General features: G+C 41.6%; 5 protein-coding genes across 6 annotated transcripts in view; 4 read left to right on the top strand and 1 right to left on the bottom strand.

Moving 5' to 3' along the window:
• Nucleotides 1-13,847: 13,847 nt before the first annotated feature.
• LOC145395157 (complex I assembly factor ACAD9, mitochondrial-like) lies at nt 13,848-25,897 on the bottom strand. The gene is made up of 12 exons (XM_080268852.1): nt 25,745-25,897; nt 24,813-24,901; nt 23,672-23,775; nt 23,006-23,214; nt 21,942-22,178; nt 20,674-20,799; nt 20,260-20,380; nt 19,583-19,794; nt 18,290-18,458; nt 17,629-17,868; nt 16,747-16,886; nt 13,848-16,373 (listed from the first exon to the last, which is right to left on the bottom strand). Exons 1-12 carry the CDS (start codon nt 25,865-25,867, stop codon nt 16,197-16,199), a joined length of 1,947 nt encoding a protein of 648 aa, XP_080124978.1. The 5' UTR covers nt 25,868-25,897; the 3' UTR covers nt 13,848-16,196.
• A 608-nt stretch (nt 25,898-26,505) lies between these two features.
• eIF2Bbeta (eukaryotic translation initiation factor 2B subunit beta) lies at nt 26,506-33,543 on the top strand. Its single transcript, XM_080268909.1, has 8 exons — nt 26,506-26,738; nt 27,881-27,967; nt 28,648-28,744; nt 29,595-29,776; nt 30,781-30,937; nt 31,612-31,806; nt 32,303-32,481; nt 32,999-33,543. The coding sequence occupies exons 1-8, from the start codon at nt 26,692-26,694 to the stop codon at nt 33,069-33,071; spliced, it is 1,017 nt and encodes a 338-aa protein (XP_080125035.1). The 5' UTR covers nt 26,506-26,691; the 3' UTR covers nt 33,072-33,543.
• Nucleotides 33,544-36,817: 3,274 nt separating this feature from the next.
• On the top strand, nt 36,818-48,024 carry Alg-2 (Apoptosis-linked gene-2). 2 transcript variants are annotated; one of them, XM_080268911.1, is made up of 7 exons: nt 36,818-36,922; nt 40,330-40,407; nt 41,119-41,225; nt 42,129-42,294; nt 42,852-42,954; nt 43,838-43,979; nt 47,903-47,992. In XM_080268911.1, the coding sequence occupies exons 2-6, from the start codon at nt 40,358-40,360 to the stop codon at nt 43,934-43,936; spliced, it is 525 nt and encodes a 174-aa protein (XP_080125037.1). In that variant the 5' UTR covers nt 36,818-36,922; nt 40,330-40,357; the 3' UTR covers nt 43,937-43,979; nt 47,903-47,992. The 2 variants fall into 2 exon arrangements, with proteins under 2 accessions (XP_080125037.1, XP_080125036.1); XM_080268910.1 differs by lacking the exon at nt 43,838-43,979 and having other exon boundaries at nt 47,903-48,024.
• Nucleotides 48,025-55,110: 7,086 nt separating this feature from the next.
• On the top strand, nt 55,111-60,875 carry jhamt (juvenile hormone acid methyltransferase). The gene is made up of 5 exons (XM_080268851.1): nt 55,111-55,246; nt 58,414-58,601; nt 59,188-59,361; nt 59,683-59,830; nt 60,682-60,875. Exons 1-5 carry the CDS (start codon nt 55,111-55,113, stop codon nt 60,849-60,851), a joined length of 816 nt encoding a protein of 271 aa, XP_080124977.1. The 3' UTR covers nt 60,852-60,875.
• A 4,748-nt stretch (nt 60,876-65,623) lies between these two features.
• LOC145395155 (mitochondrial carrier homolog 2-like) overlaps nt 65,624-71,375 on the top strand; it is a 6,453-nt gene continuing 701 nt past the window's right edge. Inside the window, exons 1-7 of the mRNA XM_080268850.1 lie at nt 65,624-65,731; nt 67,979-68,063; nt 68,376-68,497; nt 68,841-69,019; nt 69,226-69,412; nt 69,607-69,674; nt 70,714-70,928. Coding sequence (XP_080124976.1) covers nt 65,624-65,731; nt 67,979-68,063; nt 68,376-68,497; nt 68,841-69,019; nt 69,226-69,412; nt 69,607-69,674; nt 70,714-70,909 — 945 coding nt within the window. The 3' untranslated portion in view covers nt 70,910-70,928. The remainder of the gene's footprint in view (nt 65,732-67,978; nt 68,064-68,375; nt 68,498-68,840; nt 69,020-69,225; nt 69,413-69,606; nt 69,675-70,713; nt 70,929-71,375) is intronic.

The following is a 71,375-nucleotide window of genomic DNA, read 5'->3' as shown; positions in this document are numbered from 1 at the left end:
TTGTATATATGATAACTGTGTTGATAATTATATTGTTTATAATTGTATCATATTGTTTATAAAGGCCCCAGCATGGCTCTGGAGGTCCCTTAGCACCTGTTCTCTTGTGATTCATTCTGCATTTGACAACTCAGTACAATACGAGTATATGACAGCTGTGTTGACTGTCGTTTATAATCGCATCGTATCGTTTATAAACCTCCAACATGGCTCTGGAGGTCCCTTAGCATCTGTTCTCTAGGGATTCGTTCTGCATTTTATGCCTCAGTATTGTCTTGTGTACAGTATGAGTGTACAATAGCTGTGTTGACTGTGGTATCTTTTATAACAGTATCATATCATTTATACAGCCTCCAACATGACTAGAGGTTCCCTTAGCACCTGTTTTGTAGTGATTTATTCTTTATTTTACACTTCACTTTTTTGTATTGTTTGTAATTGTATTGTATTTGTATTGTTTATAATTATGTCATATCTTTTATACAGGCTTCATCATGACTGGAGGTCCCTTAGCACTTGTTCTCTAGTGATTCATTCTGCATTTACACCCCAATACTGTATATATGCGAGCTGTGTAGATCGTCATAGTGCAAGATGCTTCAGTTGGAGGCCCAGAGAAAGAGAGAAAGAGAGAGGGAGGGAGAGAGAGAGAGAGAAGATTGAATGACAGATGGCTGTAACATACGAAAATGTGAAGATGTATTATGCAAAGTAAATCACTGAGGAAGAGGTGTTAAGAGGCCCCCCTGTGTCAGCCTGAGGGAGAGAGAGAGAGAGATTGAATGACAGATGGACATAACACAAGAAAATGTCTTGTGGGTGTGTAAAATAAATCACTAAGGAAGAGGTGTTAAGCAAGCCTTTATGTCAGCTTGAATATGAGCTTAAGCTGGGTTGTGCTTTGATAATTAGTTATTTATTTATTTTATTTTTATTTTATTTTTATTTATTTTATTTTATTTTATTATTTATTTATTTTATTATTTTATTTATTTATTTATTTTGTTTATTATATTTTATTTTATTTATTTTATTTTATTTCATTTACTTTATTTATTTTTTGTTTTTCTTTTATTCATTTATTTTATTTTATTTATTTATTTATTTTTTTTTATTTTATTTTATTTATCTTATTTTATTTTATTTTATTTATTTATTTATTTTATTTTATTTTACTTATTTATTTATTTATTTTATTTATTTATTTATTTTATTTTATTTTTATATATTTTTTATATATTTTATTTTACTTATTTTGTTTTATTTATTTATTTTGATTTATTATTTATTTATTTATTTATTGTATTTATTTATTTTATTTTTATTTATTTTTATTTATTTATTTATTTACTTTTTTGTTTTCTTACTTATTTTATTGTTTTATTTATTTATTTTACTTTATTATTTATTTATTTATTCGTATTTATTTATTTTATTTATTTATTTATCATTTATTTATGTATTTATTCATTTTATTTTATTTATATTTATTTATTATACTTTATTTATAATGTATTTATTTATTTATTTTATTTATTTAATTTATATATTATTTATTTATTTATTTTTTGCTCCATAAATAATTTGAGATAGTTATTTGTAATTTGGATAGTTGGAATTATTTTTTGGACTGGGATGGTTTTTTGAAAGATGTGATGATATAATGTTAATTATTACCAGAAGACACTTATATTCCCTTACTTAAACACTTATATTCCCTTACTTAAACACTTATATTCCCTTACTTAAACACTTATATTCCCTTACTTAAACACTTATATTCCCTTACTTAAACACTTATATTCCCTTACTTAAACACTTATATTCCCTTACTTAAACACTTATATTCCATTACTTAAACACTTATATTCCATTACTTAAACACTTATATTCCCTTACTTAAACACTTATATTCCCTTACTTAAACACTTATATTCCCTTACTTAAACACTTATATTCCCTTACTTAAACACTTATATTCCATTACTTAAACACTTATATTCCATTACTTAAACACTTATATTCCCTTACTTAAACACTTAGAAGACACTTATATTCCATTACTTAAACACTTATATTCCCTTACTTAAACACTTATATTCCCTTACTTAAACACTTATATTCCCTTACTTAAACACTTATATTCCCTTACTTAAACACTTATATTCCATTACTTAAACACTTATATTCCATTACTTAAACACTTATATTCCCTTACTTAAACACTTATATTCCCTTACTTAAACACTTATATTCCCTTACTTAAACACTTATATTCCCTTACTTAAACACTTATATTCCATTACTTAAACACTTATATTCCATTACTTAAACACTTATATTCCCTTACTTAAACACTTAGAAGACACTTATATTCCATTACTTAAACACTTATATTCCCTTACTTAAACACTTATATTCCCTTACTTAAACACTTATATTCCCTTACTTAAACACTTATATTCCCTTACTTAAACACTTATATTCCATTACTTAAACACTTATATTCCATTACTTAAACACTTATATTCCATTACTTAAACACTTATATTCCCTTACTTAAACACTTAGAAGACACTTATATTCCATTACTTAAACACTTATATTCCCTTACTTAAACACTTATATTCCATTACTTAAACACTTATATTCCATTACTTAAACACTTATATTCCATTACTTAAACACTTATATTCCATTACTTAAACACTTATATTCCATTACTTAAACACTTATATTCCCTTACTTAAACACTTAGAAGACACTTATATTCCATTACTTAAACACTTATATTCCCTTACTTAAACACTTATATTCCCTTACTTAAACACTTAGAAGACACTTATATTCCCTTACTTAAACACTTAGAAGACACTTATATTCCCTTACTTAAACACTTAGAAGACACTTAGATTCCCTTACTTAAAGACTTAGAATCCGATTATTACTAGGAAACCGATAGCATTCTTCGTTTACCGTACTGAGATGCATTTTTGACTAGTTAGGCTGCAAGATGGAGTTCCCTGTACGCTTCTCCGACCCCATAGCTGCCCCCGCGCCTGATATGCTCAGGTGGGGGCATGCTGCGTCTGTGATATGCTCCAATATACCCCATGCCCATCGTACCCCATACCCACTACCCATCCTCCACTGACACTAGAAGGGTTGGATTTTATCGAGTGAGTCGTATTACGTCGTTTATAAAGGCTTCAGCATCCTTGCCTGCGTCTCCTAATGGCAGCTTTCCACACTGCTCGATCTCTGGCAGCCTCCCTATTCAGTCCCTTTTCCTGAGGTCTTTTTTGGTCTGCCTCTCACAACTGCACCCCTGATGTTCACGCTTCTCACTTTCCTTCTGCCTAATTCTCCATAATTGACATCTCAGCTTCTTCAGTAATGACATAGAGGTGCTTATTGAGGGTAATTACTGTATTTAAATCACGGCAGGTTAATTAACAGTATAACGAGGCCATTGCATGTTTCCTGTACGCTACCTGATCGTTTAATAATCAGGTGGGCGTCGTTATCAAGGAATTTATATCGTTAGGACTCTAGTTACTCTTCTGAGGTGGCCACGGTGCCATAGTGTGTGATATTAGTGTTGGTTTTAATATTCAGTCTCTCTTAAGTCTATCTGTCTATCTATTGCCAGACGCCATAATCCTGTAAGGGGTGCCCGTTAGTCTGAGTTAGTTGTTTTACGGGGAGGGGCACTAACCCTCTGCCAACCCACTTGCTGACACATAGGGAACACATATGGGTTGGCTATATGGTTACCACCCAGCGTTGTAAATGATTTCCTGGCTTACTTAAGTGTGTGTTTTAGTCAGCAAAGTGGTGTAGTGGTTAGAATGCCCCAGTCCAAGTGATAGCCTTATAGAGATACATGTAGGTGAGGTGGCTGGGGGGTTTTTCAGTCTTTATAATGCCACCAGGGATGTAAGCTGGTTGTCTGCCCTTAAATGTACTGTGTCTAGCCTAGCCTCAGAACCCTACTCTCTCTCTCTCTCTCTCTCATCATAATAACAATAATAACAACAATTCTTCTTATTTAAAATCTGTGAATGAACCAATGTTTTTCAACTCAAAGTTTTCCCTCTCAATTTCTTCATATACACTAATTTTCAAACGTTCAGATTTTGTCATTTTAAATTTTGACATATACCCCAATTTCTAATGGATAAAAAAAACTCCTTTCAAAATTTTGGGAGAGAAGTGGATTGCCATAAACTCATTTTTCCTTCTCATTTCCAGCAGCTCAAAATATTCCTTTCGCATTTCCTCTGATTTCTAACTCTCCTAATTTCTAACTCATGATTTCTAACCTTTCAAATTTGTAACGTCTCATTTCTAACTTGTATTTCTAACTCCCCTAATTTCTAACACCATATTTTAATTTTTAATTTTTAAACTGATGCAGATATTTGAATTTGTAACTGAAATTTTTGGTGAAGAAACCGTTTCCAACTGATTTTTCTTCTTTCTGTTCAAATGTTTTTACAGAGAAGCCATTTTCTAACAACTCCAAAAAGTCTGTCTAAATATTCACAGATAAACCAATTTCTAACTTGTCCCAAAATGTGTATATCTTAGAAGGCAGTCTAGTAGGTGTTAGAAATGGGATCATGTGTGTTTGTATTCCTAACCAGAGAATTTCCCCATCTAAATATTCACAGCTAAATTCATTTCTAACTTATACAGTACTCTTACTAGGACGTGTGTATGTCTAGCAGGAGTTAGAGATGGGATTATATGCATCTGTTTCAGCGAGATTTTTCCTGTCTAGATTTCCACTCCTAAATCCATTTCTAACTTGTACTAGAATGTGTATATTTTAGAAGGCAGTCTAGTAGGTGTTAGGAATTGGATTATAGAATATTCCTGTCCCATTTTTCACCACTAAATCCATTTCTAACTTGTACTAGAATGTGTATATTTTAGAAGGCAGTCTGGTAGGTGTTAGAAATGGGATTATGTTATGTGTTTCCAACCAGAGAAATTTCCCATCTCAGTTTTCACCACTAAATCCATTTCTAACTTACACTAGAATGTTTATATCTTAGTAAGCAGTCTGGCAGGTGTTTGGAATTGAATTGTAGAATTTTCCTGTCTAGATTTCCACTGCTAAATCCATTTCTAATTTATACTAGGATGTGTGTATCCCAGAGAACTGAGAATGTAGCTTAGAATACAAGTTGAAGTCTCTTGTGATAAAAGGTAATGATAAACAGGATCGGGATTTCCGAAGATACGATCAGTTCCGCGGCGTACCTTGTGCTTCGTACTGGCAGGAAGAAATATAGTCTGTCCACACCAACTTGACCTAAAAATGATCTGTCTCAATGTAGCTTTTTCACTTTAACTTGGCCTAAAATTGTGTGTGTGTGTGTGTGTATGTGTGTGTGTGTGTGTGTGTGTGTGTGTGTGTGTGTGTGTGTGTGTGTGTGTGTGTGTTTTCTCTCTCTTTCTCTCTTTTTAACTTCACCTAAAATTGCTCTCTCAATATAGTCTTTTCATTCTAACTTGGCCTAAAATTGCCTTATCTCCACCTTCAGTGCTGAGGTGTAGAGGTAGAGTAACACTTGATTGTGATGCTAGTCATGAAGAAGTGTATGGAAAGATGTAGTCATAGTATTATCTTATCACTGATGCTAGTCATGAAGAAGTGCTATGGAAAGATGTAGTTGTAGTGGTATCTTATCACTGATGCTAGTCATGAAGAAGTGCTATGGAAAGATGCACAGTCATAGCATTATCACTGATGCTAGTCATGAAGAAGTGCTATGGAAAGATGTACAGTCATAGTATTATCACTGATGCTAGTCATGAAGAAGTGCTATGGAAAGGATTAATTGGGAAGTAAGGTGCAGAAGGAGGAACGTCTGGGCCAAGTGAAGGTGAAAGAACTATAGCGTAGGTACGATGTGGAACTGATCGTACGGCCGTGAATCCGATCCGTGTAGCCTTAGCCAACAACCTTAACGTTGACGCGTTTTGTAGTCAGTTTGTGAAATTTAGCCGAGTATCCCCTGTGAACATTTTCTCTAATGTTGTTATCACTGTTGTTGCTGTTGTTTGACCAGGACGTGTTATGTAGCGTGTTAAATAGCGGTAGGCGTGTTGACGCGGTGTGTTCGTTTGAACCTGGCGAAGATCCCGAACCCCTTTCGTCTCAGGTGCTGGCCAGGTGTAGTCTTGTGTGTGTGTGTGTGTGTGTGTGTGTGTGTGTGTGTGTGTGTAAAAGGTAAGTATGTATGGATATTTGTATGTACTTATGTGTGTGTGTGTGTGTGTGTGTGTGTGTGCATAGGCCTCACAATCTGTTCCCAAGGCCCAGTAGCCCTTCATACCACACACCTCTGCATGTCACCACTTCTGCGCTAACACCCACCGTCCATATTGGGTACATGCTAGGGCTGTCTCATACAGGACTGGTGTATTGGTATTAGCGGGGGTATTTTTATGACATGTCGGCAGGTCTTGTGGTAGATCCATAGAATCTATCTGTCTATCTGTCAAAAGCCCGACGCCATAATCGGGTAAGGGGTGGTTGTTTGACTTTGAGTTCTTTTACGGGGAGGGGCAGTAACCCTTCGCCAACCCTCTTGTTGACACGTAGGGAACACGTATGAGTTGGTTTTATGGTTACCACCCAGCGTAGGAGCAATGGATCAGCTGGTATATGAAATTCAAATCCTTAAACTGTTCCCTGCCCCAGCCGGGATCCGAACCTGGTTCCACTAGGGTTGCAGGTCACCTCTGTTACTTATTCAACCACGGCCTCCCTCAATCTGACTCGACTGGCTATCAACCAAGCTGAAAGGGGTAACGGGTCTTTGCCGAGTAATAAACAAACGGACTGTAGTTGACACGATAGAGAAAGTAGCAGTGTTTGTATTTGCAGTGTTTGTACTGAAATGTTAGTATTGTTATCAGAGGCAATATTAGTGATGAATAGAGGAGTGTGATGATGATGATGATGATGATGATGATGATGATGATGATTTCTATTGCTGTTATTTTACTGACTTTTCCTAGCATACTGGATCCAGCCTGCAGGTGTGAAGAGGCAGGAAGATGATGATGATGATGATGGTGGTGGTAGTGATGGTGGTGGTAGTGATGGTGGTGGTGGTGGTGGTGATGATTTGAAATAAAACTTTTTTTGAGAAGCTATAGGCCAAACAGTAGTAAAAGTAGTAGTAGTAGTAGTAGTAGTAGTTATAATTGTAGCCCTGGGTTCACCGGAAATGTGAACCCAGTGGACTGCAGGCTGAAGCTGTCCTGCAGTTCACCATCCTCTAACGTTACACAGAAGAGCAATCTGGGTCAGTTTTTGTACATGTAGAGAAGCAACCCAGGCCAGCTTACTATCTATTTCTCTATTGCCAGATGTCTGAATCCCATAAGGGGTGGCCACAAACAAATCACCTCCATGTCACCCTGTCCCTGCCATTTCACTGCCCTCCCACCAGCCCACACCCTGCTTTCTCATATATCTCTCTCCACTCCATCCCTCCATCTCATCCTAGGCCTCCCCCTTCCTCTCCACCCCTCCACTTCATCACGTACACTGTCCTTGTCAGTCTCTCGCTTTCCATCCTCTCCACATGACCAAACTTTATAGAGAAGGCAACCCAGGCCTGTCCACTGAGTTCACATCTAAATGAACCTGTAGTTACAACCATCACTTGGCTTCATGAACGCTAAAACTATCCAGTCCAGTTTTTAAAAATTCTCTTGAGCTGAAAATATCTAGGAGCTGGTTTACACTCCGATTATATGTGATTTATCTATGTGGAAGGGGCTGGAGGGGGAGGCCTTCATGTGGTGGCACTGATATAGCTGGTCGGCTCCACTGGCGGGTTGTATAAACGTTCCTCAGTTCACTCCCCCTCCATCACTCCCTACCCACACAAAATAGAGAATTGTTGGACTGCAGGAGGAAGACAGTTTTAGCCTGTAGTCCACAGAGTTCACATTTGAGATGAACCTGGGGCCGAAACTAACACTACTACTACTACTACCACTACAACACTACCTACTGCTACTACTATTACTGCTACTATTGCTGTGTGGAAGAAATTAATCGGGAGTCAGCCCGCGTAAGATGTCAAACTTTCTCATGCAAGTGTGTATATTGTATGTTACGTCTCTTGTCCCTTCAGTACGATGATGCTCCTTTTTAATTTCATGTGTGCTACCTCCAGACGATTTTATTCAATTTAGTAGAGATTTACGATACTGTCTTGTCTTTAAATAAGTTGCAGTTAATTCATTTTAGAAGGCATTTACGATACTTTGTTGTCTTTAAATATATCGTAGTTAATTATTTTAGAAGAGATTTACGATACTGTGTTGTCTTTAAATATATTGTAGTTAATTATTTTAGAAGGCATTTACGATACTCTGTTGTCTTTAAATATACTTTAGGAGAGATTTACGATACTGTGTTGTCTTTAAATATATCGTAGTTAATTTACTTTAGGAGAGATTTACGATACTGTGTTGTCGTTAAAAAATACCTATTCATTTTTAACTAGGCAGCGATTTTCATTCTTTTGCAGATTAGATTTCATAACTCAGTAGCCAAATAAGATGGTACTTCAGCTCTGCCCCCTTCCCGTAGCACTTCTTCGTGACTAGCATCATATATGAGTGTTAATTTTTGGTGACAGCTCAACTGTCGAGATGGAGAGCAGTCAGTTTTATGCCTGGTTGAAGTGAACAGACTATAGCTATGAATTTGCCATCTGTCGATCTTGAAGGCTGTGGTGTGAAAAGATTAACACTAGAATATGGGGCTAGTCATGAAGAAGTCCTGTGGAAAGGATGGAGAGCTGTGGAATATGGTGCTAATCATGAAGAAGTGCTGCAGAAAGGATGGAGAGCTGTGGAAAATGGTGCTAGTCATGAAGAAGTGCTACGGAAAGGATGGAGAGCTGTGGAATATGGTGCTAGTCATGAAGAAGTGCCATGGAAAGGATGTAGAGCCATGGTATTTCCTTACTTTGTCACTGTGGAGTGGTGATTAAGTTGCCAAAGGATGAAAGTCGCTGCATATACTCTTTTCACTCTAACTCGGCCTAAATTTACCATCTCTCCATCTTGAATACTGAGTTGTAACAAGAGATTAACACTAGAATGTGATGTTAGGCTGAAAGTGCTATGGAAAGGATAGAGCCACAGCATTGACATTTTCTGCCGCAAAACTCTGTGATCTAGGGTCTATCTGTCTATCTATAGTCTGACGCCCTAATCCCGCAAAGGGTGGCCACAGACAAAACACCTCCAAGTCACTCTGTCACCCACCATTTGACTGCCCTCCCCGCAACTCACTCCCCCAAGTTACGGTGAAAGAATTATAATTAAAATCTTGGCCAAGTTAAGGTGAAAGAATTATAGTTGAAGGAATGATCTGTAATTGGATTTAATTATACCAGTAGCCTTCATTAGCATTTAAAAACAAGACCTTTCCATATAATTAAGTTTGGAGGGAAAGTTGGAGGAGTTTTTTTTTTTCACATTGCCTAGTTCATTCATTTTGACTAGGCAGAGTTTTCTTTTCATTTTGCAGCTTCTTTCACGTACTTCAGTTGCAGAACAGTACGATGCTGTGGCCCTACATCCTTTCCAGAGCACTTCTTCGTGATTAGCAGCATATTCTACAGTTAATCTAGTGTTACATCTCAACATTCAGGATGGGGAGATGGCAGTTTTAGGCCAAGTTAGAGTGAAATGAGTTTAGTTGCGTCAGTACAAGGTTTTTACGTGAATTTAAGTTCAGAGAGGATTGGAGGGGTTTGATATAACCTTCCTTAATCCTGTCAACACTGTACTCCATTTCACCAACTTTGGCACCACCAGTGATGCCCCCAGTCCCTGTAGTGTTGGTGTAAACCCTCAGCACCAGGTCAGCCTCTATGTATTCCCTTGAGAACCAGTAAATAAAGGCAGTACAAAAAGGTATATCCAGTACTGAGGACTTTATCAATGCCACCGGTGCTGAGGACTTCACGGATGGTGCCAGACTCAGTGAAGTAGAGTATAGTCTTTCCTAAGCTGAGTAAAATAGTCTGGCGGTGGGAGTGAAGTGGGATGATCATGGCAGTGGAGGGACAGCCACACAAATGCACAGAACCACGAGTGATATTCCTCAAATGTCAGTGCCACAAAAATTATCCCCAATGTTGAATAAAAGTTACCGTGTAGCAGGGTTTTACTGGCATCTTCTATACTGCCTGGTGTTGTGGTAGGTGAGGATGCCCGCCATCCACTCACTCAGTGTTGTGTTGCCTGGGGTGACCCTTACTGAGTGACAAACCAAATGGTGTCCTGTAAATCAGGGAACTATTTATTATGTTGGGTGGTAACCATATAGCCAAATGAAACTTATTGGTTCAGTGGGTGTTGGTGCATCAACTGGATTGAGCTTGTGAAGACTTATACCAGAGGTGGCTGGAGTTTGTTCACATAATGCCACTCATGGGAAGGTGAGGCTGGTCACCCTCACTGTAAATATTGGGACTAAGGTCAGTATTCTTGTATGATAGGAAGGTTACTTAACACCTCTTCCTTACCAATTTATTTCTGATTCTGTTCCATACTGCTTTCTTGTGTACTATTTATGCCTTGTGTGCCAATATTGAGAAGATAAGATGCGAACCAGGGAATATTGATGAGTAGTTTGGAAAATGAATCAGTAAAGAAGTGGTGTTAGGGAGCCTCCATACCCCATCATTACACACCCTGTCCTCAGGCAATTTTTCATATGTCTAGATCGGTCTTCTCATCAGGTAAGGATTTCCCTAACACCTCTTCCTTAGCAGTTTATTTTTGGATATGGCTGGTTAATATCCTCTTGTATATGCAGAGTATAGAAGTGTTTGAAGGATTTATAGAACACAGAACAGGCCATTAAGGTGTAATAGGCAAAATAAATCACGTAGGAAAATTTGTTAGGGAGCTTCCTGTACTGACAAGAATATGCGTCCTGATAGATAGACAGATATAGTAGATAAATGAAAATCAGTCAGTAACCAACTCACACTTTATTTAGACTTTTGTACAGAGACGTTTCTACAAAATTCACATACACTACAGCAAAAACACATCGGAGGGAACATCCAGTACTAAAATACCTCCCTTTAAGTATTGGGAGAAAGAACAATAATTTTATGTATTGGGAGAAAGAACAATAATATTATGTATTGGGAGAAAGAACAATAATTTTATGTATTGGGAGAAAGAACAATAATTTTATGTATTGGGAGAAAGAACAATAATTTTATGTATTGGGAGAAAGAACAATAATTTTATGTATTGGGAGAAAGAACAATAATTTTATGTATTGGGAGAAAGAACAATAATTTTATGTATTGGGAGAAAGAACAATAATTTTATGTATTGGGAGAAAGAACAATAATTTTATGTATTGGGAGAAAGAACAATAATTTTATGTATTGGGAGAAAGAACAATAATTTTATGTATTGGGAGAAAGAACAATAATTTTATGTACTGGGAGAAAGAACAATAATTTTATGTATTGGGAGAAAGAACAATAACTTTCCTTTATGTCTCTAGGAAAGGACACGTAAGGTTTATAAAGATTTAAAAAGGTTACGTAATAATTTTGTAACCTCGTCTGTTACTTACATCATAGGTTTTTATATTACAATTCAGTGGCCTTCTGTCTTGCATCTACATTTCTTCGTATGTCAGTGCTCTTCCTAAAAAATTAATGTATCAATCTGTCACTCAATTGAAGCTCAGCATATGCAGTGGTGTGTCATATAATGTAATAGTATAGTATATATAATTATAAGGATTAGGCGGGAGTGAGTTGGGGGGAGGGTAGTCAAATGGTGGGTGACAGAGCGACTTGGAAGCACCCTGTCTGTAGTCACCCTTTCTGGGATTAGGGCGTCAGGCTATAGATAGATAGATAGATAGGAATGAATATACAGTGTCTTGAAGTATTTATTGATAATGTATAAAGCTGTTGTTTTAGATGTTGTGGAGCTTATGTGAGAATTTTAAATGTATGACTGATGAAGTTTGGCCCATTTTAAAGTCTTGCTGATAATTGTGTTCAAATTCTTAATTCATTTAATAATTTCCAGTATTTGTTAATTCCAAATGGGGTAGTGTGATCCTATTGTTAATTCTACACACTTCATCTTAGTGGCTAATTCATTCATTCCCTCTTTCATTCACTCATTCATTCATTCACTCATCATCCAATCCCAGTCTACCTCACATAAACACAAGCATGGGGTAAGGGTGATCAAACTGTATTGTTATTTCTGCACACTTCATATTAGACACTGGTAATTCATTCATTCCCTCATTCATTCATTCATTCACCATCCAATCCCAGTCTACCTCACATAAACAGAAGCATAGAGGCCCATTTAATTTTGCCCAGCCTCACGTTCCCGTGAGTGGCATTATGCAATCAAGCCGCCCCTCAGATGTAAACCCCTACACTCCTACAGGCTCCATCCAGTCAGAGCACCCGAACCCACTGAACCACAGGGGGTAATAGAGTAAGAAAATAGTAAATCTGTCCAAACATTCCCCCCTACAGACCCGCTTCCACAAAACATCAGTAAATAAGAGTCTAGAGGCTGACAGCACCAGAATATTCCATCGTTAAAAGGCTACAGGTCATTCTTGTAGGGTTAAAACTCTTGCATGTCTTCCATCATCATCATCATTATCATTAATGTCATCATCATCACCACCACCACCTCCACCACCACCACCACCACCACCATCATCATCATCATCATCATCATCATCATCATCATCATCATCATCATCATCATCACCACCACCACCACCACCATCATCATCATCATCATCATCATCATCATCATCATCATCATCATCACCCCATACACTACTATTCTCACTCCATTTCCTCTTCCTTCTCTCTCATCACATACCTCTTTCACTCTTGGCCTCTTCCTCTTCTCTCTCTCAGTACTCTTCTTCCTTCTTTCTCAATACTCCTCTACCTCTTCCTTCTCTCTCTCTTAGCACTCCTCCTCCTCTTCTTTCTCTCTCCCAATACTTCTCTTCTTCTCTCTCTCAATACCCCTCTTCCTCTTCTTTCTCAATACCTCTTCGTATTCTTTCTCTCTCTCAGCACTCCTCCTCCTCTTCTTTCTCTCCCTCAATACTTCTCTTCCTTCCCTCTCTCAATACCCCTCTTCCTCTTCTTTCTCAATACCTCTTCCCATTGTTTCTCTCTCTCAGCACTCCTCTTCCTCCTCTCTCAGTACCCCTCTTCCTCTTTCCTCTCATCCTCTTCTTTCCTCCTCTCTCTCAACACTGCTCTTCCACTTACTTCTCTCTCTCTCAGCACTCCTCTTCCTCCTCTCTTGCCACATACCAGTAAATTTTCCACTCTCTTGCACGCTTCCTTAATAAACACTTTTATACAGTAGTTATCATTTTTGCTGCTGATACACACTGCAGCCTTCCCATTTTTAAAAGTGATGATGGTGATGATGATGATGATGAAAATGATAGTGATGATGATGATGATGATTTATGATAAAGTTAAGGTGTGTTAATGAGAGCAAAAGATGATGATGATGATAATGATAATGATGATGATTGATGATAAAGCTGAGGTAATGAGAGTAATGGATGATGATGATGCTAAAGTTTACATCAGAGTTAAATCAGTGAGAGAAAAGATGATGATGATGAGGTGGAGGAGGAGGAGGTGGAGGAGGAGGAGGACAGTGATGAAATAAGCTTTAAAAGGACGAAAATCACCACCAAGTTAAAATGAACGGACTAGAGTGATCCAGGTTAAAGCCTATAAGAGTACTGCACACATTAGGGACGCTGTGTAGACCCCCGTATCTCTGAGATGGAGGGATGGAGTGGAGAGGTATGTGAGACTGACTAGGAGAGTGTATGTGGGTGACATGGAGGGAGGGGGAGACCAATGATGAGATGGGTGGAGTGGAGAGGTATATGAGAGACTAGGAGTATATGTGAGTCAGGTGGAAGGGGGAGACTGAGGATGAAATGGAGGGCTGGAGCTGAGAGGTATATGAGACTAACTTGGAGAGTGTATGTGGGTGACGTGGAGGGAGGGAGAGACCGAGAATGAGATGGAGGGATGGAGTGGAGAGCTATGAGACAAGAGGGTGTGAGCTGGGAGCGGGGCAGTGAAGTGGCATCGGACAGGGCAACGTGGAGGTGATTTGTTTGTGGCCACCCCTGGATTATGGTGTCTGACAATAGATAGACAAATAAATGGGTAGAAACAGAAATAATATTATGCCAAACTAATTTATATTCAATACATTAAATATATATGTATACCAACACATCATATACACTTTTATACAATATATATTTCATAAAAAGACTACATAATAATAGTAAGATTAAAATAAGAAGCTCACAGTATATATATTTTCACAGCAAGTCAGTTGTTATACACAGAATACAGTATACGGAAAACTCAGCATAATTCACTATAGGTGTAAACTCAGCATAAATCACTACAGTATACGGTAAACTCAGCATAATTCACTACATGTCAACAGTAAACTCAGCATCATACAGTACCAGTGGGTGCCGTTATACAAGCATCCACTATATGAGAAACAGATATGAGAATGGGCAATTTCGACCTGACTTCGGTGATGCCAGCTGGGTCAGTCAACCTAACCCCATTTTCCCCTGAAGTTATGATTTTTTGTTGTTGTTTTTTTAATAACAGAACAGAGGAAGGAAAACAAATGAATAAAAAACTAATCCATACACCAGATTACTGTCATCCTCCATTCATAAGATGTCTGTAATAGTTGGACTTGAACAGCTGTGGGTTGAAGTTTGGAAGGGAAACAACTCTGGGGAAGTGAGTTCCAGAGAGATGCATTTTGGGGAATGAAAGAATTCTGATAGGCGGAAGTTCCGCAATACGGATGTGTGACGTTCCAGTCATGAGTGATACCAGATGTGCCGTGTTATGGCAGTTTTCCCTGAAGTTATGTGCCGTGTTATGCCAATTCTGTCATCCTTGTTATCACTTTGTTGTACGAATATCCACTACCTGACCAGTCCTCCATTAGCACATCCCACTCATATAACAAACGAATTACCAACTGACATGAGTGAGGGGACGCCAATTTTGGGCAAAGTTGGAGTGAATGGAGCATAGCAATCACTGCATAGGCCCACAAACAAGCACCACAGGCGGTTAGGTTACCAAATGGTGCGAGTGAGGGGATGGCAATTTTAGGCCAAGTTAGAGTGAACGGACTACAGTGCAGCCTCGCTATACGATGCCTTGTTATCCTCATTATGTGATAAATTGCTACAACGATAATTTAAAAGTTTACCCTATCTCAGTACAGCATTAAAAACTTGCGATTCTGCTACAACAATATTGTATTTTCGACGGCTGCCTCCATGAACCTCACGTGGATGTGGTGACGCACGCAAGCTAAAATGCCCGCCCAGTGTTTACATCAGCTGTGAGCGTTGTCTTTCGTTCTATTTTATGCATGAAAGGCCAAAGAAACACCAATGTTATCATCAAATATCTGTGCAAGTTGCAACAAACAGTGCAGTGTGCAATATTAAGTGACGTGGTTTGTTTGTCTGTGTGAAATGGTGAAACATGTGACGTGGAAATCATGTCAACCTTACACAACCATCATCCCTTTTTTATGCCTCTACACAGCTGACTGAGCCAAGATGCCCACCCAGTGTTTACATTGGCTGTGATCATTCCTTTTCATTTTATTTTGTGCACGAAAGGCCACAGGAACACCATTGCTATCGTCAAATACCAGTGCAGGGACTTAACAAATAGTGCTGTGTGTGACAGTAAGCGAAGTGATACCGTAACATTTTTGTGAAGTGGTCGTCTAGGCCCTCCTACTGTCCCCCATCCTGTGAGGGGGGGGGAGGCCTTGGTGACAGCTTGTACTGACACAGGACAAACTTCAGGTGGGTGACTGAGGTTTTTTAGGCCATTTTAGGCTTTGCAGTTAAGGTCATCCTGCCTAACCCCACTGAACCCATTTTACACTGACCTTGTTATGTTTTAATTCGTTATGCAGTAGGTCTTCACTTGACGCAATCCTATCGCATAACAAGGCTGCACTGTACGCCGGTCACTGCTGAATCCCACCACCAACCATCACAGGCGGTTAGGTTACCAAATGACGCGGGTGAGGGGATGCTCGGCCACATAACCGCCGTTGGATAAAACCTCGTCGGCAATCTTGCAGTACACGGAGTCGTTGCTGATAAACGGACCATTTTCCAGGTCCTTCACCATCGTCTTGACGCGTGCCGAGGCCTCGCTGACGAACCCCAGGGCCAAACGCACCTGTTGACGGCAGGAGAGTGGGTGAAGTTATGGTTTTTCATCATCACTACTATCATCCTTCATCATCATTACTATCATCATCATCATCATTACTGTCATCATTATAATCATTATCTGATACGTATTTGTCATTATCACCATTATTATAGCAGTAGTAGTAGTATTGTAGCAGTAGTAGCTAGTAGTGATAGTAGTAGTGGTAGTAGTAGTACTAGTAGCAGTAGTAGCAGTAACAGTGGTAGTATAATTGTAGTAGTAGTAGTAGTAGTGATAATCAGTAGTAGTAGTCACAGCAATAACGCTAATAATAACACTAATAATCAGTGGAGTGAACACAGCATAACATCGCCCTGTCCCCATTCCGTTCCCTCACCTCATGTTCCGCGTTCTGCATCCCTGTGGAGTACGACCGAGAGGCGCGCGACAGAACGGCCGTCATGGCGTAGATCTCGATGGCACAGTCCGCCAATCTTGCCACCTCCAGCTGGTTCTTGGGGTCCGCTACTTCACGGCCTGAAACGGTAAACAAAAAATGATAAAGGCGAGAGAGAGAGAGAGAATGTGTGCAGATGACACTGATAAAAAGAATGGTAATGGCTTGAAAGTGAGAGATACAGAGAGAGAGAGAGAATCATCCTGTTGGTGGTTAGGATCTTGAATAATGTGATGATAATGATGATTGTTTATTTGTTTATACAGGCTCCAACTTGCTTGCATGTGCCTGCCTTGGTCACCTACTGCCGGCTCTCCATGCTGCTTGATCTCTGGCAGCCTCCCTTATCCCTGAGGTAACATTCTATGACCTCGTCCCACGTCTTTTTTGGTCTGCCTCTTGCAACTCTACCCTCAACATTGACACTTCTCACCCTCCACACCCAATTGTCATCCCCCATCCTCTCCACATGCCCAAACCATCTCAATCTACCCCTCCTCATCACAACACCAATACACTCCAGCCCCATCCTTCCTCTCAACTCTTCCATCATAAACCCAGCCCCCCCAGGCCTCACACTCAGGGACACACTGCACATCCACCTAACCATTGTCATTTCTATATGTCTGAGCCTGCAAATATCCTCTTCCTTTGCTGCCTACGTCTCACTGACAATAATGATGATGATGATGTTGGCAATGATAAAAGTAGTAACAGTAACAAGAATAATGATAGTAATAATAATAATAACAACAATAACAATGACTAATAATAATAATAATAATAAATAACACTACTGCCAGCAACCCTTGTGGCCCCTACCATGCCTGGCCAGCACTGTCTCCACGGCGTACTGGAACCTCTTCACACAGTACTCCAAGACATCGGCGCCTTTCTGCAGTGTGGGGTGGAGGTGTTCAGCCAACCCCAGGTCCAGCTTGGGGTTGTCCTTCTGGTGCCGGTAGCGCTCCAGTCCCTTGCCCAAGATAAAGGCGGGGTTCATAAGAGGGTTGCGCAGCTTCTGTACCACGCTGCGCAGCTCCTGCCCTGCGTGCTGGAGCCCTGACGAGACACAGGCAGACAGATGTAGAAAATTAAAATCAAAATGACGCCAATCTTCATATTGTATTATATCGTATCGTTTATAAAGACTCCAACCTGCTTCCTTGTGTCAGTCTTGGTCACCTAATGGCAGCTCTTCACACTGCTTGATCACTGGCAGCCTCCCTCTTCAGCCCTTTATCCCTGAGGTCACACCCTATGACCTCATTCCAGGTCTGACATCATTCGTCGCACTGTATCGATTATAAAGGCTCCAACATGTTTGTATGCATCAGTCTTGGTCACCTACTGATGGCTCTCCACTCTTCTCGTTCTCTGGCAACCTCTCTCACACACACACACTCACTACTATTCTGCTTCCTCTCCCTCTCATCCATATACCTGTGGCAGAAACACTTCCAACACTTCTCCATCATCTCACCGCTAAGTGCCACAAACAGCCGGAGAATCTCGTTGGTTCCCTCAAAGATCAGCAGAATCCTGGCATCCCTGAGGTAGCGCTCGAAGGGATAGGATCGCATGTAGCCCAGACCTCCCAGGACCTGCAGGCACTCCGACCCCCACCGCCACGCACCCTCCGAGCTGAACACCTGCACAGAAGAAGTAGAGTGAGGGGAGGAGCGGAGAAGATTTACAAACAGAAAAGGAGTGGAGAGGAGAGGAGAAGACATACCAAGAGAAGAGGAGAGGACATACAAAGAGCAGAGAGGAGAGGAAAGGACAGAAGACATACAAAGAGAGGAGAGAAGAGGAAAGGACATGCAAAGAATGGAGAGAAGAAGACGTACGAAGACAGGAGAGGACAGAATAGGAGAGAAGAGGGCATATGAAGAGAGGAAAGTAGAGAAGAACAAATGATAAGGGAGCAGAAGGAAGGACAGAAGAGGAGTGGAGAGGAAAAGACAGGATAGTGCAGGAGAGGAGAGGAGAGGACGGGGTGATGTATAAGGTATTGCTGGAGGAGGTTGAAAAACATGACTGCCAGACCCTCTATGACATGTAAACATTCCATCCCTCACTGCCATGCATCCTCTGAGCTGAACACCTGTTTGAAGAAAAGAGGAATTGACAGTGAAGTAGGGGAAAGACAGGAGAGGAAAGCCAAACAGAATAAGGAGGAAGAGAAAATTGAGGAAAGGGAAGACGAGCAGAGTCAATATGACGAGACAGCAGGACCTGTGTGGGTGAGGCAAGTGAAGTAAGGTTTGAGGAGTGAAGGTGAGAGACAGAAATATGATGTTATTTCAAACGTACAATCATCATTATCATCATCATTTGGACCTCCTTTCCATCCTAGGGCAGGGTGAGGAGTAGCAACATTCAGAGAGCCAAATTTTGTCCAGTTTAATGGGCCACGCATCCATTCACTCACCACTCAAGCCCTCGAAATCCTGGCTCATCGGCGCATTGAAGAGACTCCATTATTTCCTGAATATGCGTCAGGGTGTATTCAAGCTCCAAGTATGAGGAAGAAAATGGTCGCTGAAACTGTCTAGCTTTTATTACATTTATTTTAATCTGCTTTTAGACTACTGTATTTTCAGTAAGGGTGTTTCCCTTTAAATATGTAATAATATAAATTATAAAGGTTAGCGGAGGGTTGGTGCCCCTTTCCGTAAAACAACTACCTCAATGACACACAACCACCCCTTATGGGATTATGGTGTCTGGTTATAAATAGACAGACAGACAGATAAATTAAACATGGACCCACCTTCACAATAGCAGCCTCCACAGAGCAGTCGGGATCCTGTGTTCCATCCAGTATGCCGGCGGTCAGGTACGCCATTGACTCCATTGCATAGATGTTGAGCGACATGCGGGCAAATTTCTCCTTGATCAGTGCAAAGTCCGACAGCGGCCGCTTGAACTGGTGACGAGTGACTGCGTGTTCAACTGCCCATTGCATCAAGCGCTTCAGCATGCCTGGAATATAGGAAAAGACACGGGTTTGGACTGGATGAAGTAGAGGCTGACTAGGATAGTGCGTGTGTGAGGTGGACAGGGAGAATGAAGGTGGGATGGAGAGGATATATGAGAGAGGGAATGGAACTGACTAGGAGCATATGTGAGTGAGGTGGAGGGGGCAACTGGGAATGAGATGGAAGGATGGGATGGAGAAGTATATGAGAGAGAAGTGTGTGAGCCAGGGGCAGGGCAGTGAAATGGCGTCGGACAGGGCGACATGGAGGCGATTTGTTTGTGGCCACCCCTTATGGGATTAAGGCATCTGACAATAGATAGACAGATATATATTTTTTTAATGCAAGGAAGAAGGAACCTAAGGCTGAGCCCACAAGACTGCTCCCTCCAAGTAAAAATAATAACAAAATAACAGAGAGCTGAATTCCAGATCCGTTCATTCTGCGATGCCTGGCCAGACTGACTCACCTGCGGCCGAGCTCCCCATACTGAAGCGTCCAGAGTTGAGGATGTTCATGGCCACCTTGAACCCTCCACCCACCTCCCCCAGAACGTTCTTGGCCGGCACAGGAACGTTATCGAAGAACACCTGTGAACACAAGAACACTGGGTTTAGTTTACTCTTTAGTTTACTCTTTAGTTTACTCTTTTAGTTTACTCTTTTAGTTTACTCTTTTAGTTTACTCTTTTAGTTTACTCTTTAGTTTACTCTTTAGTTTACTCTTTGGTTTACTCTTTAGTTTACTCTTTATTACTACTACTACCACCACCACTACTACCACCACCACCACCACAACTACCACTCCTCCTCCTCCTCCTCTGCCTCCTCCTCCTCCTCCTCCATATCCTCCTCCTCCTCCTCCTCCTCCTCCTCCTCCTCACCTCACACGTGTTGGACCCCCTAATCCCCAGCTTGTCCTCCGGGGGGCCACTGCTCACGCCACCAAAGTTCCTCTCCACGATAAACGCCGTCACTTTGTCTTTCTTCTCGCCACTGGGAAGCACCTCCTGAAAAATCATCATATCATCATCATCATCTTAGTCAGTGTATTCATCATCATTATCATCATCATCACCATCATCATAATCATCATCACCACCATCATCATAATCATCATCATAATCATCATCATTATCATCATCATAATCATCATCATTGTCGTCATCTTCCTCCTCCTCATCATCATCATAATCATCATCATCATAATCATCATCATTATTATTCATTCATTCCTTAGCCAACAGTTCATGCTTCAGCCTCCCACACATGAGTATCAATTCACCATGTACAGTTAAATGGGCCACACACTCACTCACTCGCCATTCAAGCCCCTGGAATCCCACACAAACCCACTTCAGTCCTAGCAAACACAGACATCAGATCTGCATGTACTAAATGGGCCACACACTCACTCACTCACCATTCAAGCCCCTGGAATCCCACACAAACCCACTTCAGTCCTAGCAAACACAATCATCAGATCTGCATGTACTAAATGGGCCACACACTCAATCACTCACCATTCAAGCCCCTGGAATCCCACACAAACCCACTTCAGTCCTAGCAAACACAGTCATCAGATTTGCATGTACTAAATGGGCCACACACTCACTCACTCACCACTCAAGCCCCTGGAATCCTACACAAACCCACTTCAGTCCTAGCAAACACAGACATCAGATCTGCATGTACTAAATGGGCCACACACTCAATGACTCACCATTCAAGCCCCTGGAATCCCACACAAACCCACTTCAGTCCTAGCAAACACAGACATCAGATCTGCATGTACTAAATGGGCCACACACTCACTCCCTTGCCATTCAAGCCCCTGGAATCCCGCCCACCCACCTCAGTCTTGGCAAACACAGATATCAGATCTGCATGTACTAAATGGGCCACACACTCAATCACTCACCACTCAAGCCCCTGGAATCCTACACAAACCCACTTCAGTCCTAGCAAACACAGACATCAGATCTGCATGTACTAAATGGGCCACACACTCACTCACTCACCATTCAAGCCCCTGGAATCCCACACAAACCCACTTCAGTCCTAGCAAACACAGTCATCAGATCTGCATGTACTAAATGGGCCACAAACTCACTCACTCGCCATTCAAGCCCCTGGAATCCCGCCCACCCACCTCAGTCTTGGCAAACACCGTCATCAGGTCTGCGTATCCACCGTTTGAAATCCAGATCTTGCTTCCGTTTAAGAGCCATGTTTTGCCGTCGTCGGAGAGGGTGGCGCGGCACTGGATGGAGGCGGCGTCGGACCCGCTGGTGGGCTCCGTCAGGCAGAAGGCGGCCGTCCACTCCCCTGAGGCAAGGCGGGGCAGGTAGCGCTCCTTCTGTTCCTCGTTGCCAGCGATGAGTATACCCTGCAAAGTAGTATGTGGGATAGTTCTTGTTACTATCACCATTACAGAGCTAGAGATAGTTACCCCCCATAATTTAATGCACAGCAGTTCACGCCCAACTGTTACAAATTTTCTATGAGTGGAGGACATGTGTAATCTGGTGTAATGATTTTTTCTGAATGGAGGACATTGGTATTCTGGTGTTTGGAATTTCTTTCTTTTTATTTTTTCTTCATCTGTTTCCTCTGTAAAAATAAAAAAGTTATTGATGGAGTTATGGGTTATGAGAGAGACCATTTTAGCCTTAACATCATCAGTATTTGTAGCTCAGTAATGGTTGTGAATTTGAGTCATATTGATATAGAATTTTCTGACCAAATCTATCTATCTATCTATCTATTGCTAGACGCCTCAATCCCGTTCGGGGTGGCCACAAACAAATTGCCTCCATGTCGCCCTGTCCCCCGCCATTTCACCGCCCTGCTCCCAACTCACACCCCCCTCTCTCATATACCCTTAGAATAACCTCCTGTAGTAATTGTAAATGAGAAGAGGAGACAAAGCATAAGGAAAACTACAACAGAAGAGAAGAGAAAGATGTAAAGAGGGAAGGAGAGAAGAGAAGGGAAGAGGGAAGAAATGAGAAGATAGAAGTAAAGAGAAAAGAAGTCACGAGGAGAGGAACTGAGAGAGGAGAAGGAAAGGGAGGAGAGAAGAGGACAGAATAGCAGAAGAGATGTGAAGACAGGAGAGAAGGGAAGGGAAGAGATGAGAAGAAAAGAGAGGAGAGGAGAGAGGATAGAAAAGTAGAAGAGAGAAGAGGACAGAGAGACCCCCCACACACTCACCTTCAACCCAATGGCCTGATGTGCGGCCAGAGTGACGGCAATGGATCCATCGAGTGACGTAATCTCGGCGATCCTGGCGTACTCTGTGGCCCCCAGCCCCAGGCCCCCGTACTCCTCGGGAATCTGCTGCCCGTACAGTCCCAGCTCCTTCAGGCCATCGAGCGTCTCCTGGGGTATCTTGGCGTCGCGGTCGATCTTCGTGCTGTCCACTGGGGTCGGAGAAAAAGTTGGTAAGTGGTTGTTTACTGGCAGGTGTGAGAGAATGTGTGGTGTTTTGTGGGGATGTGAGGCAGCTGTTGTCTGGATTATTATTATTATTATTATTATTACTATTATTATTATTATTATTATTATTATTACTGGATATTGGCATTAATATCTGTAGCCTCTTCCTCCTCCTCCTCATCATCATCATGATCATCATCATCATCATCATCATCATCAACCTTAGGCAGGAAAATGAGGTCAGGATGATAATGATGATGATGATGGTAATGATGATGATGATGATTATTATTATTACTGTATCATTATCATTACACTAAGAAGTACAGGGTATAATGGAATTAAAAACGATGGTGAGAATAACAACTACAGCCGGACTGAGATCTATAGTGACAGTAGGTATAGTGAGGCAGGGAAGTAGTGAGTGTATATATGACCTACCCTGCTCCGAAAAGAACCTCTCAATGGGGACGACCATCTCATCTAGTAACTGATGCTGCTCCCGATTCAACACCTCCGGGTAGGCTAACACACTCTTGTCAAACCTGTATTATAAAGTTACATTAAAATATTTTCATCACTTACGATATAGGCAAGTAATATATAGGAACACTGAGGAGTATATATATCTGTCTATCTATCTACTATCTATCTCTATCTACTATCTATATCTATCTACAGCCAAATGACTTAATCCTGTAAGGGGTGGACACAAACAAATCACCTCCCTGTTGCCCTGTCTCCTGCCATTTCGTTGCCCTCCCCCCAGTTTACACCAGCAGATAGATAGATAGATAGATAGATAGACTGATAGACAGATAGATAAATGGACAGACAGAGATGAGGACTAGGCCTATGTGTTGAGTGCCTTATCAGTTTTTATGTAATTAGGTTGGCATGACATATTTCACTGATAATTAACGGACAGGTGATATAACAGTAGCCTATGAGAATTAGCAACAGAAGAAATGCTAAAATAACAGTAGGAGAATTATCAACAGAAAGCAGAATTATCAACAGAAAAATGGTTATATAACTGGGAAATTATCAACAGAAGAAAGGTTATATAACAGTGGGGAAATGAAAGACTGACTAAGAGGGTGTATGTAGGTGAGGTGGAGGGAGGGAGAGGGAGGGGTAGACCGAGGATGAGGTGGAGGGATGGAGTTGAGAGGTATATGAGGGAGGGGGGGATGAGTTGGGGGGAGGGGAGTCAAATGGTGGGTGAAAGAGTGACTTGGAGGCGTTTTGTCTGCGGCCACCCTTTGCGGGATTAGGGCGTCGGGCTATAGATAGATAGATAGATAGAAATTATCAACAGAGAAAATGGTTATATAACAGTAGGAGAATTATATAAAAAAATAATAATAATAATAATAAGAGTAGAGGAATTATCAACAGAAAAAAAGGTTATATAACAATAGGGGAATCACCTTCACATCACCCTTTCCCCTACCATCAGGCTGCCTTCTCTCCAACTTGCACCCAACATCTATATACCCCTACACTCTGTCCCTCCATATCATCCTTGGGCTCCCTCTCCCCAGTAAGAGCACCCAGTGAAATAAAGAGCATAACACACCTGCCGAGGAAAAGGTTCTTGACAAATGGTTCTCGTTTGGGCTTCTGGATGGCTGCAGGAGAGGCAGCATCCTCCTCCTCCACTTTCAACTGCAAGGACAAAAATAATAATAATAATAATAATAATAATAATAATAATAATGACACTACTACTACTACTAGCTACTGGTACTACTACTAATAATGGCACTACTGCTACAACTACTACTAAAATAATAATAATAATAATAATGACACTACTACTAATTACTACTGATATTAATAAAAAATAATAATTAATAATAATAATCAGATGAGTAATTACTGTATTCAGAAATGTGGAACTATAAAACTAAAATACCTGTCGTTCACTCACCATAATATAATAACACAAAATGATGATGGTGAAAGAATTATTGGGTTGCTCATCATCATAAACAATTACAGAACTATGCGGGTAACACGTTTCATTATCGTAAAGAAACAAGAAACTATGAAAGTGAGGGTATTTGTCGCGTTTGCTTATCATCAAAATATTATTCATCCATTTCACTCGGACACCTTCCTCAACCCCTTCAGTCCGATTACATCCTTATTTTATCCTTGGTAACTCCAGATTATTCATTTCAGCTTAAGATAGTTAGGAGGGACTCGGCAAACTAGACAGGTTGGGTAATATTTGACCACCCCTATCTCTGCAAGTACAGCTACGGCCTTCAGTAACTCAGGCACTAATCGAGGACTCTTGTGTTGGTAAATTTGTGGTTTAGAACTGTCAGGGTTGTTCTTAAGACATTTCCTAACCTAACCTTGCTGAACATTATCTTCCAAAACCTTACACATCAAACCTAACTACTCTAGACCACATAATCTAATGGAAATGGCTTAACCAAGACGCTTGACTGTTCGACTCAATTAAATTACCGATAATAAAACCAACTTTTCGAGACTTACAGCGGGTTTTGCACTGCTATCTTGACCGGTGGTATTGAGACAACGGGCCAGGCTTGCTCTCACCCTAGCCTCAGTCCCTCTTGGCGCCCTCACCACCAACCCTGCCACTGTCCGGCTCAGCATTGTGTCTTTTTATCCCTTTAGGCGGCGAAAATTTGGTCTTAGGAGTACAAATTCGATTACAGAGCTAAGCGTCGCAATATCCTGCTGGACTAACACCCGTACCCTGTTGCATAACCACTATTCTCCGGCTCAAGACAATTTCGGCCCATGTGATTATGTAAAGGTAATTCTCCGAGTATATTGTCATTTTGGTTGTAGTGGGTAGGTTTATGTTTTTTTAATAGCCATGTAAAACTGTCATATATGCATTTCATACGCGATGAATTACCTGCAGACTCAGTTATTATGGAAGTGTGGTAAGTTCATTTTAGCGAAAAAATAGAATTGAAGGTACACGCTACCACTGTAATAATTAAATTAAATTAAGTCGATAGTTATTTAAATTATATAATGCAACAAAACGAGCGCCGAATGCTTCGAAAGTGCCGGCTTTAACAATGATTATTTTGGTTTTAGTGGTTCATTCGGAATTAATCATATTCGGTATCAAAGTTGTATTAATTTAGTTTTACAGTTAAATTCATATTGCCTCGATGAATCCTCACAAACCTTTATAAACTGTACATGTATTTAAAAATATAATTCCGCATCATGATTCGCCGAACCCAGTGCAAATCGGAACAACACGATATTATATTTTCAGCGTTGATTGTGGAGATATTTTTTCCTTGTGCCTAAGTGATATTTACGTTTCCACATCAGCAGAAACAACGAGAAGTTCAATCAAGCCCCAGGAGTCAAGCAGGGGGTCAATTAATCAAGCTGGTCTTTTAGAATAGCGTGCTGGGTAGAGAGGTGCCTGAATTTCATCACAATCTGTCGCGATGGATCTGAACCTGGAGGAAGAGTTTATAGACAATTTACGTTTTGAGTAAGTGCTGGGTGCCTTAATATATACCCATTAACCCCTTAACGGCCAGAAACACTTGTACATAAGTTTTTAAAGCCAACAGATGATATGGTTCTGGTGAGAATTTTTGTTTTTTTAATCCTGTAACATTTTCGTACAGAATTAGAGGAATTTTCTCGGTGGCTTACCCATTTCAGATGCTTTCTTCAGTACTTTTTAAATATGGAGGGGGAGGGGAGGTTATCCAGCCCCTTGTTCTGTCTGTTACTGGTATATATTGAATCATTAAATTAGGTTAAGTTAGGATAGGTTAGGTTCAGCAGCTCGAGGTTGGGCTAAGGTACTTCAGCTTGTTTTAATGTAACTTATATGTAGATTTTGTAACAGACAGGGATAAGAGTTGGGGAATCCCTCATTCCCAGTTCTTATTTTCTTGCTGTGTTGATGGGGGGCGCGGTAGCACAGTGGTAGCGCGCTGGACTTGTGATCGGGGGATTGCAAGTTCGAGCCTCGCCCGGGCTGCCATGCCGGGAGGGGTAGCTCCCTCCTGTAACCCTAGCGGGGCTATATAGTCCAATACAGGGCTTAGCTCGGGGGAACTCCATTTCTCCCATTTTTTTTTGCTGTGTTAAGTCATAATATAATTTTTTTCTCTTGCTAAGTGTTCAGGTGAAGCTGAATGCAGTATTTACAAAACTTCTTCCTGTTAATCCCTTCAGTCAGGCAGCATTTAATTTTTTTTGTTTTTGGTTTTTGTATTGTATCATCAATAAAGGTTCCAATATGGTTTTATGTATCAGCTTTGGTCGCCTAATGGTGGCTTTCCACACTGCTCGATCTCTGGCAGCCTCCCTGTTCAGTCCCTTATCCCGAAGGTCACACTCTGTAACCTTGTCCCAGGTCTTTTTCAGTCTGTCTGTCACAATCCTACCCCTGATGTTCATGCTTTTTTTTTGTTTGTTTGTTTAGGTTATATTATTTATTTTAGAATAGACTTTTCAAAATACCAGTACTGAGGCTAGTTATGAGAGGCTTTTGAAAAATTAGATCAGATGATGATGATGGTAATGATCTTTTTAGTATTGATGATGATGGCAATGATGATAAGGATGATGGTAATGATGATGATGCAATAATTAACTCCTTACATTCTGCTGTTTCAGAAAATTTGACAGTGAGCAGGCCAAAGCAGAAGCCAGCCTGTCTCTGCTGGAGCACATTGTTGCAAATTACGAGTGGCAGAATGCGAGGTGAGAACATTATTGGAACTTTTTACTGTGAGTTCACCTTTTTGCCTTTCTTTTTTATTGGTAATACTATCAGATTGTTTTACTTAGGTGAGGAGAGCCCTGGTGCTTGGTGGTGGCAACTATCATCCCCTCATTTGATGTAGTTAATTATTGATACACAGTGAAAAAATTATCCCTTTATTGTGTTAACTAAAGATACACAGCAAAATAATTATCCACATCCTTTATTACATTATGACAAAGTAAAGTATCATCCTCTCATTTGATGTAGTTAATTATTGATACACAGTGAAATAATTAGTAAAGTATCATCCTCTCATTTGATGTAGTTAATTATTGATACACAGTGAAATAATTAGTAAAGTATCATCCTCTCATTTGATGTAGTTAATTATTGATACACAGTGAAATAATTAGTAAAGTATCATCCTCTCATTTGATGTAGTTAATTATTGATACACAGTGAAATAATTAGTAAAGTATCATCCTCTCATTTGATGTAGTTAATTATTGATACACAGTGAAATAAGTATCCTTCCATCCATCATCCAGTCCTATGTTGCCCCATGAGAAGTGTAGGAACCTGAGGCTAGGCAAGTTGGTCCTGACATTTAAGATGAGAGGGAATAATTATCCATAAACTGTATTAAATTGTGTCACTAAGTAAATACCCCTGCCAGTGAGCTGCTTACCCTGCTGCGTAACGTTGCGGTGGCGGTGTCGGCAAAGCTTCCCTGGGAGACAACGCCGTGCAACCTCGTCCACCGAGCCATTAAGGTACCGTCACTCTGGCCTGGGGTTTGTTGACTCGGCAGGCATTGGTACTCCACTTTCTTGCCGTTTTCTGTTGCTTAATACTCATTACTATTTTCTTGATCTGTCTTTCAATCTTTCTATCTATCTTATCTGTCTGTCTATCCATCTGTGTATCTATCTATGTGTCTATCTCTAGTGAGATGCCTTAATCCAGTAAGGGGTAGCCACAGACAGATAGCCTCAATGTCACCCTGTCCCCTGCCACTTTACTCACGTACGGTACACTCTCCTCTCTGTTCCATCCCTCCATCTCGTCCTCAGCCTTCCCCTCCTTCTTCCCCCTCAACCTCATTCACACACACTCTCCTCATTAGTTTGTCACTCTCCATCCTCTCCACATGGCCAAACTGTCTCACTGTATTTCTCCTGACTCTTTCTATCAGATCCATATCCACACCACAATGCTCCTTCATTTTACTCAAACCTCTAAAATTGGTGTTTCACAATTGCGATGGGTTGGGCATGTGAAGAGGATGGAGGATGTGTGTGTGTGTGTGTGTGTGTGTGTGTGTGTGTGTGTGTGTGTGTGTGTGTGTGAGAGAGAGAGACAGAGAGAGAAGCGTGAATATTTGGGGCAGGGTTGTGAGAGGCAGACCAAAAAAATAGACCTGGGATGAGGTCACAGAGTGTAGCCTCAGGGATAAGGGACTGAATAGGGAGGCTGCCAGAGATTGAGCAGTGTGGAGAGCCGCCATTAGGTGACCAAGGCTGGCGTATGGATGATGGAGCCTTTAAAAATAGTACAGTATAAGTTTGTGCCCCATTTTTCAATCCATCGTAAGACTTTTTTCCTCTCGTACGATCGTTATAGATAGTCCTGGACGAATACAGCAGCTGCCAGGGTATCGGTGATGGAGGGGGGTACCAGGGCCTGCCACAGATGCTGGTGGACCCTGCGGGGGGTGAGCTGCCCCAGTGTACCAAAGTTATCCCAGAACTGAGGAATCGCATCCTGGAGGTGCTGGCCGAACACCGCGCTGAGCTGGAACAGAGGTGCGTGTGGGGTTTGAAATTACACATACACTTTTTTGGGGGGTTCAAGGATGCACATACACTCTTTTGGGGTTCTAGGCAATACACTCTTTGGGGTTCAAGGCTACACATGCACTCCTTTCACCTTAACTTGGCCCAGATTTTACCCTCTCTTTCAGCTTATTTCTCATAGGTCATTGGCAGAAATAGGTGGTGTTATTGCCCTACATTCATTTGATTGTGTTTCATTGTAGGATAATGATGGTGATGATGATGACAGTGATAGTAGTAGTAATAATAATGATGATGGTGATGATGATGATGATGATAGTATTAGTAATGATAATAATGATGATAGAAGTAGTACTAATAATGATGATGATGATGATGACAGTGATAGTAGTAGTAATAATAATGATGATGGTGATGATGATAGTATTAGTAATGATAATAATGATGATAGAAGCAGTAATAATAATAATAATGATGATGATGACAGTGATAGTAATAGTAATAATAATGATGATGATGATAGTATTAGTAATGATAATAATGATGATAGAAGCAGTAATAATAATAATAATGATGATGATGATGACAGTGATAGTAATAATAATAATGATGATGACTATGCCAATGATAGTAGCAGTAATAGTAAAAATGATGATGATAATGGTGATGGTGATGACAGTGAAAGTAGTAATGATAATAATAATAATGATGATAATTGTACTACTGCTGCTACTGAACTGCTGCTGCTACTACTACTACCTCTATTACTACAACTAATGGTGATCATGATGCTACTACTACTACTACTGCTACTACTACTACTACTACTACTACTACTACTACTACTAGTAATAATAACACTAATAATAATAATCATCATCATCATCACTACTACTACTACTACTATTACTACTAATACTACTGCTAATAATAGATATAATAATAATAATAATAATAATAATAATAATAATAATAATGATAATAATACTTCTAAGCTCTCTCTCCTTCCGCAGCCAGGAGTTGATAGCGATGCAGGGAGAGAGTAAGATCCACAGTGACGAAGTGATCCTGACCTGCGGCAAATGTCCCTTAGTATTGTCCTTCCTCACTAGGGCCGCATCACGAAGGAAATTCCATGTTATTGTGGCCGAGGGTGCTCCATCGTACCTGGTAATTGGCGGGGGGGAGAGAGAGAGAGAGAGGGAAAGAAGGGGAGAGAAGAAAGGAAAAGAGAGAGGGGGGGGGAGAAGACAGGAAAAGAGAGAATGAGAATGGTATGGGGTGTTAGGGTGAGTGTGGAGAGACTACATAACTGGAGAGAGAGAGAGAGAGAGAGAGAGAGAGAGAATACTGTATATGTGTGTGTGTGTGTGTGTGTGTGTGGAGAGGGAAGTGTTTGTTTTTAGTGTGTTTCCTTCTATATATGTTTAGAGAGAGAGAGAGAGTTTATTTTCACATATATATAACCATGAAAGAACATTAAATATACTTTTATAGAAGAATTATGCTGTGTTTCTCTGCAGCACTGATACAAGAATATAGACAGATGGATAGATAGATAGATGGATAGATGTGCTGGATTTATAGTGGATAGATAGACAGGTAGATAGATACTAAAGATTTACACCAGAAAAAAAGACACACACATTACAAGGAGTACAAGTAACTCTGATATTTTTCTATGTAGGGTCACTCCATGGCAGAAGCTCTGTGTGGTGAAGGGATGCAGACAGATCCAAGAATATAGGCAGATGGAACAGTTAGATAGAGAGATAGACAGATAGATAGATAGATAGATACTCAGGATTTATAGCAGAACAAGAACTATTGGTACGTTTACACAGGGTCACTCAATGGCGGAAGCGCTGTGTGGTGAAGGGATCCAGACGACGCTGATCCAGGACTGTGCCGTCTTCCCCATGATGTCGCGCGTCAACAAGGTCATCATCGGCACACAGACGGTCCTCAGCAACGGCGGCATCAAAACATTCGTCGGCGCAGCGTCTCTTGCCGCCGCGGCTAAATTCTACTCTGTTCCGGTCAGTGAGATCTCGTGGTCGTAACTCTGTGTGTGTGTGTGTACTTTCTGGTGTGTTAAGGAAGCTCCCTAACGTCTCTTCCTAAGTGATTTATTTGGCTTATTACACCTTGCTGTCCTCTTATTACATCTTGGCCCTGATTTTTCTCCCCTTGTTGCTTATTTCACATAGCTCAGTGACAGAATAATACAATGCTATGGCTCTACATCCTTCCCATGGCACTTCTTCATGATTAGCACCATAGTTTAGTGTTAATCTCATGTCACAAATCAGTATTCAAGATAGAGTGATGGTACTTTTAGCCAAGTTAGGGTGAAAAAAGTATAGCAAAGTTTTCCGACCTTAGCCTTGGGTGGGAAAGGAGGTCTTGATAATGATGATGATGATGATGATTTTCCATCCTCTGTTCTGTAATTTAGAAAAAAGGAAAATTATATGATATTTTAGACCAGTTTAGAGTGAAAAGGGTTTAGTAAATTTTTCCGATCTTTTTCAGCTGTACGTTTGCACCCCAATGTACAAGTTCAGCCTGATCAGCGGTGAGGAAGTGAACCATTACGACAGTGGCGGTATTATCATTCCTACTGGCACAAATCTTCCTCCCTCCGTCAATGTTGCCGTGGCGAAATTCGACTACGTCCCTCCGGAAAATGTCACCAGCTTCATAACCAATAAGTAGGTTGAGTTATTTTGAGTATATTGTTTTTATGTAGCGGTAGTTGGGTGCACTCACCATCCATTCACTCGATGTAGTGCTGCTCTCAAGTGACTGCCCTTTCCTCTCTTCCGTCCTTCTTCCCTTCCTTCTTCTTCTGTCTTTCTTTCCTTCATGCTTTCTGCTTCCTTCTGCCTGCGGGTGACCTTACACTCCCTCTTCTGTCGTTCTTTCCTTCATTCTTTCTTCTTCTTTCTGTGAGCTGGGGGGAGGGCAGTGAAATGGCGGGGGACAGGGTGACATGGAGGTGATTGTTTGTGGCCACCCCTTACGGGATTCAGGCGTCTGGCAATAGATAGATAGATAGTTTGCCTCTCTCGCTGGAACGATGAACCTAGATATAAGAGTGTGAGAAGGAAGCATACTGTCTGTCGTTTGGGTAGGGATGAGACGTATGGAAGGTGTGACTTGAACTGTTTTGATATGATAGCAATAGCTTCTGGTGATCGGCATAATAGTATCTTTCCTCTCTTTCAGCCGAGGTATTGCGCCGTCGTACGTGTATCGGCAGCTGATTGAACTGTACCACCCGGCCTCGTACAACCTCTAGATTAAGTCATCCTTGGTTGTGTTTGTATGTACTGCCATGAACAATATTTTAGTACCACATCTCTGTTGGTTATGGCAGAGAAAGGTGTTACGTGAACTGTTTTTATGTGAAGCTACAAAACGTGGTGAATGTTTTTGATGTATCAGATAGAGCAAGGATTACGAGGGCTTGCATGGTGAGTGAATGGAAGCGTGGCCTATTGGACTGGGCAAATTGGGGCTGTCTGGACATTGCTACTCCTCACCCTGCCCTAGGATGGGAAAGGAAGTCCGGATGATGATGATGAGCAATATGAAGCACACACCAAAAGCGTATGGGAAGAAAGGATACTCTCATTTGTCAGGATAGGAGTGAGAAACAAAGACAGTAGGTCACAAGGCTGGCGGAAGATAGTCAGTGAAGGTTTGCTAATGGTTTTACACTCATATGTAATAGTTCTTTCTGACCCCTTTCCCTAACACTGAAATGGATGGCCTCATGTGGTGGCACTTAAGTGGTAGAAATGTACACACACACACACACACACACCAAAAAGTATCGGTGCACACTTGACGCAAAGCATTATGAGACGCGGACGATGGCTACTGGGAACTGAACAACAATTTTTTCCCCATGCTGATAAACTTGCTCTCTCAAGGATGCAATATATGGCTTGTTTATGACCTTTTCTTTCTAGTTACAAATAAATCTTACCGAGAATTCATGAGCTATAATGGTCATTTCGGATATCATCGTGCCTTACCTGCGTGATACTTTTTGGTGTGACTGTACATGGTGCATTTGACAGGTAGTAGTAGAAATAGTAGTAGTAGTAGTATAGTAATAGTAGAAGTAGTAATAGTAGTAGTAGTAGAAATAGTAGCAGTTACAATCTCAGGCTCATCTGAATGTAAACCCAGTGGACTGCAGGCTGAAATCATCCTTCTGTAGACCACCATCATCCTCTCAGGGGATAGGGAGGGAGTTGAGGGACATGTGTACCACTGGGCAGTGGAGCCGCCTTGTTATATCAGCGCCACCACATGAAGGCATCCCTGTCCCGCACCAGCAGACTGAGGTGATTTGGACGTGTGGAAAGGGTGAAATTGATTTAGCGAAATGTTGCACAAATTTAAATGATGGGAAGAGTAGAGGCAAAGTTAAGGTGATTTAAGATGCTGAGAAGAACACTGTAGAGGTAGTACTTCAGAGAGAGAGAGAGAGAGAGGTATAGGGTATTAGAGTGAGTGTGAAAGGACTAAACAGCTTGTGAGAGAGAGAGAGAGAGATTATAGTGAGTGTGAAGAAACTATGCAGCTTGAGAGAGAGAGAGAGAGAATGGTATAGGGTATTAGAGTGAGTGTGAAAGGGCTAAACAGCTTGTGTGTGTGTGAGAGAGAGAGAGAGAGCTATAGCCTGAAGGTTGGGTGAACAAGGCAGGCCCATCCAAGGTCAGAACACTGCCTTTTGAAATGTTTGCAAAATTATTATTATTATTATTACTGTATTGATATTATTATTATTATTACTCATTATTATTATTATTACTATTTTTTTTATTATAACTAAGATGGTGCAGTGATAATAACTTTGAATTTTGATCAGTAAATATTGCCTTAAATGGTAGGGATAATTTCTATAGCAGCTGTTATCCATAATGTAAACTGTTTTTAATAAATATAGGCTTGTTCCTGATATATGGAGTTTGTAATATTTCTATCTATCTTTCTGTCTCTCTCTCTGTCTATCTATCTATCTGTCTATTTATCTATCTATCTGTCTTTCTATCTATCTATAGGACACCTTAATCCTGTAAGGGGTGGTCAGAAACAAATCGCCTCCATGTCATCCTGTCCCATGCCAATTTGCTGCCCTCTCCCCAGGTCACACCCCCTCTTTCATGTACCTCTCTGCTTCATCCCTCCATCACATCCTCAGTCTCCCCCTCCCCCTTCCACCTCACTCACATACACTCCTTGTTAGTCTCTCACTCTCCATCCTCTCCACATGGCCAGACCACCTCAGTGTGTTTCTCCTAACGCTTCCTATCACATCCACATCCACACCACAACCCTCCTTCACTTCCTCATTTGTCAGTCAGTCTCTCCATGTGACTCCACCTCCACCTCACTCTGATATTGCCTTCACTCTAGTCTCCCCCTCCCTCTGCCCTCCAGGTCCCTCCCTCACTCTAGCCTCTCCCCCACTCTTCCTTCCCTCCCCCATGCAAAGGAAATTCTCTCTCTCTCTCCCCTTGACTCACTCTGGCCTCTCCCTCACTCTTCCCTCCCTCCCCCATGCAAAGGAAATTTCTCTCTCTCTCTCTCTCTCCAGCATTTCCTTCCCCCCCTTCTTCCTTGAGATTTCCAGGCAAGAGGAAATAATAAGTACAGGTATTTTCATTGGGTAAGGAAGCTCCCCAACACCTTTTCCTAAGTGACTTATTTCGTTTATTACACCTTACTGCCTTCCTCTGTGCTACATAAATCCTTCAAACATTGCCATACTCTGCATAAATAGCACACAAAAGGATATTAAACCGCTGTATCCAAAAATAAACTGCTAAGGAAAAGGTGTTAGGGAGGAGTTAAAGATATGCAAGGACAAAAAAAGAGGCTTGAGGCAATATTTCTGTGGCTATACTTTCCAAATATTATAACTACTTGCTTGTTCCCCCTAATGGCTCAAATTTTTGTCCCTTTGCAACTCACTTTTCATGCACATCAGTGGCAGAAAAAAGACAATACTGTGCCTCTATATCCTTTCCGTTTGTTTTTGCCTAGCATCATATTCTGGTGTTAATTTCTTGTAGCTCAGCAGTCAAGGAGGGATAGTAATTTTAGGCCAAGTTTGAGTAAAAAGGGTATAGATATCAGTATATATCCACATTTTCCGGCAGCATTTCCCTATACTGTACATACATTCATCCATATTATGCTCTCCACACTTGCTTTTCACCAATGCTTGCCCTACCAAACCGATAACATCTAGATAAATGTCATTTAAAATTAGCGCGACGATGATAAATTGTTCGAAAATATCGGTAACATTACGAATATGGAAGTATTAGGAAATTAAGAGAGAAATCACTAACACTATATGATATTTTGCGATAGATACTGATGCAACACTAAAAAAATAGCATTATGTCAACTGTACAAAAGTTTCCAGTATTTCTACCAAGCCTGTTTTTACTGTAGACGGAAGTGATGGAAACGGACATAGAGCAGGAAGCTCTCGGATGTCACAACGTCCTGTCAGGCTGTGATTTCCAGCTTTATAGATAAAATTACGTTGTGTAACTCGTGGTCTCAGTTGCAGTAAACCCCCAGTATCATTTGGAAAGGTCTAGAGAACACTAGATATGGGTGGTGTCTAAAATTGAGCACACGTCATACTTTTCCTAGATGGTGACGTCATCAAGGTGGTTAGTTTAGCGGTTTGGCCTCAACTTAGCGGTACCAGCAATACGAAATCAGCTGTTTTGTAGAGATATGAGTATTTTGGCAATACTCGAAGTACTCTAATAGAGTTTTAGTTTTATTCTTGGGACTGTGGAATTCTTTCAGCGATTTTTTGAGTTTTGTGTACCATGCTACACGGTAGCGGCTTTTGGTATAGCAATGATATAGATATTTTCAGAACATTTTAACGTTACTTTTGTTATCATCATTTCTCCATTGAGTTTTTAGAGTTTTGTGGTTTTATTCATATTGCTACCTTGTAGCGACTTTTGAGATAGCAACACGTGACGTCATACCGTCCTTGATGGCGTCATGACTGAACGTAGTAAACTCACATTCTCTGAATCACCGTCACGCGATAGTTAACAGCGGACCACCTAGGGGCCTTAGAACGTCTGTATTCGTAAGGTGAGTAAGTCTCAAGTTTTGGAACTAGAATGAAGTACTTTTGAATTTGAGGTGAACTTTGATCTCTGCCTTATCTCGCCATTTTTTTTATGCTATGTAGTGATTAATATTTATCTTGACCGTGACAGTGTTCAGCCAGAAGCTTCAGAACGTCCACATTATTTCAGAAGGGTGAATATGGCAGTAAATTTAGGGAGAAAATTTAAATAATTGCTTTTTTCAGGATTGGCGTATCTGTAGTTAGTTTTTAATGGTTTTGTGGTGGTGATTTGTTATATTTACGGTGACAGGCCTTTGTTTATCACCCATATTATATCCCATCACCGTCTTGTTGTTCTAGGGGACGTGTTTCACCTTGCTTGTTAATTAGTAAGTATTGATCCAAAGGGTGGTATTTCGGGAATTTTTTGCATATTTGAAGTCGTGGTTACTATACTGGATTTTTTGTAACTTAGCTAACCAGGCTAAACTGATCTAACTGGCTTAACCTAGCATCTAATTGTACCTAACCAATCTAACATAACTGATATAAGACCAAACTAACCTGACTGATGTAATATATCCTAAATACCGAGCCTAACTAACCTAACAATTTAACCTAAGTAAAACACCTAGTTAAATTGAACTGACCTAACTGATCTGCCCTAACCTAATCTATCTGTCTATCAACTGCCAGATGCCTTAATCCTGGAGTGGTTACAAGCTAATTACTTCCATGTTGTTACACCCTCCTCTCTAATATACCTCTCCACTCCGTCCCTCCATCTCATCCCTTGGTTACTAGTCAAATCGGAGCACACTTAGCCATCAGCTGTACATCTAACCTTATCTACACATATGCTAATGATTCCACCCTTCACCTTTCCACTCGGTTCCTGCAACGTCCTTCTCAGCAGTTACTTCAACAAACAAGGGATGAGGCTATGGCACACCTAATGTCTGACTTGGCTCATATCTCTGACTGGGGTAAAAATAACCTTGTTGTTTTTAAACCATCAAAAATGCCGTTCTTTCATCCATCAACCTGACAAAATCTTCCACAGGAGTACCCTCTAATTTTTAACAATGTCCAGCTCAATCCTGCATCATCTTTAAACATACTTGGGATTTCATTCTCTCGGGATTTATCTTGGAAAGAGAATGTTACCTCCCTTGTAAGATCAGCTTCTAAGAGATTGGGTGTGCTAAGCTGACTCCGTACCTTCTTTACCCCCGCACAGTTGTTGACTCTATACATACATGGGTTTTATTTGCCCCTGTGTAGAGTACAACTCTCTTGTGTGGGGAGGCTCCCCACATACAGCTCTTCTCAATAGGGTGGAGTCAAAGGCTTTTCGTCTCATTAACTCTCCTTTTACTGGCTCCCTTCAACCTCTGTCCCTTTGCTGCACTGTTGCATCTTTGTCTTTTCTATCGCTGCTTCAGTGGTCACTGCTCCTCTGAACTGTCTACTTGCATTCCTCCATCTCTACAGTGGGCACTGAGCACCTGTCTAGCAACAAACTCTCATCCCTTTTCTGTCCAACTCTTTAATGCAAGAGTTAACTGTTACTCTCAGTCCTTCATGTACCTTTGCAGCAGGTCAACTAAGGAACCGTCTTCCTCTGTCTGTATTTCCAGCTGCCTGTGACCCACGTATGTGGAATGTGGCTTTATGTTATTTTGTATTTCTTTTTTTTTTAGTTGTTGGTGGTGGCGACCATCATCCACTCACTTGATGTAATGCTGCCTACTTCTTCCTTAGCCTGTATCATTGATTTTCTGTGCCTGCCCTCCTCTCTTGCTACTTCTCCCATCTTTCCTGTCACTTCTTATTGCTCTTCTTTCCTTTACAGGTGGCTTTACATTGAGTGACAAGCCAAATGGCATCCTGTAAGCCAAGAAACCATTTACAACACTGGGTGGTAACCGTATAACCAAACCATACCTGCTCCCTACATGTCAGCAAGTGGGTTGGTGGAGGGTTAGTGCCCCTCCCAGTAAAACAAATAACTCAAAGTCAAATGGCCACCCCTTATGGGTTTATTGCATCTGACAATAGAAAGATTGATAGATAGTAATTTTTTTTCTTGGAAGGAACAGTCTTGCAGGTTTCTGGCCTTTGGTTCATTCTTTTCATTCATTCATTCACTGCCAGACGCCATGTATCCTAAACGGGGTGGCCAAGGGCTTAGAGTTAATTGTTTTACAGGGAGGGGCACTAATCCTCCACCAACCCCACTTGACACGTAGGGATGCCAACAGCATCTGGTGTTCCCAGGCGGTCACCCATCCAAGTACTAACCAGACCCAACCTTGCATTAAAAAAAAAAAAAAAAAAAAAAAGCAACAAGGAAATGCTTATAGTGTTATCAGGAATGTTGTACGAAGCCCATTGTGAAAGACTTGATCAGGGGGCAGAGATAACTTCAGTCTACGGCAGTTCAAATCCAACAGTTACAGATTTTTTATGAATGGACGTCTGTAATCTGGTGTATGGATTAGTCTATCTATCTGTCTATTGCCAGACGCCATAATCCCTTAAGGGCTGGCCATTTGACTTTGAGTTATTTGTTTTAAGGGGAGGGGCACTAACCCTCCACCAACCCACTTGTTCACACGTAGGGAGCACGTATGGTTTGGTTATATGGTTACCACCCAGCGTTGTAAATGGTTTCTTGGCTTACAGGAAACCATATTTTTCTTTGATTTGTTTTTCCTTCCTCTGTTCTGCTTTAAATAAAAAATTGTGGAGGTTGTGGTTGATAATGGTGAGTTATTTATTTCTGTTGGGAATGTGATTGAAGGCTTTGATTTTGTGTTCGTTTGTGGAGAGGGTGGAAAGTGAGAGACTGACAGAGAGAGTGTATGTGAGTGAGGTGGAGGAGGGGAGAGGGAGGGGAAGGCCAAGGATGAGATGGAGGGATGGAGTGGAGAGGTATTTGAGAGAGAGGGGTGTGAGCTGGTAGCAGGGCAGTGAAATGGCAGGGGACAGGGCAACATGGAGGCGATTTGTTTGTGGCCACCCCTTACAGGATTAAGGCAATAGATAGATAGATAGATGATGGTGATTTCTCAATGATAATGATGACTTATTACTGGTGATGATGCTTATGATGATGATGGTGCTTTCGTTTTTTGGTTGATGATGATGATGATTTATGTTGATGATGTTGATGATAGCTCAGCCACTGCCTTTGTATCTTACCTTATCCCTTCAGGTTGGAGAAAGAGGTCAGGGTGATGATGATGATGATTTCTCGCTATTGATGATGATGATTTCTTGTTGATGATGATGATGATGGTCTTATTTTTGTTGATGATGATGCTTATTTAATGATGATGATAATGATTTTGCATGATGATGACTATGATGATGATGATGATTTCGTACGATGATGATGATGATGTGTACGTATTTGTTTCAGAGTGTGGTAGTTGGGTAAAGAAGTCACAATGGCTGGTGGAATGCCGGACAGAACCTTCCTCGTGAACGTCTTCAGTCAGTAAGTTGTCACAGTACGGCCTTCCTTCCTGTTGTTGTTGTTGTGGGCCCTGGATTATTTTGTATCGTAGTGTTTATCATTCGTTTCGTTTACAAAGGCTCCAAAATACTTGCATGTTCCAGCCTTGGTCACCTAATGGCGGCTCTCCACACTGCTCCTCTTGCTTTTATTGATCCTGGATTATTTTGTATTGTATTGTTTATCATTCGTATTGTTTATAAAGACTCCAACAAACCTCCGTGCTTCGGCCTTGGTCACCTAATGGCTGTTGTCCATGTCATTGGCTTATCCCTGAGGTCACACTCTATGACCTCGTCCTTGGTCTTTTTTTTTGGTCTACCTCTCGCACCCCTTCCCCCAGCGCCGCACTTCTCACCTTCCACACCCAGTTGTCATCCTCCATCCTCTCCACATGCCCAAACCATCTCAATCTACCCCTCCTCGACACAGCACCAGTACACTTCAGTCCCATCCTTCCTCCCAAACCATCTCGATCTACCCCTCCTCAACACACACCAATACACCCCAGTCACATCCTTCCTCTCACCTTTTCTATCGCAATCCTAGGCCTCTCAGGTGTCACATTCAGGGATGCATGAAGGTTGACGAGCCTGTGTTACAAAGTAGGAATGAGTCTGCTTGGTTACTCTGCTCTTTTCATCTTAACTTGGGCCTTCTGCTTCATCCTAATATTGCATTCTGTACTTTCAGGGTGGACCGGGACAGAAGCGGTGCCATTGATGCGAAGGAACTGCAGTCAGCGCTGTCCAATGGCAACTGGACAGCATTTAACCCAGACACAGTGAGGCTGATGATTGGTGAGTGATGGGTGCAGGGTGGTGAAGGTGGTGTGTGGGTGTCTGATGGGCTTGCTGTCTTGTGGCATCAGTTGGGGTGGTAGTAGTAATAGTAGAAGTAGTAGTAGTAGTAGTAATAGAAGCAGTAGTAGTAGTAATAGTAGTAGTAGTAATTGGACAGCTTTCAACGTACACACAGTGAGCCTGTTAATTGTTGAGTGCCCTGGAGAGTTTAATGATGTAATGCTGCCTACTTCATGCTTCACCTTTATCATTCTTTCTCTGTGTCTGCCCTCCTCTCTTCCTGTTTCCCCCAACTTTCCTATCACTGTTTATTACTCTTCTTTCCTGTTCAGGTGGCTTTCCTGTAAGCCAGGAAGCAATTTACAACGCTGAGTGGTAACCATATAACCAACCCATGTGTATGATGGTAGTGATGATGATGATGATGATGTCTTTCTTTCTTGCTCTATCAGCATTTCCCTATTTATTTCTGTTATATAATGCCTTTGGTTCCTGTCTCCATGTTTTAGTCTGATGAGCAGCATATAATTGTATTTAGCCAAGATAGCACCATCTATTTTCTAACACAAAGATAGCACAATTTATTCCCCAACACAACACACTATCATCAACATGTTATCAGTCAAGATGCACCTCTTTCATTCAGGGATTGTGTAGGTGTATGTTCCCTACAGTCAGTCTTGGTCACCTAATGGCAGCTTTCCGTGCTGCTTGATCTCTGGCAGCGACCATATTCAATCCCTTATCCCTGAGGCCACACTCTATGACCTCATCCCACATGTTTGGTCTCCCTCTCATAACCCCTCTCCCGATGCTCGCACTTCTTGTAATCCCCGACCAATTGTCATCCTCCATCCTAACTTTCTCTTCTGACTGTGATTTCATGTGTTATTTTTCCAGGTATGTTTGATCGTAAAGGCACAGGCACCATCAACTTTGACGAGTTTGGTTCGCTGTGGAAATACGTGACGGACTGGCAGCAGTGTTTCCGCTCCTTCGACAGGGACCACTCGGGCAACATCAGCAAAGAGGAGCTCAAGACTGCCATCACCACCTTTGGATATAGGTGAGAGGACGGCCGGGAAGTGTGGCGGTGAGGATGCCAAGGGCTGGGGTGGTGAATGCCTCTACATTGAGTGACAAGCCAAATGGTTTCCTGTACACCAGGAAACCATTTATGATGCTGGGTGGTAACCATATAACCATATTATAGCGCCTGGTGGTTTAGTGGGTAATTAAGGCACTCCAGTCAGATTGAGCCGGTGAAGGGTTATATCCAAGGGGTGGTTGGGGTTTATTGCTAACGTAATGCCACTCAGGGATGAATGAGGCTGGTCACTCTCATCTTAAATGTCAGGACCAACTTGCCTAGCCCTGGGCTCCTACACTCATCATGGGGCAACGCAGGATTAGACGAGATAGAAGGATTTACAACATAGAACAGGACAGTAAGGTGCAATAAGCCAAATGAATCACTAAGGAAGAGGTGTTAGGGAGCTTCCTTAACCGATGGCAGTATCGGTTAAGGAAGCTCCCTAACACCTCCTCCTTAGTGATTTATGGAGCTTCCTTAACCGATGGCAGTATAGGTGTGTGCTCATGTGTGTCAATTTTCCGTTTCAGGTTTTCGGATCAGTTTTACGAGATTCTGATGAGACGGTTTGACAGATCCGGCAAGGGAGGCATCTACTTTGATGACTTCATTCAGTGCTGCGTTGTGCTGCATGTAAGTGTGCTGTATAGTTGTAGTTATTTGTAGTACTGTAGTAGTAGTGGTAGTAGGAGGGAGAGGAGTCTTAGTAGTGGTGATGGTGGTGGTGGTAGTAGTAGTAGTAGTAGTGTGGTATAGTATTAATATTTTTAGTAGTAGTTGTAATATTAGTAGGTGATGTAGTTCTAGTAGTAGTAGTAATAGCTCTAGTATTTTATTATTATTATTATTTTTATTATTATTATTATTATTATTATTAGCTGGTGCATTTTACTCATTATGATTGTAATTATAATTATGATGATAATTATTGTTATTAGTTTTATATTATTATTATTATTATTAATATTGTTCTGTTATTATTATTATTATTATTTTAGCTTAGTGATCTGTGCTGGGAAAAGGGGTAGTGATAATTATGATGATTTTATTTGCTTTTTAAACCCTACCTTACCCTGTCTCTTTATGAGAAAGGAGGTTGGGATGGTGGTGGTGGTGGTGGTGGTGGTGGTGGTGATGGTGGTGGTGGTAGTGATGTTGATGATAATGATGGTGGTAGTAGTAGTAGTAGCAGTGGTGGTGGTGGTGGTGGTGGTGGTGGTAGTGATGTTGATGATAATGATGGTGGTAGTAGTAGTAGTAGTAGTAGTAGTAGCAGTGATGGTGGTGGTGGTAGTGATGTTGATGATAATGATGGTGGTAGTAGTAGTAGTAGTAGTAGCAGTGGTGGTGGTGGTGGTGGCAGTAATGATGATGTTGGGGGTGGGGGTGATGATGACAATGATGATGATAGTGATGATGATGGTGAAGCTTTCTAGGAACTGAAATTGATGATGACGCCACTGATAATGCTGATAGTGATGATAGTTGTAGTAGTGTAAGGTGTTTGCCGTTGCAGATCATGACTTCAGAGTTCCGTCAGTGTGATAAGGAGCAGAAGGGGGTTGCGACGTTTACCTATGAGCAGTTTATGTCGGCCATGGTCAAAATTATGTAAACAAACACACACATTCCTTTCCGATGTGGGATTTCGGCCAAACGTAGGTGGACGAGTGTTTTAGGCATGCTTGCTTCGCCCTCGTCTCGGCCTAGCACTGTGTTTTGAGTGGTAGGGGAGAGGGGTAGAGAAATGCTGAGTAAAATAATAATAATAATAATAATGATAATGATAATAATGTATCTATCTGTCTATTGCCAGACACTTCAATCCCTTATACGGGGTGGCCACTAACAAATCGCCTCCACGTCACCCTGTCCCCTGCCATTTCACTGCCCTGCTCCCAATTCACACCCCCCTCTCTCATATACCTGTCCACTCCATCCCTCCATCTCATCCTTGGCCCTCCCCTCCCTCTCTCTCCCTCCACCTCGCTCACATACACTCTCCTCATTAGTCTCTCCATCCTCTCCACATGGCCAAACCACCTCAATAATGATAATAATAATAATAATAGTATAGTTTATACAGTGTGTCCCGTTTAATTGTGTAAAATATCAGGTCTATTTCGTGTCTGCACTTCGTTCAATTCTCAATCAGTCATCATTCTCTCTCTCTCAAACCTCTCTTACCTATGACTCGAGACTTGCATATCTGATTGGTTCCTGGTGCTGTATTCTTGTCGAGTAAGGAAGCTCCCTAACACCTCTCCCTTAGTGGTTTGTTTTTGGATATGGCTGGTTGTGTGGGGTGTGATGTGGTGTGGGGTGTGATGTGATGTGGTAGTGTGGGATGTCATGTGGTGTGGTAGTGTGGGGTGTGATGTGGTGTGGTAGTGTGGGGTGTGATGTGGTGTGGTAGTGTGGGGTGTGATGTGGTGTGGTAGTGTGGGGTGTGATGTGGTGTGGTAGTGTGAGGTGATATGGTGTGGTAGTGTGGGGTGATGTGGTGTGGTGATGTGGGGTGTTGTGGTAGTGTGGAGTGTGATGTGGTAAGGTAGTGTGGGGTGTGACGTAGTGTGGTGTGGTAGTGTGGAGTGTGATGTGGTGTGGTAGTGTGGGGTGTGATGTGGTGTGGTAGTGTGTGCTTTGTTGTGGTGTGGGGTGTGATGTGGTGTGGTAGTGTGGGGTGTATTGTGGTGTGGGGTGTGATGTGGTGTGGTAGTGTGGGGTGTGATGTGGTGTGGTAGTGTGGGGTGTATTGTGGTGTGGGGTGTGATGTGGTGTGGTAGTGTGGGGTGTATTGTGGTGTGGGGTGTGATGTGGTGTGGTAGTGTGGGGTGTGATGTAGTGTGGTAGTGAGCGGTGTGATATGGTGTTGAAAGGTGACTGGAATTTCTTATTGACCTAGTGCTGCTCAGGGAAGAGGGACTGGGCACTCTCACCTTGTATATATGGACTGAGAAGGACCTGTATTCTCATAGGTTAAGGAGGCTCCCTAACACCTCTTCCTAAGTGGTTTATTTCTCTTATTACACCTTGCTGACCTCTTCTGTGTTACATAATAATTGTAATATCACCATACTTTGCATAATTAACATAGAAAGTGATATTACCCAGCCATATCCAAGAATAAATCAGTTAGGAAGAGGTGTTAGGGAGCTTCCTTAACTGGCAAGAATATAAGCCTTGATAATGGTGGAAAGGATTGGATGGTTGGATGAGTGGATGGATGGATGGATGGGTGGATGGATGGATAGTTGGATGGATGGTTGGTTGGACAGATGGATGTTTGGATGGATGGGTGAATGGATGGATGGATGGATAGTTGGATGGATGGTTGGATGGACAGTTTGATGGATGGATGGATGACTGAATGGATGGATGGATGGATGGACGAACGGATGGAAGGCATAGCTCGTACCACACAGACTCATGCACTAGACATCAGCAACTTGAAGGCGTATGCTGTGTATTTAAGTAACTTGTAGATTTTAGAAGTACTCACAGCTTAACACCTTCCTGGCACCTACTTAGCCTCCATGTTAAGTAGATAGTCATTGCTTTATAGTGCTACAGTTAGAATGCACTTAATATAGTAGTGTAAAGTGCTCTATAGTGGTGAATGTAGTGCCTTTTTATAGTGCTAGATTATACTGTGGTTGAATAATTGATAATAATTATAGTGGTGAATTGTGGTGTCTTATAGTGCTAGATTATACTGTGGTTGGATAATTTGATAAAGAATAATTATAGTGGCAAATGTGGTACCTTATTTATAGTACTAGGTTATACTGTGGTTGAGTACTTTGATAATAATTATAGTGGTGAATTGTGGTGTCTTATAGTGCTAGATTATACTGTGGTTGAATAATTTGATAAAGAATAATTATAGTGGCAAATGTGGTACCTTATTTATAGTACTAGGTTATACTGTGGTTGGATAATTTGATAAAGAATAATTATAGTGGCAAATGTGGTACCTAAGGAGTACTAGATTATACTGTGGTTGAATAATTTGATAAAGAATAATTATAGTTAGTGTGATTGTGAAATATTTATATAAGGATTTAGAGGTCATGAGGACTCGCATATGTGTGTGAATTTAGAACACACACACACACAAAAAAAGCACATTTGCAATTTTGGTTTTGAATACTGTGCACATCTTATTGCATATTTGAAGGACAGTGATCCAGCATTGCAAAATTGATGCATGTTGATGTGGTGGTTGATGTTGAAAATGCATGTTGTCACCTCATCTTATTAAGTGGGGTGATGATGATGATGGTGGTGGTGGTGACGGTGATGATGGGAATGATGATGGTGATGATCATGATGCTTTGGATGATGATGATGATGATGATAGTGATGATGATGATGATGATAGTGATTATGATGATGATGATGATGATGGTGATAGTGATTATGATGATGATGATGATGGTGATGATGATGCATATGTCACACCCTAAGTTTTTAAGTGAGAATATAAGGTGGTGATGATGATGATGATGATGGTGATGAATATGTCACACCTCTTGTTTTTAAGTGAGAATATAAGGTGGTGATGATGATGATGGGGATGATGATGAATTTGTCACACCCCAAGTTTTTAAGTGAGATATAATATGGTGGTGATTGATGATGATGATGATGATGATGATAACTAGACTTATTTTCATCCCTGCACCCCCCCCCACTTATATTCCACAGCTCTCCATCCTCTCCATAGCACTTCTTCATGACTAGCACCATATTCTACAGCTTTCCATCCTCTCCATAGCACTTCTTCATGATTAGCACTATATTCCACAGCTCTCCATCCTCTCCATAGCACTTCTTCATGATTAGCACTATATTCCACAGCTCTCCATCCTTTCCATAGCACTTCTTCATGATTAGCACTATATTCCACAGCTCTCCATCCTTTCCATAGCACTTCTTTATGATTAGGACTATATTCCACAGCTCTCCATCCTCTCCACAGCACTTTTTCATGACTGGCATCATATTCCAGTGCTAACCCCTTTCTCCATTCAGCATTCAAGATGGAGGGATGGCAATTTTAGGCCAGGGTGGAGTTGAGAGGTATATGAGGGAGGGGGGAGTGAGTTGGGGAAGGGCTGTCAAATGGTGGGTGACTGAGCTACTTGGAGGCGTTTTGTCTGCGGCCACCCTTTGCGGGATTACGGTGTTGCGCTATAGACAGATAGTTTTTTTTTGTGTGTGTGTATGTGTGTCTGACTCTGGGCATAGGCTTCACAGCCTGCTGCCAAGGCCCAGTAGTCCTCCTACATACCATACACCTCTGCATGTCACCACTTTGGCACTAATGCCCACTGTCCATACTGAATACATGTTAGGGCTGTCTCATACAGGACTGGTGTATTGGTATTAGCGGGGGTATTTTTACGACGTGTCGGTGTGTCTTCTGGTAGATCAGTATTTTTTTATTAAATTCAAATCCTTAAACTGTTCCCTGCCCCAGCTGGGATTTGGACCTGGGTCCGGTAGGACTGCAGGCCACCTCTCTACCGACTGAGCCACCGAAAATAATCGCTCCGTCTTTTCGTTCCCCTTGCAGACGTTCACTCAAGCCTTCAGTCAGCTGGACCAGGATCGGGACGGCGTGATCACCATCGGCTACGAGCAGTTCCTTCACCTAGTATTCAGCCACAGAGTGTAGGCTTAGGCATGGCAGGATAGGGGGGCAGGGGGCGATGTGTGGTGTTCGGGTAGAGTTAGGAGACATGCTAAAACCTCCCCCTTACTAGTAAATATTCTCGTGTGGTGCAGTAATTTTATATGTTACAGTACAGAGGTAAACAAGAGAGTACTGTACTATTTCTTATGTTACAGTATGGTGTCCCAGAGTACAGTACAGGTATACAAGAGTGTACTGTAATTCAAGTCCTAAAGCTGAAGTAAACCCAGAGAAAGTACTGTAATATATATTTTTTTGTTACAGTGTTTTCCCAAAGTTCAGTACAGAGGTATACAAGAGTGTACTGTGATTTAAGTCTCAGTGCTGAAAGTAACCCTGCGAGTGCTAAACAATCCTGCAGTTACAAGGTCAGGTTGTTGCACAGTCCAGGAGTTAATTACAGCATACAGCATTACAGTTTATTATGTACCTGTAACAGTTACAGCATCCACAGGGTACAAAAATAAACACAGATTATAAACTTCAAGTAAAATTAGTTACTGAAATGGTGCGTCGTTTGTTATTACAGTATAGTATTGTATTGTCATTGGATGAGGCTATAGTGTGTGACCTCAGGGATAAGGGATTGAATGGGGAGGCTGCCAGAGATCAAGCAGCATGGAGAGCCACCAGGAGATGACCGAGGCTGATGCATACAAGCAAGTTGGGGCCATTATAAACGATGCGATACAATATTATAAACGATACGATGGGTTCCAGAATTGCAACACTATTCTCGTATTCCATATTCCATTTTACTTCAATGCAGGGGCGTAGAGGGGTGTGGCAGGCATTATACCAAAGTCACTCTGCTGTGGAGGCGATTTGTTTGTGGCCACCCCCTATAAGGGATTAAGGTGTCTGGCAATAGATAGATACATAGATATTCTGCTTTTTACTACATATATAAGTGGCCTTCAATAGAGCAGCAGCTGACAACGCTCCTAATTCACCTAGTTAGTAAAGAGGTTGGAAGTAAGGTAGTATTCCCTGTGCGGATCTTGTTAATTTTTTGAGGACAGGGCGACATGGAGGTGATTTGTTTGTGGCCACCCCGTCCGGGTTTAAGGCGTCTGGCTGTAGATAGATAGGGGGTTTGTTGTGGTTGTGATAGTGTGTGGTTATGAAGGATGGACATTTATTCATAGTCCTGACCCTTATTCATATATAGAGAAGGGCTGAAGAAAGAAGAAATTAGCTCACAAAAAGAGAGAAAGAAAGAAAGAGAGAGAGAGAGAGAGACGAAGAAGGGTATTTAGTGATTTAAGAATATTGAAAGTGTAACGGAAGGCCGTATGGTGACGGAAGTAAAATATATTGCTAAAAATGAAAACTATACTCCTTTTACACTAACTTGGCCCATAGGTTTGCCCTCCTGCAGCTTATTTCACCTCCTTGCCATAGCACTTCTTCATGACTAGTACGGTATTAGTATAGTCTGTCATTGCAACTCAGCAAGCACAGGGAGAGGGCAATGTCAGGCCAGGTTGGAGTACAAAGGGTCGGGAACACTTGTACTGCCACCCACTGCACCCCATTTAACGGACACTGTTTGTTATGGCCGGTGGAAGTACAGTGGTCTTTGTAGTGTCTGTTACAGCCGATATCCGCCACATCGAGGTTCAGTAAGTAGTCTGATACACACACACACACACACACACAAATAACTCAGGCTACTTATAATCCAATGCTCATATTCCAATCAAGAAGTTTATATACTCTGCCATTTTATCCATAGTGTAGTGTATTTACCTGTAGAAGTACACACACACTCAGAAAAGTATAGTTACACCTTCTGCGTGACACAGTCTGGCACCACAAGTGAAATGATTGATAACGACCTTACTCCAGCCCTAACGAGACAGCTGGATCGTTCAGTATGGAAGTCGTTGGACCCCTCCTGTAACAATACTTTTCTGAGTGACTGTCCAGCTTCACCAAACAGCGTGAAAAACAGTGTGAAAGTCAAGTGAACTTGCAATGTCATCTGAGTTGGCCAGCCTGACTGTGGAGTAACGCACTTCATCACGCTGGTGGATGGTGTTTTGGTGTGTGTGGTACCATAATCACCATCGGTAGAGGTACACACAAGCAGAAGTTCACTTGCTTCAGCCATATATTTCAAAATGCACGGGGCTTATGGCATTCAGATAGCTTTTGGTGAGAGGGTAGAGTCAGAGAAATAACTTACCTTCCCAGTTCCATCTGAAACAAATGTACACTGTGTGAAATAGAGTGAAGAGCCCCATCTCTGTCAGGGTGTGTTTCAGATGGTTTGATTTTTCCCTTGTAGATTCATTCAGATTTGGGAAGGTGCTTGCGTCTCGGAGAAATAATTACAGTACCTTCCCAGTTACATCTGAAACAAATATAAACCTGGTGAAATATAGCAAAAAACTGCATCTCTCTCGGTGTGTGTTCCAGATGGTTTGATATTGACAGATTCGTTCAAGTTTGGGAAGATGCTTGTCTCTGTAATATAGGCTAGAGAGAAAAATTTACAGCCATAGTGAAGGCTTTAGTATTGGAGTTAGTACTCACAAACCTCGATTTAAGGGACCTCCATTTAAGGGATTTCAGATTTAAGGGACTCCATATTCTGCCTGACACACGGACAGGACGATTCAAAAATGATGCATAATGTCCAGGTTATACACATTAATATGTTTCTTTATACAGTACCCGTAAAGTAATATTCATAATCATGTAAATAAGTAAGATAAGTGAAACAGTCATTGGATTTCATAATAATATTGTCTTTATATATGGTAAAACAGTGGACATTTTTAAGTAAGGGACAAGTTGATTCCCTTTGTAGTCTCTTAAATTGAGGTTTGGGTGTACTGTATATTAGCATTTATAACTTTGCTAACAGAAGGACCAAATCGTTTATTGTTAATTATCGTTTATTGCTAACTACTTAAGGTGAAGCCTGTAGTTAAGTGGTTGTGTATGCCATGTAGATTAAGTTCTTTAATTTAGTATGTATTTCTGTGTTTATGTCGTGATTTTGGTGTTTGATGTGATGTGGCGTAATAGTCACAGATACAAGTGTTCAACCTGTCTTTTATTATGCTTTGTTGTGCAGTGCGTCCCTGAATGTGAAGCCTGGGGGGACTAGGTTTATGATGGAAGAGCTGAGAGGTAGGATGGGACTGGAGTGTATTGGTGTTGTGATGAGGAGGGGTAGATTGAGATGGTCTGGGCATGTGGAGAGGATGGGGGATGATAATTGGGATGGTTTGGGAGGAAGGATGGGACTGGGGTGTATTGATGTTGTGATGAGGAGGGGAAGATTGAGCTGGTTTGGGCATGTGGAGGGGATGGAGGATGACAGTTGGGTGCAGAAAGTGAGAAGTGTGAATATCGGGGGTAGAGTTGTGAGAGGCAGACTGAAGAAGACCTGGAACGAGGTCATACAGCGCAACCTCAGGGATAAGGGACTGAATAGGGAGGCTGCCAGAGATTGAGCAGCATGGAGTGCTGCCATTAGGTAATCAAGGCTGACACATGTAAGCAAGCTGGAGCCTTTATAAACAAAACAAACCGAATGAAGTTAAATAAAGTCATTGGTGGTTGTAATTGTATCATTTATAAAGGCTTCAACCTGCCTGCCTTTATAAACAACACTATTACTACAAATATTAGGTTAAAATGTGTGTCATCGGGGTAAAAGGGCTGTGTGGGGAGTCTAGTGGCAGAGTAACCCAAGTCAGAGGTGAAGGCTGCAGTGTCAAGGAAAGATGTCTTGCTTAGCACTTCACTGCTTCCGAGCTGCCCTTGCCTCCATGTTGCCCTGTCCCCTGCCATTACACTGCCCTCCCCCCAACATACACTCCCTTCTCTCATATACTTCATCCCTCCATCTCATCCCTGCTCTCCCCCCACCTTCCACCTCACTCACGTACTCTCCTTGTTAGTCTTACTCTTCATCCTCTCCACATGGCCAAACTTGTGTCTTTTCCAAGTTTCAGGATCATGTATGAGGTAGTGATTTCTTTATGTATTTTGATGGGATATGTATAGTGTTTTCCGATAGTAACTTCGAAGACTTCCAAGCTTTTCAGCCTGATGTTTTGTGCCCGCTACACGGATAATGGCTGCATTATTTTGATGGAATTAACCGTATAATAATTGCGTTAAGTATTTTGCTGGGATAAACTGTATAATACCGCTGCCAATAGTAACTTGTAATTGCGTCTTGCCATAGTAACTTGCTGTAATAACTTTCTTCCCAGTTCCAGGATCATTTTTCTTGCCAGTTGGTGGATATGTGATTAGGTTATGTTTTTTGATGGATATATGTCTATGTTACCTTATGTACTCTTTTTATACAGCAATTTTTTGTACCACCCTGTTGTATTTTGGTGTATGTGATCCTAACTCACTGACCATACTACATATATATATATATATATATATATATATATATATATATATATGTATATATATATATATATATAATATATATATATATAATATATATATATATATATATATATATATATATATATAATATATATATATATAATATATATATATATATATATATATATATATATATATATATATATATATATATATATATATATATATAGCATCCTGTTATACCATTTTAAGATCTTTTGTACATTGTCGTTGTTTAGTGTAGTAGTAGTAGTGGTATTATTAGTAGTGTTATTGGTGGCAGTAGTGGTAGTAATAGCAGTAGTAATAATAATGGTGGTGGTGGTAGCAGTAGTAGTAGTAGTAGTAGTCCCAGGCTCATTTGAACATAAACTCAGTGGACTACAGGCTTAAATTTCCCTTCTGTCCAACATTCTCCTTTTGGGGGATGGGGAAGTAGGAATAGTAGTAGTAGTAGTGGTAGTAGTAATAGTAGCACTGATAGTAGTAGTAGTGGTAGTAGTAGTAGTTAGTAGTCTTTGCATGGGGATAAGGAGGCAGTTGAGGGATGTTAAGTATATTGTCTAGGTTATGTTAATTTCTTTTTAAAACTGTTAATATTAAGAGGAACTGTAGTGTTTTGATATTAATGTGTCAGAATGGTGATAATACAGTAAAGTCTTGATTATATTTATACTGACTTTTATTATTATTATTATCATCAGATATGTTGATAGATGTATAGAGGGTTTCCTGTACTCCAAGACACTACATTGAGTGAGTGGATGGTGAGTGCCCCCACCTATTGATAATAATAATAATAACTAATGCTGTCTATACTACACTCACTCTAGGTTGGCATAAAATTGCCGTGTTTAAATGTACCGGGTATATATTGTAGGTCTTTCACTTTAACTTGGCCCAGATTTTTGTCGTGCAGCTTATTTCAAATTTGATAGCAAAAGAAGGGTAACAGAGAGAGAGAAAAAAAAGAGAGAGAGAGAGAATTTCCTCTGCCATACAACATCCTATTTTTAACACAATGTGAGTTATTTTTAACACAATGAAGGGTGTGAAGGACAATGGTATTATTAGTAGTTATAGGGCGTGAGGAGTCAGCCATTCTCCTCCTCCTCCTCCTCCTCCTCCTTTTTCTTCTCTTCCTCTTCCTCCTCTTTCTTCATTTACTTCACCTCCTGTGTTATGGTCAGGGCATGGTGTTGCAATTCTTCTCTTTATTTACTTTTGATATTGTATTCTCCTGTCGAGGGGATGTGCTCAGACTGTTTCAATTCCTAACATTTTTAACTATTCTCTACTATTGCCTCACTCACGCCCACACCAGCAGACTGAACTCCCCACAGCACACAAGATACCATCAGTTGAGAATGCAATGGAATGCTATAAACAGACCTGCCAGTAGTAGACACAGGGAAGTATAGAGGGTGTGGGAGGACACCGGTATAAAGACACAGCAGGAGGGGGAGAGAGAGAGAGAAAGGGGCAGAAGAACGGCATATAAGACGCAGGTTGGGTGGCAGGAGCTCAGAAATCGTCGGGCAGCCACTCCGTTTGGGCCCTCCACCTCCACCAGACGCCTGTAGGCCAGCGATTGACTCTGTCGTTTGCTGCGCCTTCGAGAAATAGGGTCAAAACAATTCCCTTAAAAAAAAATAGGGACCTAAACAATTTGCACTCTCACCACTTCGTATATCTTTTGCTGGAAATTTATCTCGGAAGCCGGTTGGTTTTTCCGCAGCATCGAAGCGCAGAGGAAAGCAAGATTTTTTGTATTCCCTTCGTAATTCCCAGCAACTGAGACAGGTAATGTGTGCTTTATGTTTTAGTTTCGTGTTGTACTGGGTGCCTGGTGGTTTAGTGGCCCAAGATGCCTGTTGGGGTGAAGGTGGTGCTGTGTGGATGCATTGATTCAAAAACCAAGAGGTAGGGAGTTTCACGAGTAACTTTGTCTTTTTGCCCCTTGCTTAACGTTTGTGGATGATAAGTACACACACAAAAAAATCTACAGATCACACACACACACACACACACACACACACACACCAGACCGAGGACATATTTGAAGTGCCGTGAAGCTCCCGCATCTCGTACTAATACCAGTAAGGACGTAGGGCAGTTGTATATGTGACTTATCCTGTCAAAGTCAACAACAAGATTTACTCCAACACCTAACACCTTTTCTTTAGTGATTTATTTTGCTTATTACACCTTGCTATCCTCCTCTGTCACTTCATTCGTTCTAATATCACCATACTCTGCATAAAAAATGATATAAGCCAGCCGTATTCAGAAATAAATCGGTAAGGAAGAGGTGTTAGGGAGCTTCCTTAATCACTGAGAATGCAAGTCCATGTCTTTAGTCCTTAACGTTTGTCTGTGTGCGAGTTAGGCTTCGATGATTTTGATATTTAGTAACATATGTCTTAATCATAACTGGATATGTATATTGGTGATGATGGTGGTGGTGGTCGTGATGATGATGGTGATAGTGATAATGGTGATGATTATGATGATGATGATGATGATGATGAACAATTAAGAAAGAAGAAAGAGAGAGAGAGTTAATTACAAGTTACCTTTAATTTCTACCAGGTGAGAATTAAGTAACCTGTAATCTCTCCAGGTGTGAGGGGGAGGGAGAAAGTTAATTACGAGTCACCTGTAATTTTTCGGCAGGTGAGATGGAGGATGCCCAGCTGTACGCCTCAGCCAATGCCCTGCAGCGGCGCGATGCCCTTCTGGTTCTGTCGGAGTACCTGCCGCAGATGGCATGGCGCGACGAGGGAGAGGCAGTGATGGATATTGGCTGTGGCTCAGGTGAGAGAGAGAGAGAGAGAGAGAGAGAGAGGGAAAGTCACAATCTACAGCCTAATACAAAAATGTTTGTACAGTGGGTGGATGTGGCATGTTTGCAGGAAGTCCGGTACAGGGGTGGATCAGCCAGAAAGATTGTTGGGAAGGACTGTTGCTATAAGTTGTTTTGGCAGGGGGGGACAGACTGATATGGAGGTGTTGGTGTGATGGTTGCGGAGAAATGGGTGGAATATGTTATGAATGTTTTGAGAGTAAGCGATAGGATATTGGTAGTGAAAATTCTGTTGGGAAGAAAGATAGCTGTGATTATATCGGCATATGCCCCACAGGCAGGACTGGATGAATCAGAGAAAGATAGATTTTGGGATGATTTAATACGTGTAGTGGGTGGTATGCGGGATGATGAGATAGTGATTTTGGGAGGGGACTTAAATGGTCATGTAGGTGAAGCAGCACAAGGTTATGAAGGAGTGCATGGGGGATGTGCATATGGTCTAAGAAATGCAGAAGGGGAAAGGATACTTGAGTTTGGGGAGGCAACGGACATGATTGTGTGCAACACATATTTTAGGAAAAGAGACAGTAGGTTAATTACGTATGAGTCTGGGGGAAATAGCAGTCAGATAGATTATTTTCTGGTTAGGAGGGCCGATAGGAGGTTAGTGAGGGATGTTAAAGTTATAGGAAGTGAGGAGTGTGCAGCAGCACAAACTATTGATTTGTGATATGGTGCTTAAAGAACAAGTGATGAAAAAGAGGACTTATGTACCTAGGAGGAAAATATGGAAGCTGAAAAACCAAGTAGTAAGGGATGCCTTCTATAGTGAGTTGAGGAGAGTGGTGGCTGAACAGGGAGCTGTAGACAGAGGCGTTAATGAACAGTACAGAGCCCTCAAGAACAATTTCTTGAGAGTTACTGATGTAACATGCGGCTGGACAAGAGGACCACCAAGACATAAAGTAACTTGGTGGTGGGATGAGGGTGTAGAAGCTGCAATTAAGGAGAAAAGAAGGCTTTTCCGGGAATGGAAGAAGGGTGGTAGCAAAGAGGAATATTTGGCTGCCAAGCGTAGGGCTAGGAGAGAGGTATACAGGGCAAAGTCTGAGTCACAGAGACAATTACTTGATAACCTAAATCATGGGGAAAGGAAAAATATATTTAGGGTGGCAGGTCAGGTGAAGAGGGATAATCGGGATATCATAGGTGAGCAGTGTGTGAAGAATGATGAAGGAAGGGTAGTGGTGAACAGTGAGGATATTAAAGATGCATGGAGAGAGCATTATAACCGGTTGTTGAATGAGGAGTCTGACTGGGACAGGGAAGGTTTGGAGCCAGCATATCCAGTGTCTGGCCCTTGGCCTTTGATTGATACTGCTACTGTGAGTGAGGCAATAGGCAGGATGAGGGTGGGGAAGGCAGCAGGTGTGTCTGGGTTGACTGCCGAAATGTTGAAGGCCTCAGGCGATATAGGGGTGAGTTTAGTCACTGACCTGATAAATAGGATTATTTATGAGTGTGTTGTCCCAGATGATTGGCTGAAGAGTGTAATTGTAAATGTGTATAAAGGGAAGGGTGATGCCCTGGAAAGAGGAAATTATAGAGGTATAAAGCTTTTAGATCAGATAATGAAGGTAATGGAGAGAGTTTTAGAAGGTATGATTAGAGAAAGAGTGAATATTGATGAGATGCAGTTTGGGTTTATGCCAGGTAGGGGGACCACTGATGCCATATTCATTGTTCGACAGCTTCAGGAAAAATATATTGGTAGGAGAAGGGATCTTTATTTTGTTTTTGTTGATTTGGAAAAGGCCTTTGACAGAGTCCCTAGAGAGGTGGTGAAGTGGGCAATGAGAAAGCTTGGCTTGGAGGAGTGGCTGGTTAGGGTGGTTATGGCCATGTATGTGGGTGCTCATACCCAGGTGAGAGTGAATGGAGATTTGAGTGATGAGTTTTCCGTGAATGTTGGTGTGCATCAGGGGTCAGTCTTGAGTCCCATGTTGTTTATCATGGTACTTGAAGCCCTTTCACGTGACTTTAGAAACGGACTCCCGTGGGAGTTGTTGTATGCTGATGATTTGGTGTTGATTGCAGAGAATGAAAGGGAGGTGGAGGAAAGATTTAGGAAGTGGAGAGATGGTACGGGGCACAAGGGCTTAAGGGAAAATGCAGATAAAACAAAAGTGATGATATCTAGGGTTAGTGGCGGTACTGTCAAAGACGAGGGAGAGTGGCCATGTGCAGTTTGCCACAAGGGCGTGGAATTATTTCCATCTTGTGCGGTGTTTGTGATAAATGGGTGCATAAGAGATGTAGTGGTATCAGAGGTAGACCGCGAGATAATGCTGATTTTATGTGTACAGCGTGCCGGGTGAGCAGGTGGAGATCATCAGACGTGGAAAGGATTGAACTTGCTGGTGAATCTCTTTTGAGTGTGTGGAAGAGTTTTGTTATTTGGGAGACATGTTGTGTGCTGGAGGTGGGGCTGGAGCTAGCTCTGTGGCTAGGGTGAGAAGTGGTTGGAAGAAGTTCAGGGAGCTCTTGCCTCTCTGACATTGAGAGGGCTCTCCCTACGTGCTAAGGGGTCTTTGTATGCAGCATGTGTTAGGAGTGTAATGCTGTATGGCAGTGAGACCTGGGCAGTGAAGGAGGAAGACATTCGCCGGCTCAGACGTACAGAAATGACAATGATTCCCTGCCTCCAAGGCCTGGAGGGGCTGGGTTTACAATGGAAGAGTTGAGAGGTAGGATGGGACTGGAGTGTATTGGTGTTGTGATGAGGAGAGGTAGATTGAGGTGGTTTGGACATGTGGAGAGGATGGTGGATGATAATTGGGTGAGGAAGGTGAGAAGTGTTAATATTGGGGGTGGGGTTATGAGGGGTAGACCGAGAAAGACATGGGACGAGGTCATTAAGTGTGACCTTAGGGTTAAGGGACTGAACAGGGAGGCTGCAATGGATCGTGCAGCGTGGAGAGCCGCCATTAGGTGACCAAGGCCGACACATGCAAGCATGTTGGAGCCTTTAAAAACGAAACGAAACGAAACGAGTTTGAAGTAGGATGGCGTCTTGAGTACGGTGCTGTTTTTGCCCTCTTGTTTAATCACGGTCATTAGCAACTCTAATCGCCATAATTAACTATTCACTACTATTACACATTTTTCCCGCCAGGTGATGTAACAAGGAACCTTCTGCTACCACTACTACCCACGGTGGATCACGTGACCGGTGTGGATGTGTCGAGCGAGATGGTCAACTTTGCCGCCAAAACTTTCGACCACAACTCGCTCTCGTTTCGCCAGCTGGACATTGAGAAAACCATCCAGCCACGCCAGATCTTTCCTGATGGATTTACTAAGGTAGAATTAAGTAGAAATAGCTGGTGTACTATTCCTCTAATCATCTTTTAGGCTGTATTCACACTCACTTGTTGTAGTGCTGCTTACTTCTTCCTTCGCCTGTATCATTCTTTTCCTGTCTGCCCTCCTCTCTTCCTGTTTCTCCCATCTTTCCTGTCACTTTATTACTCGTCTTTCCTCTTCAGGTGGCTTTACATTGAGTGACAAGTCTAATGGTTTTCTGTAAGCCAGGAAACCAGTTACATCGCTGGGTGGTAGCCATATAACCAACCCCTGCGTGTTCCCTACGTGTCAGCAAGTGGGTTGGTGGAGGGTTGGTGCCCCTCCCCGTAAGACAACTAACTCAGAGACAAACGACCACCCCTTACCGGATTATGGCGTCTGGCTGTAGATATATAAATAGATAATTAATTCACATATTCACATTTAATACTCTCACCTTCGGCAGCCATAGACCCTTTTGGCTTGAGTGAGGCGGAAAACAAACAAAAAGAAGAGAAATAGGAAAAATAGAAGCCATAGGATGTAATTGGTCGACAGCCACATTTTAAAAACCTTTTCAACTGTTCTTCTCTCTACTGTGCAGGTGTTCTCGTTTTACTGCCTGCACTGGGTGAGGGAGCAAGAACAGTGCCTGAAGAACATTTACCAGTTACTGCAGCCTGGTGGGGAAGCTTTACTCGTCTTTCTGGCCAACAATCCACTCTTCACCATGTATGAAAATATGAGTCTGAAGCCTGAATGGCACGAGTATATGAAGGTACGGTGATGATAATAATTTGATAGCAGCAGCAGCAGTAGTAGTAGTAGTAGTAGTAGTAGCAGTAGTAGTAGTAGTAAAAGCAATAATAATATGATAGTCATAGTCGTAGTCGGCTAGTAGTAGTAATATTAATAATAATAAATGTAAGACTGCACGGACTTGTTATTTGTGGGTTATGTTGAAAGAAATATTTTGTGTGTGGGTTATGTTGCAAGGAATTATTATACATGAAGGTACAGATTATATAGCGTGGAATAATATTACGTCAGGGTAGGGACTTTTTTAACGCGAATTCGGTCACTACATTTTTTGGCACAGGACGTGAGTAACTTCATCTCGGTGTACCAGCACAAGAGCGACCCCGCCCAGGCCATGTCGGATATTGCAGAGGATGTCGGGTTTGATATACTGTCCTGCGAGGCACCACAGCTTGAGTTCGTCTTCCAGAACATCAATTATGTCAAAAGTACGTTGACTCAAAAGATAGACAGAGATTGCAATATATTAACCTGGCCAGTGGCTCAGCAATCGAGCATAAATCTTTATATTTCCAAACTGCCTTCCTATAGTTTCTAGCCTTCTATCTGTGCCTTCATTTCTAGCTTCCTTTCTGGTCGCTGTGTAGCTACTGTTGTAGACTTACACTGTTCTTCTCCTAGAGCCATCAACAGTGGTGTTCCTCAGGGTTCTATCCTATCAATGCATCTTTATCGCTTTTCTATCACTACTTCAATGGTCACTGCACCTCTGAACTGTCTGCTTGGCGCTTGCATCCCTCCACCACTACAATCTGTGCCTAACATCTGTCATCCCTTTTCTTTCCAACTCTAATGCACGAGTTAACTTTAACTCGCAGTTCTTCATGTATGCAACAGGTCAGCTTTGGAACTGTCTCCCTCTGTATTTCCTACTGCCTATGACCTCCAGTCTTTCAAACGCAGTGTGTCCAGGCATCTCGAAAGGATCTTGAATTTGGCTGTCTATTGTCTTGCTTTTATTTTTTCTTGCAGGGATCAGTCTTGCTCGCTTCTAGCCTTTGGTTCCTTCTTCCTTGTATAAAAAAAAATGCATACTGTATCAGTGGATTATCTTCAGTCCTAAAGCCCACCTGAGAGTTGAGGTGATTCAATATTTATTTCCAGTCACAACGTCCATCCATCCATCATCCATTTTTCTTACTGACTGAGCACACAAAATCTTATGCACAATATAACTGTGTGTTTGAAAGTGTATACCGTTAATATTCGTTAGTCAGATACACGAATTTACAAAAAATCACACGTGTTGGTCCAGCCATGCTTTCCCCCTTCCTGACAGACGCCATCCAGGCCGTGAACCCTTTCCTGAAGAGGGTGCCTGAGGAGAAGCGAGAGGCCTTCCTGCGGGACAGCCTTCAGGAGCTGGCCCGCCTCAAGACCCAGCGTCCCGACGGTCAGATGGTGGCCCGGTACAGCCTCATGGTGGCTCACCTGCATCGCCCGGAGTGACGCGCCATCCAGTCATCAATGGCACCCACAGTGACACGCCGTCGAGTAGTAAATGGCGCCTGAAGCGACACACCCGGCAGTAATCAATGGTTTTCGGAAGAAGTGGGTGCAGGAGCGGATGTTAATCTGATCTGGTTTTGAAATTCGGTTTTAGTTCTAGGCTGGTATTCTCGTCTGTTGAGGAATTAAGCTCCCCAACACCTTTTCCTAAGCGGTTTATTTTGTTTTCATCCCAACACCTCTTTGTAAGCGATTTATTTTGTTTATTTACCCTAACACCTTTCCCTAAGCGATTTATTTTGTTGACACCCTAACACTATTTCCTAAGCGATTTACCTCGTTTATTCACCCTAACATCTTTTCCTGAGCAATTTTTTTTTTTTCTATTTACCCCAACTCCTTTCATAAGCGATTTATTTTTTTTATTGCACCTTACTATCCTATTTTGTGTTACATAAATCCTTCCAATATCGCCATACTTTCCATGAACGTACAAAAGGGTATTAGCCAGCCATATCCATACATAAATCACTAAGGAAGAGGTGTTAGGGAGCATCCTTAACCGACGAGAGTACGAGCCATAGTGGGTTTATGTTTCTGGCTAACTGATATTATTATATTATTATTATTATTATTATTATTATTATTATTACTGAATTGGAATCTGCTTTGAATTGGACTGCCTTGACTTTGAATTGAAGTCTGCTTTGAACTGGACTTTGCTTTGGCTTTGAACTGGAGTCTGCTTTAACTGGACTCTGCTTCGACTAAATTGAACTCTGCTTTGAACTGGACTCTGCTTTGACTTTGAATTTTGGTTGTTAGTTTAGTATAGATATTTTTACGGGACATAACTTTGAATTGGTCGTTTTTTTCTTTCATCTGACTTTGTGGTGCTGCTTAGGATTTTGTGGAGGATTGAATTTGCCTTTGAATTTGTTCTGAATATATTTAAAAAGTTGATTTGAATGTTGGTGGAGGATTAGTGCCCCTCCCTGTAAAACAATTAACTCTAAGCCCTTGGCCACCCCGTTTGGGATACATGGCGTCTGGCAATGAATGAATGAATGAATTTGAATGTGACGTTGTGTGTGTGTGTGTGTGTGTGTTTAATTTTTGTGTTTATAGCTACTTGTAATATTTTTTTTTCCACCACACCGCACACCACACAATACCGCTTTCACACACGCACACAGACACACCACAAAAAAATAATCCTCACCACACCACCCTCACACCACACCACACATCATCACCCTCTCTCACCACAGCACACCAGTGGGCCTGAAGCTCCCGCATCTTTTCTATACAGTATCATACTTATAAATTTATTGTTTCTTGAATACGGGTACCTGATCTCGAATTTTGATGTTATATATGTTCCTACCTGTCTTTCATCTTATTTTCATCATTAAATTGAATTAGATTTATAATTATGGCTGTTTTTTTATTTATATATTTTTTACTTTAAATATCTGTTCTATTTTTGCGTTTTTAATTTTCGTGTGTTGTTGCTATTGATATTGTTGTTCTTGTTGTTATTATTATTATTGTTTTTTTTATTCTTGTTGCTTTTTTGATATTGTTATTGTTGTAATTGTTAGTTATTATTGTTCGTGTTGATCTAAACCCAGTGGACTGCAGACTACTTTGCATGGTGATAATTCTGCTTTGGTGGTGATAATTCTGCTCAGGTGATAGTGTAAGGGTGACGATTCTCTCTTAAAGGTGAAAAGTCTGCTCTAGTGGTGATGATTATATGATTATTCTGCTCTGGTGGTGATAATTCTGCTCTGCTGGTGATGATTCTGTGATAATTCCCAGGTGGTGATAATTCTACATAGGTGGTGATAATTCTTTGACAGTTCTGCTCTGGTGGTGATAATTCTGATAATTCCGCTCTGGTGGTGATAAATGTTTGACAGTTCTGCTCTGGTGGTGATAATTCTTTGATAGTTCTGCTCTGGTGGTGATAATTCTTTAATAATTCTGCTTTGGTGGTGATAATTCGTTGATAATTCTAATTTGCTGGTGATAATTCTTCTCTGGTGGTGATAATTCTCTGATAATTCTGCTCTGGTAGTGATAATTCTGCTCTGGTGATGATAATTCTTTGATAATTCTGCTCTGGTGGTGATAATTCTACTTAGTATTACAGTGACTATCGGTATGACGGTGATACTGATTATTCCATGTAAATAACTCCACTCAGGGTGATAATTCTGTTTTAGTGGTGATAATTTTCCTCTGGTGGTGATAATTCTCGCTCAGTTGGTGAAAGTTCCCGGCAAAATTCGAATCTCTTTAACTCCAGCATGGGTAATTTGTCTACATATTTATTTATTTATTTATTTATTTATTTTGCAGGATAAATAATAGCCATGGGAGTTAGTGTTTTTTTCTCCTTTTTTTAAGTTTCAAATCTTCCAACTTTCCCGCCAATATTCAAATCCAGTTAGTCGTAAACATAACACCACAGTAGGTGATTATTAGTGATCAATAAAAAGTAATGCATTTATTAGTGTTTTTTAGTCCTTTTGACGTATAGTTAAAATATGTAAATGGATATATAGATAGATGGAGAGATAGATAGATGGATATAGATAGATAGATAGTAGTAGTAGTAGTAGTAGTAACGGCAGCAGCAGCAACAGTAGTAGTAGTAGTAGTGGTAGTAGAAGTCGAGGTAATGATAATAATAATAATAATAGTAGTAGCAGTAGCAGACAGTAGTAGTAGTAAATAGTAGTAGTAGTAGTAGTAAGGAGTACTAATAGTAGTAGTAGCAGTAGTAGTAGTTGCAACGCCGTATCGTCGTTGGTTGAGGAAGCTCCCTAACACCCTTTCCTAAGTGATTTATTTTGTATATTGCACCTTACTGCCCTCTTCTTTGTTACTTAAATCCTTCCAGTATCGCCATAGTCTGCACAAGCGTGCAAAACGATATTAGCCAGATATAATCAAAACTAAATAGCTAAAGAAAAGGTGTTAGGGAGCTTCTTTAACCTAGGTCTGTCCATGACCGTCGAATGAGAGAGAGAGAGAGAGAGAGAGAGAGTTAACGTCGTCTGGAGGTAGCACGAATAAACTAGATAGATAGATAGATAAATAGACAGATAGATAGGCAGCTAGGTAGGTAGGGAGGGAGGGAGGTAGAGAGATAGATAGGTAGGTAGGGTGGGAGGTAGATAGATAGATAGGTAGGTGGAGAGGGAGGGAGGTAGATAGATAGGGAGGGAGGGAGGTAGACAGATAGATAGCTAGGTAGGTAGGGCGGGAGGTAATTAGGGAAATAAGTAGGTGGAGAGACAGATTGGTAAGTAGGTAGATGGGTAGGTAGGTAAGTACATAGATCAATAAAGAGACAGGTAGGCAGGTAGATAAAGTCACTGCTGCCTTTCTTTCCTTTTCGTCGCTCACACATTATACTCTCTTTGCTTTCATCTGACGGCCCAGTCGGTTGAGGAAGCTCCCTAACACTTTTTCCCAATCGATTTATTTTGATTATTACACCTTACTGTCCTCTTCTGGTTTACATACATCCTTCCACTGTTGACTCTCTCTCTCTCTCTCTCTCTCTCTCTCTCTCTCTCTCTCTCTCTCATTATTTTGCAGTGTTTTTCACGTAGCTCAATGGGAGAAAAAAGACAATACTACGGCTCTACATCCTTTCCGTAGCACTTCTTCGTGACTATCATCATATTCTAGTGTTAATCTATTGATACAACTCAGGATTCAAGATGGAGAGATGGCAATTTTAGACCAAGTTAGAGTAAAATGCTAATAGTCACGAAGAAGTGCTGTGAAAAGGATGTAGAGCCGCAGAATTATTGTCGTATTATGCCACTGAGCTACGTGAATTATGTTGCAAAAGGAAAATCTGAGCCAAGTTAAGGTGAAAAAATTGCTAGTCACGAAGAAGTGCTGTGGAAAGGTCATAGAGCCGTAGTACTTTCTTATCATACCATTGAGATAAGTCAGATAATTGACTGAAATATTTATTGTAAAGGTATATAGAGTACTTATACAGCAAAAGAAGGTGGTTAGATAAGTTATAAAAGGAAATTATCAGCCAGTTTAAGGTGAAATGGGTGCTAATCGCGGAGATGCTGTGGAAAGGTCATATTTAGAGCTGTAGTGCTGTATTATAAGCATATTGTATCCTGTTATGTATGTTATTATGCCTTTTTTCCCATTTTGTGTCCAGTAAGTAATCTGTTTGTTATTACTGGTGTTGGTTAAGCCCTCGACCTTGTATGAATGTAGCTTAAAGTTCCCTGTTTTTCAAGTTTAAATTCTTGCAGCTGACTCGGCTGATTATGCAAGAGCGATACCGAGATTGGGTAGTTCCTATGTTTCATTTTCTCTGTTTTTTATTTGATTTGATAAAATTTACTGTTTTCGTAACGGATGTTAACTTTATAAAGAATGAGATTAATCAATGACGATTTCAGGCAGTGCTTGTTATAGCAAGGAGATGATACCCCCCCCCAAATCTTCGTTCGTATTTCTTTGTCTGATTTCACTGATACGTTATTAAAGAACTGTGTTATTTTTTTACATTTTTTCAGATTTAATAGATTTAAAAAAATCCCGATCGACCCTTTTCGAGGTGAGACAAATACAGGGAAGTATTGGAAGGAAATTTTGTCAAGTAATGTATTATCTTAATACCGAAATATATAAATATACCATATTTTGGCACGTAAGTGTCATAGGAAAAAAAATAAAAAATGACCCAGCGCCTTCCGTGTCCAGCAGCAACAACAACAATGGCGGCCACAGGCAAGAAGGATGAGCTCACTTGGATGCACGTCATTGTCAGGGTTTTCCTCAATTCAACCACCCATCCCATCGAATATGCCAAAGTTCTGATTCAGGTATGTCTGCGCAGCTTTTCATATGGTGTTTTGAGAGAGTTGAAGTCTATTTTCACGGATCTTCAAGAGAGTGGCGAGACGGGGGTGAGAGCGGCGTGTATAATTAATAGTTTTCTCGGGGAAGTATTTTGAGTTTGGAATTGGCAGCTGTATATAATGATAGCAAGGCCCAGTCACCGTCAATATGGGATTTAGTAAAGACTGGCGCCTTGTATTTAGCGTAGAATTTGTGGATTAATATTCGCCATTTTCCGGTATTTCACGGTTCCGAGCTACCGGTGGTGCAATAGAGGGGCGCCTTCATGTGGTGGCATTAATATAACCAGATGGATGAACGGCCCGGCTGTGCAAACGTCTCGGTCACTTCCTTAGCCCCCAAAAGTAGGATTGGTGGACTGGAGGAGGGGCAACTTAAGCCTGTAGTCCACTGAGTATTACATTTCAGATACTGTGTACAGTTAATTAGCAATATTAGATCTATCTATCTATCTATTGCCAGACGCCTCAATCCCGTTTGGGGTGGCCACAAACAAATCGTCTCCAAGTCGCCCTGTCCCCCGCCATTTCACTGCCCTGCTCCCAACTCACACCTCCCTCTCTCATATACCTTTCCACCCCATCCCTCCATCTCATCCTTGGCCTCCACCTCACTCACATACACTCTCTTTGTCAGTCTTTCACCCTCGATCCTCTCCACATGGCCAGCCTATCCCACATGAGTACAGCCTCTCCATATTTCCTGTTGAAATTAGTGTCACAGGTTAATAATAATGCTTCATAGAGTTCTAGAAATACAGGATGTTTTGTAGCTTACTTCTGAAATACATAACAACTTGTTCATATTGTACGGCCCGTTCCCCCAACGAAGGTAACGCCCAAGACCAAAACTTGCTGCCACGCTTCTTCAAAACGCACCGATATGTTAGGTTTAGATAGTTTTGTAGATTATGTTGGGATGGGTCTGTTATGATGTGGCAGGGGTAAACCAGTTCTGCTGTCGGGCCCTGCTGCAGATGTCACTGAGTGCATTGCGCAGTTGACCCTTGTGAGGTGTGGTGCGGTGAGGATCTGTCCGTTCTCCCCTTTGGGGCTAAGATGTGAATGAATGTGTTTGAATGGATGAGTAAATGGGGAGTGTGTCATCCTGTCTCGGCTACCTCCCTTTCCTTGGGGGAAGCAGCCTAGGTATATAGATAGATAGATAGATGTTGGGATGGGATAGGATCAGTTAGAGTATGTTTAGATGGGTAGGACTGTGAGTGGGTTTGGCCTGATAGGGATATAAATGCTGTCTAGGTTACATTTCTATATGTTAAATACTGTACTAACATTAATATCCCAAAGATTGCCACATTTTAAGAAGGCAGTTGCAATCACCACACCTGTGTAATAAAGTTTGCAATCACCACACCTGTGTAATAAAGTTTGCCATCACCATACCTGTGTAGTAAAGTTTATTGCAATATTATACTAGTTATGTTAGGCTGGAAGGATGCCAAAGGTAAAGGATGCTAAATGTCTGTAATTCCAACCATCCATTTTTACTGTCAGATTTGGTTTTGGTGGGGGACAGGGCGACATGGAGGCGATTTGTTTGTGGCCACCCCTTATGGGATTAAGGCGTCAGGCAGTAGATAGATAGATAGATTATTTATTCTCATTTGAACCCTATTACTTTATTGAATTAAGTTTATTTAACATGGAGTATAATTTAAATGTATAATTTTTCATTGACAGCTGGGCCATGAATGAATCACTTAGGAAAAGGCGTTAGGGAGCTTCCTTAACTGATGAGAAGACCTAATATAACATGGAGTTTTATATTATATTATATTATAAATGTTTGTTATATTTTATCATTGACAGCTGGGCCATGAATGAATCACTTAGGAAAAGGCGTTAGGGAGCTTCCTTAACTGATGAGAAGACCTAATATAACATGGAGTTTTATATTATATTATATTATAAATGTTTGTCATATCTTATCATTGACAGGTTGGGCCATGAACGAATCACCTAGGAAAAGGTGTTAGGGAGAAGACATAGTATAGCATGGAGTATATTTAACATGAAGTATATGGAGTATATTATAAAGGTTTGTCATATCTTATCATTGAGAGCTGGGCCATGAACGAATCACTTAGGAAAAGGTGTTAGGCTAGGGAGAAGACCAACTGTGGTATAACATGAAGTATTTTATTTAGCTCGGAGTCTATTTAAATGGTTGTTGTATTTCTGTGTTGACAGCTGGGCCATGAGCCGCTGAAGCCTTATAAATCCCGTACGGTGTTCGGCCGAGAGGCGTTCTACTACCCTAGTGTCTTTAGCTACAGTGAGTATCAAGCTGTCTGTCTGTCTATCTGTCTATCTATCTATCCGTCTATCTCTGTATGTGTGTCTGACTGTGTCCATCTGTCTGTCTGTCTGTCTATCTATTTATCTATCTATCTATGTCTGTCTATCCATAAATCTTGAACTGTGTTTGGCTGCGAGGCATTCAACTACTCAAGTGTTTTAATTACAGTGAGTATTAAGTCTAATGGAAAGTCCATCTATATGTCAGTCTGTCTATCAGGTTGTCTGTCTGTCTGTTTATGTCACTATATTTATCTATATATCTATCACCACTTTGTACTTCCACCAGTTGCGTACATCAAGAGCCGCGATGGGCTGCGTGGCTGCTACCGTGGCCTCACCCCCAAACTGGCCGCCAATATCGTCAGCGGCGTGGCTTTCCAGAAGGTCACTGAATCCATCAAGTTTAAGGTAACAATCAGTAGTGGGGAAATGTTAAGTGTAAGTGGCCTCCGTAGTGCCGGTATGTTTTGTAAGTGTGTAGGTGGTGGCTGGACTGAAGAGGTTTACCACATCGTCTCCACTGCCAACTCTATCCCCTGTAACTTATTTATCACTTCCGTCGTAGCTACGTCTCCTCAGATATACGATGATTGTTTGGATGACGATAGATTGGAGTCTGTAATTGTTGTTGATGATGATGATGAGGAGGAGGATGGTGGTGATAATGATGATGATGATGATAATGAGGAGGAGGAGGAGGAGGATGGTGGTGATTATGATGATGATGATGCTACAGTATTTTGTGTTGCAGGAGCTTGATGGTGATATTGACATAGAGGAGCTCAGCATGCCGCAGCGTACTCAGCGTTTCGTGCAGAACACGTGCCGGGAGTCAGCCGGGCGTGCCGCGGCCATCCTGGTGTCGCAGCCGTTCCATGTCATTGCCGTGAGGTGCATGGCGGAGTTTGTCGGATCAGAGCACGAATATACGTAAGTGTGGCATGAAAATGAAAAGTCAAGAGTAAGAGCAGTGGAGATGGGACTGCTGAGGAATGTATGTGGAGTACAGAGGGTGGATAGGATGCAAAATAATGTGATTCGTGAAAGATGTGAAGTGAGGAAGTCGGTGGACACCGGAATTGAAGAGAGTATTATATCCACACATAATTCCACCCCCCATCTTGTCTCTCTCCCAGGGGTGTGTTTACAGCGGTAGGGATAATCTACCGAGAGCAGGGCATTAAGGGTTTCTTCTGCGGCCTCATCCCCCGCCTCCTGTGCGACCTCACGGCTCTGTGGCTCGGCAAAACACTGGCGCACGTCATAAACAACTACCTGGTCGAAGATAAAGACCTGAAGCAGTATGTCTCTGCCTCTATGAATGTGAGTGCAGAGTATTTTGTTATTATTATTATTATGATGATCATTATTATTATTATTATTATTTTAATTATTATTATTAATTTTCTTGTTTATAGAAGAGAACACAGGAAGGAAAAACAAATTAAATACAGAAACAAATCCTTAAAATTTGGGTAACAGTTGGACTTTCCATCGTTTTCTTTCACGTTTTTCAGTTCCTGGCCTCAGCGGTGACCTACCCTCTGCAAGTGGTGTCCAATTGTATGGCTGTGTCTGGCAGTGGGTGAGTATTGGTGGTAGGTGAGTGGTAGGCAGGTGGTAGATGAGTGACAGTTTAGTGGTAGATGAGTGGTAAATGGTGATACTGTAGATGGGTGGTTGATGAGTGGTAGGTGGTAAATGAGTGGTAGATGGTTAGATGAGTGGTAGGTGGTAGATGAGTGGTAGGTGGTAGATGAGTGGTAGGTGGTAGATGAGTGGTAGGTGGTTGATGAGTGGTAGGTGGTAGATGAGTGGTAGGTGGTTGATGAGTGGTAGTTGGTTGATGAGTGGTAGTTGGTTGATGAGTGGTAATTTGGTGGTAGATGTTTGGCTGCCATAGACTGGGTGAGGGAATACCATTATAGTCAAGTATGGCGACAAGCTTGGTACAAGGCATAGCCAAGTATCCGTACACTGAGTAACTGATACCTGAAGTGACGAGTAACTACATCGTGACTGTACATAGAGTGATTGTATATAAAGTAACTACAGCACATAGAATGGCTGTACATAGAGTGACGAGTAACTATACGTAGATTGAATGTACAGAATGTCGCAGTACAAGCTGGTACTCTCACATTGTTACAGATCTTATTATATGTCCCAAATTTCCTTCCCCCCCTCCCCCCCTGCAGTACTTTCCATCAACTGTTGTGAAGGAATGGGCTGGTTTAGGCACATGGTTACCTTCCAGTCCATTGCAAACACCAGCTATTCCCCTGTTCTCCTCATCTCCCAGTTTCCTCATTTCCATCACCTCATTTCCTCCTCCTCCTCCTCCTCCTCCTTCACATCAAATTTCCCCTCTTCCTTTTATTCTCCTCATCTCCCAGCTTCCTCATTTCCATCGCCTCATTTCCTCCTCCTCCTCCTTCACATCAAATTTCCCCCTCTTCCTCTTATTTTTTTTACTGTTTTTGTTTTTTTCTTGGAAGAAACTGTTTTGTGGGCTCAGCCTTTGGTTCCTTCTTCCTCGCATTAAATAAAAAAATTCCTCCCATTCTCCACATCTTCCATTTTCTGCATTTCCATCACCTCATTTCCTCGTCCTCCTCTTCCAGCCTGGCCGCCGGGTGCCCCCCCAACATGCCGATCTATGACACCTGGCTGGAGTGCTACAAACACCTGCGTCAGATCCGCGGCCTCAAGCGCGGGTCGTCCATGTTGTGGCGCGCCTACACCGGCCCCACCATCATGCTGGACGGATCCCTGGCCATACCGTCCTCCACCATGTTCGCCCCGCCCATCGTGTCGTAGTGCCGTCGTGCCGAATTAGGTATCGGAAGAGGTCTGAGTGCTTGTGGTAGGTGGCGGTGACCATCATCCACTCACTTGATGTAGTGCTTTTCTTCCTTCACCCTTATCATTCTTTTTCTGGTTGCCCTCCACTCACTTGATGTAGTGCTGCCTACTTCTTCCTTCACCTTTATCATTCTTTTTCTGTGTCTGTCCTCCTCTCTTCCTATTTCTCCCATCTTTCCTGTCACTTTTTATTCTTCTTCTTTCCTTTTCAGGTGGCTTTACATTGAGTTACAAGCCTATTGGTTTCCTGTAAGCCAGGAAACCATTTACTGCACTGGGTGGTAACCATATAACCAATCCATGCGTGTTCCTTACGTGTCAGCAAGTGGGTTGGTGGAGGGTTAGTGCCCCTCCCTGTAAAACAACTAACTCAAAGACAAACGGCCACCCCTTACCGGATTATGGCGTCTAGTTATAGATA

Source organism: Coenobita brevimanus, chromosome 30 (genome assembly GCF_032717465.1).
Source record: "Coenobita brevimanus isolate Jiangsu-jjx chromosome 30, ASM3271746v2, whole genome shotgun sequence".
NCBI lineage: Eukaryota > Metazoa > Arthropoda > Malacostraca > Decapoda > Coenobitidae > Coenobita > Coenobita brevimanus.
This window is presented reverse-complemented; position numbering and strand designations above follow the sequence as displayed.

Bases quoted from the DNA above. Each gene is read 5' to 3' on its own strand.
- LOC145395157 (XM_080268852.1), bottom strand. From the start codon at position 25,867: ATGCTGAGCCGGACAGTGGCAGGGTTGGTGGTGAGGGCGCCAAGAGGG. The intron at 20,800-21,941 runs GTGGGTGGGCGG...ATGATTTTTCAG, and splicing joins CGGTGTTTGCCAAGACTGAG to GAGGTGCTTCCCAGTGGCGA. The intron at 18,459-19,582 runs GTGGGTCCATGT...TCTTCTGTGCAG, and splicing joins TGGAGGCTGCTATTGTGAAG to GTGTTCAGCTCGGAGGGTGC.
- eIF2Bbeta (XM_080268909.1), top strand. From the start codon at position 26,692: ATGGATCTGAACCTGGAGGAAGAGTTTATAGACAATTTACGTTTTGA. The intron at 28,745-29,594 runs GTACCGTCACTC...CGATCGTTATAG, and splicing joins TCGTCCACCGAGCCATTAAG to ATAGTCCTGGACGAATACAG. The intron at 29,777-30,780 runs GTGCGTGTGGGG...CTCCTTCCGCAG, and splicing joins CGCGCTGAGCTGGAACAGAG to CCAGGAGTTGATAGCGATGC.
- Alg-2 (XM_080268910.1), top strand. From the start codon at position 40,358: ATGGCTGGTGGAATGCCGGACAGAACCTTCCTCGTGAACGTCTTCAGT. The intron at 40,408-41,118 runs GTAAGTTGTCAC...CTGTACTTTCAG, and splicing joins CTCGTGAACGTCTTCAGTCA to GGTGGACCGGGACAGAAGCG. The intron at 42,295-42,851 runs GTGAGAGGACGG...TTTCCGTTTCAG, and splicing joins ATCACCACCTTTGGATATAG to GTTTTCGGATCAGTTTTACG.
- jhamt (XM_080268851.1), top strand. From the start codon at position 55,111: ATGGAGGATGCCCAGCTGTACGCCTCAGCCAATGCCCTGCAGCGGCGC. The intron at 59,362-59,682 runs GTACGGTGATGA...TTTTTGGCACAG, and splicing joins AATGGCACGAGTATATGAAG to GACGTGAGTAACTTCATCTC. The intron at 59,831-60,681 runs GTACGTTGACTC...CCTTCCTGACAG, and splicing joins GAACATCAATTATGTCAAAA to ACGCCATCCAGGCCGTGAAC.